The following is a 55,713-nucleotide window of genomic DNA, read 5'->3' as shown; positions in this document are numbered from 1 at the left end:
CAGTTTGGACTTTTTACATTTGGTTGATATCATTATCGAGGCTCCTTAAGGAACCGAGTCTGTCTCGATACAGAATCAAAAAATACATTCTCAACCCCCCGGGGAGAGATCTGGTACCACTATCGATCTTGTTCTATGATTTGGAAGAAAAAACGGGTTAGAGACGACGATACTTTTTCAACACAACTATTATTTCTATTTTGTCCTCCAGACAACTGTATTCATGTATTCACAAGTCAACTCTCCAACTCTTGGGGTTACATTTGAACTCATCATGAAGACATCCTTTCACTGACCCGACCTTGAACACATCTTAATCTCACTAAATGTAACATGTTCAGTTAGCTAACCGGCCGTTATCCCGTCTATTTCAACACAGATTTCAACGTTGGATTACGATTTTTAACCAACAGAACTTGTTGCAAAGTTTCAGATGCTGTGTGAGAGTTTCTTCAAGTCAAAGAATTATCAAAAAGGTGCAGGCAATTCTGTTTTATTCAAAAACTCTATTAGACTCAGGTGTATGTTTGAGCACCAGTGATTTGATTTAAAAGACGTGACTTAACTCGGGATGTAGCGTCATGTTTCAGGACCGATGAGTCTCAATTGCTCAAATACTCAATAGCCTCAAACGTTATTGGTTTTCTGGTTCTGAAAAATGCAGAACCATTAAAGACCTTAAGGAACCTTGTTTGGATCCCCTTCTCTAATCCTGATATCTTAGTCAAAATACGACATTAGCACAATTTTATGATTGATTATCAGTAAAACAATCATTTGAATAAGTTGCATTTACTTCATATTCACACATCTGTTTGATTAAAAAAAAAAATTCTCTGCCAATCTCATTTGAACTATTTCATTATAGTAATCAGACAAAGATATGCACGGCCTCTGGCAACAGAGCGGCTTGAAATTGAATAAAGATGTCTCCATTCCTTTTGTTAACCAACTTTCTGCCAATCCTGCTGACCTCACCGCGCAGGATACGACGTCACGACTACCTCGACTGAAAAACAAATCATTCTTAGCATTCAAAAGTTACACCGTTTAATTATTTACTTGACGATCTACCTTATAAAAGATCAATCATAAGCATCCATAAAGAGATACAATAAATGCAGAATACTTATGCATCAATGTTTCCCACTAACTCAAGCTGTGCTACATTTACATCATCGTCATCAACTCTTGATTTTTTGACCCAATAGTACTCTAACACATATCAATGCACAGAATAACTGATGCTTTGCTCACAGGGTCACTTGAAGGGGTCATAGTTCCTTAAAACCAATTGCCATTTGGCTTGGCTCGTGCAGCTCGAGGGGTATTTTATGTTTAAGAGCAACCTCAGCATTAGCAGTAAATCTAGCATGACCAGCGGGGGCAAAAGGGGACAGCAGGATGGAGGTCTTTTCCACCATCAAATATGAACAATGCAGGGAGAATGTGTGTGTCTGCAACATGATCTTATCGCCATGGTTTAACAGACTCTAAGATGGCATCTTATGTGGTGTCTCTTAGAGAAGATGCTGCAGCAGACGGAGCTTAGATTTTAAGAAAAATGACAAGCAACCACTAAAAAGTAAAAGAGTGTGTGCAAGACGTATAGTCAGGCAGACGATAAACAATACAGCTGTTTTTGAAGCTCTTTTCCAGAACTTAGATTTGCTAAATGGGCTTCTGTTTAGTCTACATTTGATGCAAGACACATAATGGGGTTTATATGGCAGCAAATTTCTCCATCATCAAGAAGATGAGAAGAGGAAGAGAGAGGAGCGAGGAGCGAGGGGGCGGCCACTCCAGTGAGATCATGCTCTGTCTGATCAGATGTTTGCACCACTGTTTTCCCTGGATACAGCTTTTTGAACAATGGGGGTGGGTAGGAAAGATATAAGGTGAAATTCAAAGCTTTACATTTGAGTGCTGATTTGTAATTTATCTTCTTGTGTCCACAATGAGACATAATGAAGAGAGCTCTGATCAACTTTGAGTGCAGCAAAGCATGAGACAGAACTGTGCAGCACCATGGACAGCGTCACACATATTTCACTGTTTGCAAACTTCACTAGAGAGTGAACTGTAATCAAAACTGTTAACAGAATGAGTCATGTACATCGAGTCTGTTTCAGGTGTTTTGCAGACTGTCCCTGAAATGCAGAAAATGCCGCAAACGCTGGAAGCTGTAGTCACACCAAACATCTTTGCCAAAAAAAAAAAAAAAAAAACCTGTTCTAAAAATAACACTAGAGCTGCAAAGCATTCCCCACAAGCATTCAACAAACCTAATGCATTTTCTAAAGCTGGTGTTTTTTTTTGTTTTTTTTAGAAGAGTCATTTTTTTATCTTGTTCTTTACAATCAAACTTGTTTCATTGCAACTGTCTTTTTTTTTATTGTTGCAGAGACTCTGAAAACGACTCACTTGTCTGATGTGTGGGGCTACAGGTATTAAAAAAGAAAAAACAAGCAACACCTCCACCTTATCTGTGCGCTTTTTGAGGCTTCTCCGGAGGGGGAACATATATAATAATTACGGCAGGGCCAATGAGTTCCTCGGTAAAAAGCGGAAACATGAGACAATGATTTAAAGTGCAAATAGGCCAAACTTACCTTGAATGACATTAAAAAAAGGTGTGTCCAGGGTTTACAGCACGAAACAGCCGATGTGTCGCGTTCTCTGAGACACCTGGCCGGTGAGCACCATGGAGAATCCCTATCCACTGGCCATTTAAAGAAACGGTGTACGCGGAGGCATTTCGGCGACGGAAAGAGAGAGCGTCGTGGCGATGCTGCTGCGGTGCACACAGCCCGCTTTCCCCCGGTGGAAAATTGGGTTTTGCGTTGCAGCCTTTGCGACTCCGTGTGGTGCGCACTGATCTCCGCTGGACTCACATCTCCAGAAAAGACAAGAAGACAAATCAAACGAAGCTCCTCAAAGTGTTTGTTCTTTCTTGACCCGGCAGGTTTTTAATTGGAGGTTCCTAAACGACCATTTCGATCCAGGAAATGTCAAAAACGGAATCAATGTTTGGAGTTCAACTTGAGGCTGTATGCACTGAGGAATTCGGGGAAAACACTTTTTTCAACCGCGGTCACGTTGACTGAGCACACTGCAAAAAATCCCACGAAGCAGGAGGAAAATATTTGTCCGCTGTTGCATGTTTTAAAAACGTACCAATCTCCTTTTCTCCATTCCCCGAAAAAAAAAAAAAAAAAAACACTTAAACATTTCACATCTCAGATTCCGACACAGATTGCAGAGCACAAGTTGTCATTATCCGACCTTGTATCAACAAAAAAAAAAGTGGCTTCTTCTTTAAACCATATTGCAACAGTTTATCACCTGCAGACTGATTTTACACAAGAGTGTAAGCTTCACTTCATCAGGCGCCGAGTCCTCCTCCCGGTGGATCAGGCGATGCAAGGCGCCTCTGTCAAACCAGCCTCCTCTTACGGACAAAATATCCCAACCAACGTGCATCCAAGAACCGCTTCAGACACGAAAAAAAAAAACCCCAAAGGTCTAGAAACGTCCTCCACTTCAAACGACGATCAAATGCGCAGAAAAGTTAATCATTTAAATTATTTTCCACGCTTATTAATTGATCTCCAGCGCGTCAAAAACTGATCCTGTGGATGAATTCTGTGCAAAGAGTTCTGAGTGTGTATGTGTGTAAGAGAGAGGGGGGGGCAGAGGGAAAGAAAGAGAGAGAGTGAGAGAGAGAGTCATATTTTGGGGATGTGGTCAACAATATGCTCCTGAATGAACAGTGATCCTGATCTGGGGGCATGTGTGCTCATGTTACAGCACTAATGAGATTAAAATTAAATGTAATTAATTGTTATGGACTGAGAGGTAAAACGGAGCTGTAGTTCGCATCAACCCTATGTGAGTTGTGGCGTGTAGGCAGGGACCGCAATCTGTGGGAAGAATTGCGTGTGCTGGATTAAATATTTGATGAGGCATGCCCATTCCCTCATAACCAGCTCACCACCAGCACCATTGTGATATGAGACCCCACACACACACACACACACACACACACACACACACACACACACACACACACACACACACACACACACACACACACACACACACACACACACACACACACACACACACACACACACACACACACACACACAGAGCGGTGGATGATCTGGTTGAGCGTTTTGTGTCTTCATGAGATCGGACAAGCGGACGCGCCATCGCAGCGTGAACGTGAAGGACTCACGCATGAACAACTTCGATTTGAACACGGAGGGGGGGGGGGGGGTGCTCTGGACGACGGACAGTGCGCATCATGTCAGCGTGGCAGGTGGTTGCTAATACCTTGGCACATGAGAAGATGACATATTGTATATTGGCTGAATCCTGCACGAGAGGGGCGAGTCAACTCTCCGTAGGGTCCGAGAGAGAGAGAGAGAGAGAGAGAGGGAGAGAGAGTGAGAGAGAGAGAGAGAGGGAGCGAGGGAGAGAGAGTGAGAGAGGGAGAGAGAGTGAGAGAGCGAGAAAGAGAGAGCGAGAGAGAGGGAGAGAGCGAGAGAGAGTGAGTGAGAGCGAGAGAGAGTGAGAGAGCGAGAGAGAGCGAGAGAGTGAGAGCGAGAGAGAGTGGGAGAGAGAGCGAGAGAGAGTGAGAGAGAGCGAGAGAGAGCGAGAGAGAGAGAGAGAGCGAGAGAGAGAGGGAGAGAGAGAGCGAGAGAGAGAGTGAGTGAGAGAGAGAGAGAGAGTGAGTGAGAGGGAGAGAGAGGGAGAGAGAGGGAGAGAGGCGTGCAATGATGGAAAATTATTTGGGAGGGAAATTCTTATTTGAATTTCTGGTGAATAACTGCACACACTCATCACTTCAGGGCTGTTTTCTGTCTTCAGGTCGTTTCAGCACCATGGACAGCTAACAGGCGAGCACAGCCTCCAGCAGCAGCGCTGTCCAGCGTGCTGAAAACTTCTCATTAACGTAAACGACTTTAATATTCCCTCCATTTATCTGCTTTAACCTCCTCCTCTGAGGGTCACGAACTCTTGGGGAACACTTCCTGCATTGGATTTTAGCTGTAGTACCATATTTAACCACTAGGCCTAATTATATTGTAAAAAACATACTCAATTATTTCCTCCGAACACTCTCCCCCCTCCCCCAAAAAAGCCTCTACAAATGATTTGGCATTGGAAGACCAGGAGCTCCTCCTCAATAAAAACCTAACTGATTTTATGTCTCTGATCATAAACTGCATTAATGAACAGGCTATGTGCAATTATAAAAAGGCCAGCAGCAGCTAATGTAGTAAGAAGGTCAAACAGATCATTGGCTCCCAACCCGAGGTTCATGCTTAAAAGATCTCATGGTGGGTGTGGGATGTTTTGTATACTCTGAGGTTGTCAAATTATGTTTGTACATGTTAACTAAAATCATAAAAAACACACTTTCTTGGTAGTTTTTAAAAAAGGTAGTTTTGTCATTTACAAATGTTTGCAAGTCTTCCCTGTTGGGTTTTGTGTTGCAGCCTTTGCAACAGCGTCCGGTGCGCACTGATCTCCGCTGGACTCACATCTCCAGAAAACCATCAAGAAAAATCAAACAAAGATCCTCAAAGTGTTTGAATTTCTGAGCCGGCAGGTTTTTAATTGGAGACTCCTAAACGACCATTTCGAGCCAGGAAATGTCAGTAAAAGGCCAGTAAAAGCAAAACATTAACAATCACACAGAGGATTAAATATATAAAAGATGTGGAATGAAAAGATCCAAAAGAAATATAGAAAAAAAAAAAAGGCCTGTACTGCTTCTCCTGTTGGGGGTCGAGGGTGCTGGAGGCGATCCCAGCTGTACTGATCACCAGTCAATCACAGCACTGACAACCAGTCACACTCACATTCACACCTACGGTCACCAATTAATCTAACGAGTGTGTCTTCAGCAGACAGTGGAAGGAAGCCCAGAGTACCTGAAGAGAGAACCCACGCATGGGGGAGAACATGCAGACTCCACACAGAGAGAGGCTCCGGTCCGGCGGAAATTCGAACCAGGAACCTCCTCGCTGTGAGGAAACAGCGATAACCACGGCACCACCATGCAGCCTGCAGCCAATCACAGCTTAACACTACACCAGTTTGATATCAAGAAGTGTGTGTTAGAAGTGGAAACAATGACAATGTGTGTTCATTTTAGACAGTAAAGTTTCACTTTTTTTCAGAGTGGGTCCTTGCGGGGCTTTTCTTAGATTCATGTGATTCATTGATAACTGGAGATCAAACTGCTGTGGAAAGAGTTTGTTCCATTTCTCGCTGTTTTGTTGGTCATTAGAAATAACGCTGATCCACACACAATACAAAGAGTGAGTTCGCAGAGATTTCAGATCAATTAAACATGACTACATTCCTCCACATGCAGGTCGGTCACACAGAGCCGCGAGCTTTGGGCCGCTCTGATTCCAAAGCACACACTTTGTATTGACAGCACAAATACTTATGGCACTTTCCAATCCTGCACAGGAGAGAGAGGCTGGAGGCATGAAAATTGTATGTTTTGCCATTGTGAGGTTATGACTAATTCAAGGCACCATGCGCAAAAATACCCCCACTTGCCAGCTTGAGGTAAAGTGCGTTATTCATAAGTTGTGAATAATTGAGGTTTAGGGAGCACGGTTGGAGCTGGGGGGGGGGGATATTTGCTGACTGTGGGCTTTGTCTGGGTTGGCACTTCTGAGGAAATACAAAGCTCGGGTCAGGCAATTAGCAGAAGGAACAAAGAAACAAAACGTGGAACTCTGTGTTTTACTGACCATGAAAAGCCAAATAGTCCTTTTTCTATGTTGTTTGGATATTTTTACCAAGCGGGATGTCCCTGACTTTGTGTTCCCGCTGCTTAAAGTTTGGTGCATGATTGTGTAAGGGCGGGCATTAAGATGCATTAGAGACCAAACGGGGGGGGATGTCAGAAAACAATGCGTGATTCATGTTACATTGCAGTACAACATGTGTCAGATCACATCCCATCACATCAAAGCAGAGCAACAACAGAGTAACACAGGACCGGCTAGTATCACAGCAGTACAACATCATGAGTCATACGGCGCATCTCTTTTTTTATTTCAGGACAAAAACAAACAAAGTCTATGATTTTAACTACAACCTGCCAAAATGAAAAGCAGACGCTTTCTGTAATTACAGCAGCAACGAGGAACATTGTTTTCCCTACTATCTGCATATTCATCACACAAATATGGCACCTGGTTCTGCAGAGGTGTGATGTAAAAAAATGAAAACATTTACTCAGGACAAAATACTCCCATTACCGACAACTCACAGCGATCATTTAGAGCTTCCCTGGCTTCGCTTTGTTGGCATCTTAACGCGTCTGACTAAAGTGTTTGGTGTTTCAATCGTAACTGAGAAAACAGCTCTTTAACAGTCAGAGTGCAAGTTTAATATTTACATTTGATCCCCCTGATTAAAGCCTAAATTGTTGCATTTTAGCCCGAACCAAGAGCTAATATGGTGCAGGTGTAAAAGCTCTGTTTGTCACTGTTTTTTAAAGTCTGGTAAGACAAACTTCACAAGCCTGAGAGCTCATGTGGAACTCTGATAAAGTCAGGTATGTCTGTATGGATTAACATGTTGATGGAGTCTATTTTCCTCAGAGACGACGGAGACTGCTGAGGTAAGATGTTCAATATCTCTGGATGTGTGTGTGTGTGTGTGTGTGTGTGTGTGTGGATGTTAGTGCTTTTTCTCACCCTCTCACAGCACAGATAACGGGGTTAGGCCTGAAGGTATCTGGAGTATGAAGGGAAAAAAGATTAGCGCCACAGGCTCAAACTGCACACTCTATCTTCACTCTGCTAAAACAACTGTCACCATGCAGGTAGCTACACTGGCAAAGTAATGTCTGCACACTTAAATAAATACATGCAAGACTACTGAGTGTGTGTGTGTGTGTGTCAGAGTGGTGCATGTGGATGGATCAGTTTGATGACTTCAGACATGCTAAGTGTTTAACTTTCATCTTTTTTTTTTTTTTTTTTTTTTAAATTTGCCATTAAAAAAGTGTGCCATGACATTTCCTGACCAGTTTTTGCCACTCTGCGCGCGCACACACGGGCACGCACGCACGCACGCACGCACAGGACGCAACTGCAACCTGAGCCGTGGCCCCCCTGTGTGCTTATGAAACATTCAGAGACCCAGTTGAGTGGACTCGTGTCCTGGTGTCGCTCCTAAATCTGGGAGTGTGTCCTGTTGTGTTTTACATCAGTCATGTCAAGTCCACGCTGAGGCGTCATGTTATCTGTCTGTCTGCGTTATCTGTCAACGCCACTGGGGAAAGTGACAGGCAGGGAGGAAGAGGGATCGAGAAAGTTGGCTTGATGTTGACAGGAGAATTTAAAACAAAAAAAAGGAGATAAACTTGGTTCAAAGGTTGGATGAGTAATGATTAAAAAAAGAGGGGAGGTTTGCTGAAAAAAGGTTCAGAAACAATAAACTCAGAGCAAAAGTCATTCCATTATTTAAAAAAAAAGAAAAAAGTCCTCATTCAGCAGGCCAGTGTTGTCAGCTCTAAACACTGCAAGAACAAAAAACAATTCACTCAACAACTCGGCTTCCATTAAAGCCCAGCTGGGCCGTTTTTTGCCCGCTGGACTGATGGATTGTTTGTTTAGCTGTGAGCTGTTAGCTTTGTGCTTTGGCAGCACGCGTTTTGTTTCAAACAAAAATCATACAGACTAAACAAAACCCTTTAATTGCATGAATTTTAATTGTTTCCTGTCATGTTTCGGCTCGACGCGACTCTTTTGATAATCTCTCTGAGTGCTGGTGAAGCATGGAAGAGGCGATAGGGGGAGAATATGTTCGTATTTAGTTAAAAGATTGAACCACTTGGATGGTTTTTTGGTTTTTGTTTGAACTGATACCATTATCGAGACTCCTTAACGATCCAGACACGGATCTCAACATTGGATTACAATTTTAAACTAACAGGACTTGAAACAAATGTTTGATGCTCTAACCACTGCTGCTTTGAGTGGAAGAGGAGGATGAATGTCCTGCAGCAGCATGAGCGAATATTAAGTGTCTGCATGCTACTCACAGCAGCAGCAGCCTGACGCGATGGAGTTTTTTTTAACCTGAAGACAGTGGAAGGGGCTGCATTTTGGTTTAATTTGATTTACAATGGTGATAGTAAATGGTAAATGGACTTGAGCTCGTATATCTCTTTTCTAGTCTTCAGACTACTCAAAGCTCTTTTACACTGGAGGTCACACCTACACATTCACACACTGATGGTAGAAGTTGCTATCTAGTGAGAACATCAGAAGTAATTCATCCCATTCATACACATTCATACGCCTCCAACAAAGCAGAAGGAGCAGTTCGGGTTAAGTGTCTTGCCCAAGGACACATCGTACATGTTGCTGCAGGAGCTGGCAGGTTGAGAAACGACGACTCTACCAACTGAGCCAACTGTTGTAGTTGGCTGGCATAAAAAAAATAAAAAAAACGTAATTAGAAAATCCAGGTATGTTTCTGCACCATTGATAAGATTCAAATTACATGACACGACATATAACTGATGTTTAAGGATCCACATGACTCGATAGTAGTTTCTATATGCTCAAATGCGATGGATATTTGAGGTCTGGATAAATGCAGAACCTGGTTCTCAATGGAACTGATCCCCATCACTTCTGTTGCATTAACATGTCTAGCAGTGAGTGATACTGAACTGAAAGAGTTTAGTCAGATTTGAACACATTTGAACAGAGAACTCTCTTTCCTGCTGTCCTCAGTCCCACTCGTCACTTCGGGGAAAAGTCCTCCGTGTGACACCGAGAAAGCAACAGAAGAATTTAAACCAAATTGACTTGATTTCAAGTCTATTTACAGCAACTCTGTTTCCCTCCAACACAAACACACAAACACCCACACAACCCGTACACATCAGAATCGTGCGCATATGTCTGCAACTACAGTCTCATTTCACAGTCTGCTCTTTACCCACCCTGAACCCCCCCTGGAGGGATTTAGTAAATAGAAAGCTAGTTTGTACTTTCCATTAGAGCCTAATTCTATTACGCAGCCAGCTCTTATCGATCCAAACATTCAGGGAGACATGCAAGAAAAGTAGCAAGTGGAGCACAGCGGAGGCCAATGTGCTGTGAGGACGGAGGCGGGAAAAGGTGGGAGTGTGTGGGGGTGCGATTGGTGGAGGGATGAACAAAAGAGATAAAGGGATGAAGACGGGGGAGACGGGAATGAGAAAAGAAGGAGAGAGCTCGGCTGTGTCTGCAGCACCCACCTGTTCGTTATGATCCAGTGTCACCCTCTGATTGATTGTCACGCCATCTGTATCAAAACAGAGCGAAAGACAAACATGTCATTTGTGTGTTCATGAATGCAGCTTTAACAGCAACATTCAAACGCTCTGATGTACTCAGAGAAAATATCTACCAGGCCAAATTTGCAAGGCACCAACAAACAGCATGCAGCATGTTCAGAAACGGTGCAGTTTAAAAAAGCACCTGCTAAAGTCCAAAGTCTGAAACATGCTGCAAATGTGCTGCACAACTGCATTAGCATCAAACGCCCTGCAAATACATAAATGATGCAAAGACATACATATTCACAAAACATCTACAAATCTACTCTTAAAGGGAAGTGCTCCAGATCAGTAGGGGCGCTCAGAGGAAATGTTTATTATTGATGGGAGATAGTGAGGTAGACACGGAGGTCAATTTATTGTTTGGATCTGAAAGTGCACGGCATAGGTCACGTTAAAAATACTGTAACTAGGGGATCAGGTCTACTATAGTCTGGATTTTGACAGCCGGGTGGGAGTAGTGGACTTTTTTCTTGATGCAAGTCGTTTTGGCTGTTGCTGAGACTTTGCACTTATCGGCCATCGAAACAAACTATTACATGCTCAAACGTTCTGACAATCTTACACATTATTCTTTCCAAATCCAGTATTGCTGTGCAGTGCACGTAAAAAAAAAAAATGTGTGCAAAGGTGTAAAAAAAGAAAATCCCTAAAGGTGTGAATGCACAGTGAACTGTGATAGGAAGCTGACCACAGCACGGCTAGTGATGCAGCAATAGAAGATATAAACCCCGTATCTGAATGTGGAACCTGGGGAATGTGTGCTCTTACAGTGTGGAGATTTCAGTTTGCTGCAGCTCTTGGAAGCAGAGACGTGGTCACACCTGACTCACCCTGTCCGCAGGGGTGCGCGTGAGAGTAAACCTGAGGAAAAAAACCAGATAGATTATGAGGGACATTTCTGCAGAGATGGAAGGTGTGTGTGAGAGAGTGAGAGAAAGAGAGAAGAGAGAGAGAGAGAGAGAGAGAGAGAGAGAGAGAGAGAGAGAGAGAGAGAGAGAGAGAGAGAGAGAGAGAGGTGGTGACGAGGAGCGACTGAGCGGATATGGGAGAGATAAGTTCAGAGAGCGGTTTGAAAGAGCTGAGGCGATGTACGGCAACGAGATCGGAGGTGAGCTGGAAAGAATTGGGAACGCACAGAAATACAACACGGTCGTCACGGTTACCTGGTCTGAAAATAAAAAGATTCAGTTTTCTGTGCGTGTCCGTTCTGTCAGAAGTAAAACACAAAGACAGTTCCCGACCACATAAAGGCTGTAGAAAGACGAGGAAATAAAAAAAAACATCTTCCCAGAGAGCGTTGGACATGATGCACATCAGACTACAAAGAATTATTAATATTTTGATTTGGAGGAGAAACACGATGATGTATTCTCGCAGCATGTTTCACAGGTACTCATGAAGCTGTCTGAGCAGCTCCCTTGCTGAGCTTGCATGCTCCTGAACACACACACACACACACGCGTTAGTGAATGTAGCCGATCGTAATACAAGAGGACGGAAGAGACGGATAAATCAAAACAAACTGGCAGACAATAAGGCAGAAATGTGTATGCAAGCTGCTAGACAATGCCAGCCAACATTGGACTGAGGAGACAGATGGGGAAGAGGATTGTCAACGAACATTAAGTCTAAAGTTTTTCTCGCAGTCTGCGCTGAGCAAAACTAACGAGGGTGCACTCCGGATTAACAGCACGCTGAAACTGGTGGCTCCTTATGCTTATGTTTGTCACTAATGCACACCCACAGTCACAGTCCTGTCAGCTCCATCAGCGGAGTCATTTTGAACAATGTGTCATTTGACAGCTCTGCTTTGACAAAGTGTGAAGACAAAAAGATTATAAAGCGTTCTTCTTTTTATCGCTGAACTGGTAGAATGAGGAGAACCTGGTTTCTATTGATGGGGAACATGCAGAACATTTAAAATATGAATCATAAAACTCCTACAATTTCAGCCCACAACTTACTTGATTTAAAAAAGGTACAGAAAAATGTACAGAATATTCAGCAACATCAACAGACCCTCCTGAGGATGACACAGCCTCCGGTGGAAGGAAACCACCAATTTTTCAGAGCTTCCAGTGTAACCAGCGTTTAATCAAAGGAGAACAATTCAATTTTAAACTTTAATACAATACTTGTATAAAAACAAACAGTATTGATGATACCTGTTTCGATACCAGGGCAACAAAGATATCAGTCTTAGGCACCAAATGCAGGAAAACGTCTCGTTTTCAATTCCCAAAAGTTGCCGTAAAAACTCCTGCACACCGACTCACCTGCACAACTAATGTACTAAAACGTCTCCACGCCCTTCATATTTCCAACAGTTATCAAACGGGATGTGTCTTGTCGCGGCGGCTGCCACGGTGGCACAAGTAATTTTATCGTTGTCATGGAAACACTGGATGTAACGTCAAAGTCTGCTGCTCATGAAAGCTGCCGTACTGTTGCTGTATGTGCTGCTGTGATAAAAAAAAAAAGTCATGTAAATTATACTTGGGATCATTAGCTCAGAGGTAAACATATTCTCCTCCTCAGGTCGGTTTCACCCGTTCGCCTTAACATGCTTTACATGCTTGCTAGAGGTAAATTTGTGTTCCCATAAGATAGCACATGAAGTAGTTCAATGTATTGTAATGGGGACTTGACTTGCAAATCTGTTACTTGTTTTTTATGATCTCAAATTAAATATGAAAAATAGGAATTTAGCAAACATATTTATGAAAGTGGTTTTGCAAAACTAGTGAATGTTCCTGACGCTTCAACTCAAGTAGAAAGCTCTATGAAAACTGACGCATTAACTGAAGGAGAGCTAAACGTGTAAAGTGGTTAAAAGCAAACAGACTGAGCAAAGCATACACTTCTGTGACTGTATTTACAGTATGAGGCAGACTGCTGCGATTCAGCTGAGTCGCCAGGTCATTGCTTCCTGCCTCCCACCCTGAAGGTTTGATGCATTGTGGGAACACAGCAGAGTGGTGCCTACCATGTGAGAGCAACATTTCAAAGGAGCACTTTCACCCCTCAATGTCGAGAGAGTTTGAAGCTTTAGAATTCGACTGAAAGTCTCACAAATCCACTTTACAGATATAAAATTAGAGGTCAGTCTTAGTTCAGCCGTAAGCACTAAACCAGTCGCCCTGCTGCCTGTTTCTCTTTGGACTTTTAAGTCTCTTAAATCACACCCCAGGTTGTCACTTCATGTCTGTTGCATCAGCATGGTAATGAGCTTCATTCCAGCCCGGGAGACAACTCAAGCAAACAAGGTGAGTGACTTTGACACTATGTGTGAGGTGCATTACAAATCTTGTTGGAGGTCAGAGGTGCTCAAATTTTGCGCCAAATGGAGCACAGTGACTCTGTTTGTGACACGCAATCAAACAAGCACCTACACAAACACCCAGGTTACAGTGCAGATATGCTCTTTACGCATGCAGACACCGATTGCACTTTACAACTTCAATCCCCGAAAAAAGAGACTCACATTTCACACGCGCAGTGGTTCACTCTGCAGCAGCGATGATCCAAACAGGTGCAGTGCAGCTTAGGACTGACACTTGGTGTTGGGAAATGCTTACTATGTGTAAAAGGTCACCTGTGCTGCTGTGCATACACATGTCACACTCACACACAGACACACACACACACACAGACACACACCATCACTGGAGGGCAGGTCAATGACAGTGTACTCTGCAAGCTGTCAGGCTATTCTGCTGTTTGACCTGCAGGACAAAACGGAAACCTCCCCTGGGTATCCACCTGAGCAGATTGACTGGTATATTGTACTGTAGTCCATACAAATGTGTAGGTAAATACAAATGTATTACGTTTAACTGTAATTGCATCATCTATCCTCCACTGTATTGGAGTAAAGCCCTTCAATGTCACCAGATAGAGAAAGGAGAGTACAGTCTCTCAGTGTGATGGATATTTATACAGAGACATTTTATATGATCCTTGTCAGAGAGTCAAGTTGTGCTCAGGGTCACAGCTTAGCTCAGGTTTTATCATACACAATGTGCAATGAATGCGCAAAAAACATCAGTCACACCACTGCCAGAGTCCGATTACAGGTGAAAGACTGCAAAACATCTCCTCCAAGTGACACTCTGCAGGTTAATGAATGAACCTAATGATTAACAAACCCCACAACAACTACGAAACTCACAATTTTAAATCAAAGTCACCAGAAATAACACATTTTAAGTTACAAAATAGTCCAGCTGTGCAATGGCTCTGCTGTGGTTTAAAAACGTAATGTTTTACGGATTTACAAAACTCCTGGTGGCTAAAAACCGTCTGTGGGTGTTACGGTTTAAAAGGTGACCGTGTTAACGTGTGACTTCCTGCCAGTTGTCGTGGTAACAACAGATGTTGAAGACAGAAAGTGTCCAAATGGATGTCTCTTAATTTAGTTTTTTTATTATAACGTCAACAATACTCAAAACGTCTTTCATTTGGCTGAAGTCGCCAGGTAACATGGTAACTCTTTACAACGTAACACCTGCAGCTTTAGCTAACATTAGCCCATGAAACACAGCACATAGAAGTAGCTTACTTTTAGCTCACAAGCTAACTCACATTGTTTATGCGGCTCGACCAGACAGTCTTCTTCATCCTCTTTATCCTCCATGTTTTGCGACACTTATTACCACATCTTTGCATTTTGTAGCTGAAATGAAAATCTCTCCTTGATGTCTTCATCTCAAACTTTTGATTCTTATTGATACAAATTTAAGCGGATACGCTTTTATTTAAACTGTGAACGCAGGAATATTGTATTTCTCCCCCCCAAAAAAAGAACATAATCTTACCCAAACCAACAAAGTGTAAAAGTATTTTAAAGAAATGTTTTTGTATGCTAATGTATTTTAAATACACCTGCGTATTTCTAACTTAATTGTGAGGTAACCTATCGTGAGCTCATTGCTGCCCCCTGGTGGTGTGGCAGACTAAATCCCCAAATGGTTTTTGATCGTGGCGCATCGTGGCAAGATAAAATGAGAGATAGTTTATTTGATACTGTCGATAAATCGGTTATATTTCTTGTCGTTATCATTGAATGTATTGGCATATCCGACATGAACTCAATGGCCTCATGAACACTTTGCGTTTGAGTGATGATGCTTATTGGACTCATGCCAGCTACAAGGAGCCACACATACTGTACAAACCCGACCAAGCAAGAAAGGTGTGTCAACAGGCGTCCTTACATAATTTCACATTTATTTGTTTTGTATTTATATGTATAGCTGGTTTCCTGCTTGCCTGGAAGATTTGTTTTTCAGTGCTCTTCAGAGAAAACTGTCACAGTTCCTCCAGGATGTCTGGCTTCTCCTGTGCAGCTATTTCATTTTGTGCCTATGTATTTTTTTCTTGACATGATGGTTCTGCACAAATAAATAAAACTGAATCTTGTTTGAAACTACCCAAGGTAACACTTTCATAATGATGCAGCGCAGCAGGTCCTCTTGAGTTTATGTATTATCCTGTTCGTCAGAAAAAGCAAAAAAATAAAAAAAACATGAGCCTGGAGGTGAAGCAGGGATGCAGAACATGAATCCAGGACCGCAGTCAGCTCAGGGCGGGCCCACGCACATCTCAATGTGTGGCTGATAGCTTCGGTGCAAAAATCTGGAGTCATGCTGGCGCTAAATATAGACAAAGGTTTTATGTAAGCTGCGGTGAATCATTCCAATCCACACATTTCAGCACATTTACTCACACTGAACCAGTGACAAGGCACAGGTGACGCAAACACGGCGACCTGTTAAACAGCCACAAAGCTCATCACATGAAATAGATTAACAGAACTGACAACGCAGCATATGCTCGCTCTTTGTCTGCTGGAATTACACATATTTACATACGTGTGTGTTTGTGTTGTGTGTTGTGTGTGTATTCCTCCAGGGCAAGGTAATTTGAATGTGTTAATCACAGAACAAACGTGATTGATTGGACCTGTGTGGAAGGGTGCAGAGATGTCCTTCACGCAAGCACCACAGCATTAGTCTGAAGAACACGTACACCTACTTCATCTCACGGTAAACTAAAAGTATTTGCACACGTGTTGTTTGAAAAACCTCTAATGACATATACTGATCAAACATGTTCACACACAACTTTCGGGTTGACTGTAGGCGAGGGAGAAGGTATAAATTATAAGATTTAATTTCAGCATTGCCTTTCAAGAAACCAGAGCAATGCTTTAAATGACCTGTGTGAGTTTCTCTCAGGGAAAAAGGAGAGAGTAGATATTGTTTGTAATCAATAGATAATGAGATATAATAGGTTATAATATAATCTTTGTTGATGAGCCTGGAGCCTCGTCCTCCTTTAAACACAAACACATCTCGTACTCTATAACAACACAGCCCTGGATATTGATCATGTCTGCCAGAAAGTAATGAAGCTTGGAAGTGTAAAAAATGAATTATTTCCAATTAGGAGTGCGAGAAGAAGGATGGGTTACAGCTGAGGAATGAGTAAGTGAGAGACGGAGGGAGAATAAGAGGGACGACTCTGCACAGAAAGTAAGGGGGGGGAGAGGGAGAGGAGAGAGAGGGAGGGTGAGTGTTCATCATGGCAACCAAATCTGCTCCTTCCCCTCCTCCAGAGAGATAACCTTTGACCCTGCCAGGTAGCTACAGACCAATGATTACCACTCACGCACACGCATGCACGCACACACGCACACACACACACACACACATGCACACACAGCAGCCTGGGTGACTTGGAGAAAGCACACTGATGCACAAAGCATGCAGAAGAGCCACAGGCACACACACACACACACGTTTATGTAGCTTTTTGTCTTGGAGGAGGATGAGAGCATGGGAACCTGTTTCACACATTAACTCAGCTCTTCACTTTCTCCTCTCTATTCAGCTGCCTTAAAGTCAGCCTTGCACACATTGCCCTCTGTTACATCAGATTAGATTGTAATAACACTCATGAGTCTCTCAAACACACACACACACACACACACACACACACACACACACACACACACACACACACACACACACACACACACACACACACACACACACTGTGGTTAGAACCACTGCACACATTAAGGTCTTACTTTTTACTTTTATTTTCACCTCTGTGCCATTTCGTGTGGGAAGAACAAATTATCCTTGTCATCAGGAGATCAATAGAGCTGACAAATTAATCTTTTTTTTCCTTCTAAAAAAATAAGTCTCTATTTTATCTTCCTAATTTTTAAGATGGAGCAGCTGTTGCACAATTCAAGTTTGTCTAATTACAATTTTTGTTTCTCTAATCGCATATTTTGTCTAATTTACAAAATATGCAAAAATAATGATGAAACAAATTAGTTAAACCCCCATTGTTACCCCCCCCCCCCCCCCCCCCCCCCCCCACCATGAATAAAAAACTATCAGAACGATAACAGACAAACACAGTTTCACACAGACCAAAATTCCCTCACATAGATCTACAAGCAACTTAAATATTGCATGTGTGACCTGGAACATTTCCCCTAATAGCCTTAGGTTTATTACATTAAAATAACAATGGCGACATCTACTGGTTAACATGGCTAATGGCCTCGTTTCATAATTTCTTTCCTGGACTTGAGTGAGTGGCAAAAGACGACAAAAGTTTGCACAGATTTAAGTGACGCCAAAATCATCGACAATTTCCGTCCATTTGTGGTGAAAACTGGACTTGATTTATTTTAAAGATGGATGTCAGGAACCTGCAGGTCAAAATAAATCATCACAAGAAAATATGGAACCAGCCCTCGAGTAAATATAGCTCACTTCTGCTTTCACAAGCGTCTGCATGGTATTAACGTTTGGAGTGCTGTGTATGCAAAGAGCTGGGGGGGGGGGGGTTGGTTTTATTATGCATATGGATGAAATAAAATGTCACATGCAGTTTATTTCCAGGTAAATTACGGTACATTTACCACCTCAAATGAACAATGCACAGAGGGCAAGGGATGTTTTTTCTCACTGGGTGTGGAAGGAGCGTCCTCATAGATAATGTACATGTGTAAAAGGTTTAAAGAATCACAGAAGTCCACGTTTATGGTAACATTAAATGCTTTAATGCATGAGGTGAAGGAAAGCATTAAACTCAATTATAAATCTGGAATGTCTGGGAGGGAAAAAAACAGGAGAGCGTGTCGCATTTCAAGACACAGACAGAACAGATGATCACATTTTATTTGGCACTTTTTCGACTAAACAATGCAAACTGCAAATCCAATAAGAGTCAGATGACATGGCCTTGGGGATGACTTTGTGTTTGCAGCTACTATACTGTGTGTGTTTCTGTTTGTGCAGCTGTGTAGCTTAAACTATCCATCTTTTTTTTTGTTGCAATGCTTGCCTTTTGTCTGCACATGTCAGAAGATTAAAATCTTGCATATTTGAGTTGTAAGCATTTAAGGCACTGTACTAAATCCACATGTACAGAATGCATGGCAGATACAAGCTGAGGCTATAAGTGACCTGATGCTGTAGATTCATTGAAATAGAGCTGAATAGAGAATCTAAAACACTACTTGATCTCGAAGCTGGTGATGCGAGCTTCTCCGTCGAAGCTGAAGAAGGAGTACTTCTCAGCGGCCATGCGGTTGGGGAAGCAGATTGTGGAGCCGTCTGAAAGAGTGACCACGAACTCTGCAGGGGTGAACTTGATGACGATCTGTAAGGTACAAAATGTGCAAACTTAACATCTTCCAACTCTATGCTATTCTATGTTATTGTTGAGGTACAATTTCTCACTTTTGCCAACAGAGGTCACTAGGAGAACAAAATAGGTTTGAACACATGCCTGCAGACACACATGCAGGGTTAAAACACCCACTCAGAAAAACTCTCACCTTGAACTCCTCTCCATGCACGAAGGGAAACCCCCCCTCGCGGTGCTCCTCGCACCAGTTGCCTCCCTGGTAAGAGTTGCAGACCACCACGTTCTCGTCTCCGTGCGCGTTAAAGCGAGGGTTGAGGTGCATCGTGAACTGGTTCTCATCGGGGCCGATGTTCACTGCAAAACTGAGGCACAGAGTCAATATTTATTTCATTTAGTCATGGCCTCTCGTTGAGGAAGTAGGTGAGAGGATGCCCTTTGCACAAAAACCCCTAAGACAGCCTCGTCTGCTTTGCATTGTTTCACTTGTCATCTGCTAACTATTAGCCTCGTCACACCCACATTACTGAGGGGAAGATAACACCTACATCTCTGTGCTGTGGCAGTGTAAATAAATAATGGTGCTTGTGATGAGGCCAGCGACTGAACTCCACAGGGAAAATCAAGATAAGAGCAGACATTTAATGAAAGAAGAAGAATTAGACAGAAACACAGAAGAATGTGTTTGATAAGTTGCAAACTTTCAGCCATAGCCAAATCAGAAGTGAAACTCGACTTAAGTCCAAATCATTTTGAGGGAAATATGCTTCACCCTTACGGCTTGGCGTCTAAACATTTCCCATCAACCAGTCTGCCAAACCCTGCAGACATCTACAGAAAGTACTCATTGTCTGGAGACACGGGAGGCAGTTGTAAGTGATCCAAATATTTCTGAACCAGAGGGTCTTTTTTTTTTTTCCACTTTGATTGTGATGCATTTGTCTCATAATATAAAGATCATGTACTCACTTTGTAGCATCAGGCTTTGGGACTCCAACAATGGTCAGGGTCTGCCCGACCTTGAAGGACATGTTCTTTATGATCATACCCTGTGCAGAAAAAAAAAAAAAAACAGAGGAGGAGGGTTGTGATATAAAACATTATTGTGTGTAAATAAATACTTTCAGGATTTGACTAGAGCCGATCATTATTGCAGCTCCAGGCAAGGAACAAGCACCATGAGCGGCCTCAGCCAACTCACTTCATCCTCAGAAATTACTCAACATGTGTTTTCAATTATCCTCCCATTGACCAACCGGTTACAACACTCTCTGCTCTGTCCTATACTACTGCTGCTCAGGCTGCCTTCTTTTTCCTTTCTGCAGATTTTGGCAGAGGCTAAATGTTGAGAACTGATGAGGTAAAACTGTTGGACTGAGTCAATTTTTCCTATAAGAGCTGAACTGGATGGAGGTGCACAATGGAAATAAAGGCTGAGCACAGCAGAAACCGTCAGCTCTGCAGCTGCTACTGTACATGTGGCAAGGGAATACTGAGCTGTGCCCAAATAGGAAATTATACTTGAGCAATCAATTCTGTGGTTGTGAAACACAGATCGCTGCTACTTAACATTTACTGACTTTGCCTCATGATGTATCAGGGGGTGGAACTGTCAGTGGTTAAGGACCACAATTTCAAAAACAGCCGCCCCGCTGAGGATTTATGATTTTCACAATAAAGTCAAACATTTATTTAAAGAGTGGGACTCTGAGCTTTCCAAATAACGCCCGTAGCTGTTGTTTATTGTAAAACCAGACAAATACTGACCAATGAGACAGATTTTATTTACAGTTTTTCAGTCATTTGTGTGTTTTGTTATCTGTGACTGCTTTGTACGGAAGCAGACATGCATTTATAAATTTCTTTTAACTCTGTTTTCCCCGTGATGACGAGTGAAATTGAGTTAGATTTCTCAAGATCTCAACTTATTTATCACTGTATCTAGGGAAAAACAACATTAATTTTCATGTGAAAAGGAGTCATTTCAGCCGCTTTCTCGACATCTAGAGAATTTCACTCATTATCACGGGACAGCCAACGTTGTTTTTAGAAGATGACAAGAGAAAGAAGTTGAAATCTTGTGAAAACTACCAAAATGTATTCGTTATCACAGGAAAATGTAGGAAATAAAATGAATGAATGTGTGTCCCCTTTGGGCTTCCGTAGCTTTGAGAAAATATTAAAACTTTTAACTTTGCAAAAGTGATTTGGTCTTGATGGCAAATTGCATTTTAAATGTTGTCTTTCAAGAAACCAGAGCAAGAATGTAAATGACCTGTTTGAGTTGTGAGCACCCTTACTGCTAGATGTTGAATTTGGCAGAACATGAGGTGAGAAACACAGAGTCGAGGAAACCAAACCATGACGTAAAAATGAAGGTTAAATATATAGAATGACGTGAGTTCGACATTCCTTCCATGATAGAGTTTGACTGTAAAGTGCATGAACAAGACATAGCACTGAAGCTCGAGCTGAGAGGGGAGCGGCTGAGGACTGGCAGACGCTGCGACCTAAAGGAATCTGCAGACTATGTTGTCTAAGTGACACACCTCACAGATGGGGGGGATAATACCTGGCAGCCAACGAACTAACAGTTTCAAACTCCAAATATTAAACCCAGAAGGTACAGATCATCCTGCAGGAATTCACTATATTAAGACTAAGCAGAACTTTAATAGTGCAGGAGACATCCACTGAATGAACTCTCCAAAAAGCTGCACTGAAGACTCCTTCACTACAAAAGTTTAAGTTCTCTCCTCATGATGGTGACTTTCTTTCTCTGGTCCTTTAACGTGATGGTGAACCCGATGCTCCTGCAGCTGTCTCCTTTCCAAACACATGCTTAACCCTGTAGCCAACAAAAAGGCAGAATGATACAGGGCCTTTGTTGTAATCTACTGTGTTTATGAGTGCAGGGAGAGAGAGAGGGAGCAGAGAAGCATTGCAGCCTGTGCTTGGCTCCAGACATGAAGACTGAGGTGATCATTGGAATGAAATGGACAAATGTAAACAGGCATTTTAGAGTAATTCAATTAGTGCAGGATCAATGTTACAACCTAGACAGCTCACTTCAATGTCGTGCATTTTGCAGCAGTAGAGAAAACGTGTATGTGAATGAGTTACAAGAGGGACAATGTGGATACTTGAGCTCTCTGGTGAATATTTTGACCATAAAAGGAAATCATACAAACTCAGACATCTTAAAACTACACATTAAAAATACAAGTGCAGTATAGACATTTAGATAAAGCAGAGTTTAGCCGGTGCAGTTTTATTATCAGCATTGGCATACAGCAATGTGAGCTAGCACATGTCAAACAGCTGTTACTTCCACTTTTTTTAGAACATGATCTCAAACTGCTTGAATCATAACAGTGAACAATCAGTGCAGGAGCAAAAAAAAAACATCCAGTTGAAAAGACACTTACTTGATTCATCTTTGCAGATTCGGTTGGTCAGCTGAGGAGGAGTGAGAGTGCAGCAGGGCCTGGCCTCACCCTGAAAAGAAGATATATACAGTGTGGGCGTTTCCTGCAGACTGAGTGACATTTCAAGCAGCCAATACAATCAGGCCATCCTACCAATAGTGTACAAGAATAGTAATGCACCGAAAATAATTAAGTTGACAATAAATCCAAAGCTTGCCAAATGCTTTCAGAGCATGATGAAATTAAGCGGTCAGTGGTATGTCATTTTTTGACAACAGGCTGTCACATTGTAACCTGATGCTGTTGAGTCTGATTGCGAGAGAGGAAACACGAGCCAGAGTGCAGACCGAAATAGAAATGTATTTGTTGCCAGGGAGACGACTAAATATTTTGCACAGGAAACAACCTTAATGCCCACTTAACGTATGTAGGATCGTACGGCAGCATGAGAGAGAAAGTACGCCTCAGTGGGGGAAACGAAAATAGGACAAAGTGAAATGTAGAAATGTTGAGTCAATCCTGAAAATGATCACTTTCTGACTCACAGGCAGCAGCAACAGGCCAGATTTGTATCTTCTGATAGAACGGACACAGCTGCAGTGACTCTGAGGGCATAACTATAATGAAGAGGAATAAAAGTACATCACCATTAGAGTGGTTGGATGATGATAAACAGTGTCCATGTCTCTCTATGGACATCTGATAATATCTACCTTGCAATCATTTTCAGCCAGTAATAGCTTCTTTTTTTTTCTTTTTTTTTTTTAATTCCTCATCCCAGGTTGTCTAAAATGCTTTGTCACTGCCTCTCATGCAGACCCCTGAGATAGTGTGTGTTATTTGTAATACAGAAGTCACATGTCAGTGTCTGTTTTCTTCCTGTCTTACACACGGTCAACGTTAAGTGGTCTGTTGGGTTTAAAGCACATCACCATTTGAGTGGATGGATGATAATAAACAGTCCCAATTTCCTCTGTTAATGAGTGAAATGATTTTCTTTCATTTTCTCCTCCATCATATTGTCCTTCTCGGGCCACCGATTTTGGAGAACTTTTCCACGGTCTCTTTAAACGAATTGAAAAAAAATAATAGGTGAAAACATCTTCCAGTTCCCTCGACATCATACCCACTCCTCTGCTTAAAAAAAAAAAGTCTAGACTCGACTGGCCCATATCTATGCTCTATAATCAATAACTCATTCATATCTGGTTTGGTTCTATCCTCTTCGCTGCAAACAAATCTTGACTTCTGTCCCTGAGAACTACAGGCCTATATCCACATTGCTTTAATTTCTAAGGTCTGAGTAAAAGTGGTTGCTAACCAGCTTACTTACATCTGTCTTGGATGAACAGGACATTTTAGATACATTTCAGTCAGGTTTCCGCCAGAGCCATTCTTCTTTAGGGTCACTAATGATCTGCTGATGCTGGAGAATGCTCAGACCTGGTCCTCCTCCTAGACCTCAGAGACCGCTTTGGACACTGTGGAGCACAGTGTGTTGATTGAGAGACTCAAGCAGTTGGTGGGTGTCTCTGGAACAGGCTTAGACTGGTTCTCTTCATATTTATCTGACAGATCATTCTCAGTCACTGTTGTTAAACATGCTGTAGAAACCCAATCTACACTTTGAGGTTGTGGCACCTACATTTTGAAACTGTCTTCTCCCAAAACTGAGAGCCTTGACCTCTGTGAACACTTAAAAAAACAGCAGTATTATGTGACTGTCTGTTGGTATTATCTTCGTTTAATTCTTTATTTTGAAGCACTTTGTGATGTCTGTTCTTGAAAGGCACTATATAAATAAACTACTACTTACTTGCTACTTACTTACTTGGTGAAGGTTTGGGCAATAAATGATATCTACCAGCTCTACCTGTCAATAAATGGACCAATCAGATTTGAGAATGAAAATCAATTTGTTTTGTGTCCTTAAAGTCTTTATATGTGATTTTTCACACTTAAATGTAATATAAATCAAGTATATCCTCTGAAAATAACTCTGTGAGTCATGACTGTCTACAATGTGTGTAACACCCGAGTCCCACTGTCTGTGATGTTTTCAGAGTTTTTAGAGTCTTATCTTCAGTTTGTTTACATCGCCAGGACAGCGGCTGACTCCTCCCCTCACGTATAAAAGTTGTTTAATTGAGGGACTAGAGAAAAGAAGAATAACATACTGTACTCACTGCTTAACTGTGTTTCTAGATCACGCTCATTTCAGGTAAATTTACATGCAGTGTGAAGATACGAGCACAATAAAGATCGCTAGCATTAGCATGCTAACACAACAATGTACCCCGAGTTGTTTTGGTTGCATGTTGGTGCCCAAGGGCGACATCTGCTGGAACCAAAAATCACATATAAAGCCTTTATGTTTTCGGTGTGACCTCAACATTGAAAGATCTGTGAAAGAGTGTGAAAGGACTTTAAGTGTTTGTGATGATTTCTGCTGTAGACCTGTGACCTGTCCGTCTGCCGTCTGATTTCTAGCTTACTATTGCACATATGTGTGTGTATGTATGGAACTTCAATCAGCTTTTAGTTCTTAATATTCCCTGACAAACAGTGCAGGGTTTGTTCTTATGTTGAACAGCTGCCATCTATCAGTGCCCAAAAAGAATTGGCAGCGTGCAAGCCTCCAGCTTTGACATAACTGGCCTCTGACATAACAGAGAGCTGTATCCCTTATTACTTGATCAACTGGATAATAACTTTATTTTTTTTAAAATGAGTTCTTGAGGGACACTGTGTAACTGGGAAGATAAACTTACAGCTCTTATCGGGGTTGACGCCTGCAGCTTTTGGTTCTGACATCAAAAGATCGGATGTTTCCTCTAACCCCCAAGACCCAGTCTCAAGACAGTCAGCAGATGTAACGACACAGAGACCTTTCACATAATCAGAGGAACACACACAGAGACGCCCACACACACACACACACACACACACACACACACACACACACACACACACACACACACACACACACACACACACACACACACACACACACACACACACACACACACACACAGACCTTTGTGTGCCAATTGAAATTTATTGTGTGTCACATATTTGAAATGTTTACTTCTAAAACTACTTTAAGTTTTTTTCCCCCAACTTTTGACTTAAAATAAAGCTTTGTCCTTCTTTTTCTCAGAGCTGCTTAGAGCATAAAGTTACAGTATGGCATGCTGCAAACGCTGTAAGGAAATATAGGGAAACTTAAACTGCTGATAAGAGACATTATTTGATGGTTGGATTGTGACATTTTTTTTAAATAAATAGGTCTGGACAGAAATAGTAGAGCAGCCTGTGTTTTTGAGTAGATGTCTTTTAACAAAATCAATCTTTAATATGAAAGTCATGTCCTGCAGTAAAAACTAGCTGCTGTTATTTTTATTTAAGTTTTGACCCAAACGATCAGTGAGGTACAGTAGCTGCTGTGATACTGGGTGGACACTAGGTGGAGCTGATTGCTCAGCTGCAGTCAGAGACATTAGAACTTAGTGCCCTCTAGTGGCCATGGAATGAAACTGCAACACTACATTATTTACAATTAAAGGCGCTATTTGTTTGCCTGTTGGCTCGCATTGTACAGTGCTTAACCCTAGAAACTCTCAGTCCTTGACCTCTGAAGGTTTTCTGATCGAGTGTTCTCTCTCTTTGAGTGGGAGGGGGATTTATAAACTTTATTGCAATCTTCTTGGGCTTTCAGGCAGCTGTTGCTACACAGAGGCCTTTGTCAGCTTCATTATTTTATTTTTTATTAAGAATTTTATATTATAATATTTCATATTTCTTGTGAAACTCAGATAATCATTTTGTCAGAACAAACTTCTTGACAGTGATCATTTCTAAGATTCAATTTGTTTCAGAAACATTAAGAAAAGGGATTATGATTGTTTTAAATGCTTCTTTACTTTTGCAAATTTACCAAAAAAGCCTATTTTTTAAAATGATCATATATGTAACACAGGAGTATTACAAGGTGATTGCACCATTATAAACAAGACAAGCAGGCCTGCAGCCCTGCGAGGGACTGTCCCATCCTGTAATCATATGAACGACCCCCTCTCTGTTATTGGTCCACTGCTAATGCATTGATTAAAAACTACAACACCATTGGTGAACAGGAAGTAAAAAGGCGGGTGAAAACACACCTTCCTCATGAATATTGATAAAAACGATGGTAGGGTTTTATTATTAAATGGCTTGAATGCAAAACAACTGCAGACACAAACACGCAGTCTGTTGTTGTGATGTTTTACAATTAGTACCTCTGTGCAGGAGAGGTTGCGGTGCTCAGTGTGTGTGTGTTTACTGTGAGGTGTGTGTGTGTGTTTACTGTGAGGTGTGTGTGGGTACTCACCGTCGGTACGACAGCTTCTTGTTTATCTCTGCAAGGCTGGCATAGAAATGGCATCGATAGCAGCGGCGCATGAGCCAGGTTTAACCCCGGGCTCCATGCTGGCCGACGCGCTAGTCCCAGCCAGCATCTTCGCTCCGGACCGGGGAGGCTGCAGCGGCGGGGACGACACCGGGGACGAGTTCTTCGATGACGGGGACATGATCAACGGCGAGCCCGAGGAGCGCGGGGTCGACTTCACCAACAAGGTAGAGCTATGCCCTGCTAGGGTAACGTTAGCTCCTTCTGGGAATGAATGAATAAAACGATAGTGTTTTATTTATAACAATGTAATTACCAAACATTGAACGCTATTACACACTGTAGCTCATGGTTATTTGTTTTATCACATATTCTGCTCAACTGTCTTCTTTACGAGCGATACTCCTGATGCTAACGTTAGCTCAAACAGCTAACAGTGGATAACGCTAGCCCAACCACACGGTCACATCAACATGGAAGCATTCATTTCTCAGAGTTAGCACACTGCACCATATGCTGCCTTTTAATGTCTGCCTGCTTTTAATGTCAACGTGGGGTGATTGTATTGCTCTCTAAAGTTAGGTACAGTAAAATGTGAGTCTCTGTTGACACTGGTTGTTCACGGTGTGTTAACATCAAAACATAAACACAGGCTGATGAAATGCAGGGCAACGACTTTCTGTTGTTGTCAGGTAACTTCCTCTCCAAATACCTTTTCAAACTTCCTGGTCAACTACCTGTCCAAACAATTACAATGAAAAGCATTAAACCGGTTTTGACTCACTTAAAGTAGTTTTAAATTATAGAGTAGGAACAGCTGTTTTCTTTAAAATGGAAACGTGAACAGCCACTGAAGAGAGATGCTGTTATGTAAATCAGATGATGAGGTGGGTTGAGTTCCTGAAGGGTCAAATTTCACTGAACAATGATGTTACATTACCTTACATGCAGGTTTCACTTGGTTGCATCAGGGAGGCAGTCCTTCTTCACCTCCGACTCCTGTCATTTCATCGGTTTGTGTCAGCCTCTTGTATGCTGTGTGATGAACTTTACATCAAGTTATTACAGCAATTAAATCAAGTTGTCAGCTATCTGAACTTTACTTGAGTATTTACTTTTCTGTCAACCTAATATCTCTTCGTTCATCTTCTTACATTTTCTTTAAAATGCTCTATTCTTCAGCTTGATGCATTTCAGGGCAATTGTTGATTATTTTCATAATGGATCATCACACATCCTTTCCTAACATCAAGGTGAATTTAAACATGAACATAGGTAAAACATTTTTACCTATAGGGTAGGGCTGGGAAATATATCGAGTTTTTAATATATATCGATATATATTTTCAAACAAGATAACGGGTAAGACAATATCGTTAATATCGATATAGTTTATGTTGCATTAAAATAATGTCATAGAGGTGCCAGGTCGCCTTTTTCTCATCTCACTGATGAAGACTGACTGTCTGTCCCTCTTCACCCTGCTCCTCCTCTCTCTCTCTTTTATTGTATTTAAATGAACATTTTTATTTTATAATATTACTTTTTAAATTTTTAAACAAACAGGTAGTTAATTTTCCATGTGTTTATACTGTTTATAAAATACATATCGTTATATATTGAGTATCGCTATTCCGCTAATCAATATCAAGATATGAGTTTTGGTCCATATCGCCCAGCCCTACTATAGGGAACTTTCTCTGGGGAAACACTGAATATGTTCTTCTTTTACATGGCATCGATAGCAGCGGTGCCATGCTTTTATTTGATCTAAGGTTGACTACTGTAATGGTCTTCTAACTGGACTTCCTAAAAAAAAAAACGGCTGAACTGCTGCAGGTCTTTCAAAACGCTGCAGCTAGAATCCTGACCAGGGACCAAAAAACATGGAACACATTACTCCGGTTTTAAAGTCGCTGCCCTGGATCCCAGTTAATTTCAGAATAGATTTTACACTGGACTGTATAGGCTCACTTAGAACACATTTCTGACATGTTTTAAAATGTATTTTACCTCAGATCTTTTGACTCTGGTCACCTTGTTCAGTCCTGACTAAACCCGGTGACGCAGCATTTGGTCACTACGCTGCCTGTAACTGGAACAAGCTGCCATCAGAGATTAGATGTGCTCCAAACGTAAACATTTCAAAACTAAACATTTCTGTTTTCATGTGCCTTTGAATGAGCCTTCATCACTAATTTGTTCTTACTACATTTCACTAATAATTATGACGTAATCTAATTTTAAAAATCGTTTTTATGATTTTAAAATTAATTCCCTTAGCTATGATTTGATATACTCCTTTTTATCTGTATTCAGCCTTGTATTTGTGTAACTGAGTCTCCCCTGTGTAAAGCACTATGAGCATAAAATGTGCTGTACAAATAAAGCTGCCTTGCTTTTCCCCTTTGACTTAACTCTAGTAGACAAATGTTTCCTTCTACTCTAAAGACTTTTAGCCCATCTTTATGCATATTTTCTTCACGTGCAAAGCTCTATCGGTTTAGTAATCCTTGGTGTATTTAAAGAAACATGATTAGCACATACTTGGACTGTGGTAGATCTTTTTTTTTTTAACGTTTATTTAAAAATTAATTAAGTTGGGATATTGTGTTTTGGATGACTAAAGCAGCCGTTCTGCGGTACTAGTTGGCGTCATGAAGCTTTTTTTTTTTTTTAGGTCAGCTGTATCAGCGGGGTTGTTGCTTTCACATGCATCCTTGAAGTTTTTCATGTGAAGAGAGACAGCTGTGTTTGTGTGCTGGGATCAGCTTTGAACTCTCTTTTCCCCGCAGGTTAATTTTGTACTGTGGCTTGCATTTTGACGTTGCTTTTAAAGACCACCTAATGTCCTGCACTGGCCACCAAACTTTAAACAGTGACATGTTATCTCTGAGTGCAACTCGCTAGATACAAAGCTTGCTCTGATAAGATTTACAACGGCCACCCAGCCAGGCTGATAACTCCAAACTCCAACTCTATTTCACCTCTGTTTCTGTCTTCTCTTCCACATGCATGGACTAAATAGCTGGCTCTTGTTAGCCCAAATGGAGAGCAGTACGACTCGTTACTCCGCCAGCTCCGAGACAGGATGGAGGAGGGATGTGGGGAGACCATCTATGTGGTCGGGATGGGCTCAGGTGAGGAAAAAATGCAAACTTCTCACAAAACGGGGGCTTCAAAGTTGAATCCACACGTCCAGTGTTTCACCCCTCATCCGAAAGGCTTCTTCAGTTCTGCTGAGCTCTTAGCTATGGAAGTGTTTGGATTAAGATCCTCTGTCCCTCAGTTATAAATCCATCTGTGCAAGATTATCTTATAATCCCAGGACAATTTATTAGCTATGCTTGTTTAATATCCTACTTATTTCTTTATCTTCTCTGTTGTAGATGGTGGTGACTGGGGTCTGGATGAGAAGGACATGGAGGCCTCCATAGCCACAGTGCACTCCATGTGTGAGCAAATCGACGCTGACCTTATTCCGCTCCGGGAGCGCAATGAGGCAGCCGGTTTGGTACAAGACTACCTGATCCGCAGACGCGTGGGAGAGCTGGACTTCCTGGAGGTCAGGTGGGTGCTCCGAGATGTGAACAACAAGGTGTTAGGGGTTTATGATGACACAGTTGTTGCTTCCTTGTTCTGTTGGTGATATTTTGGTGCTTCTCTTCCCCCTCAGGGTTGCCGTGGTGGGTAATGTGGATGCTGGTAAGAGTACTCTCCTGGGAGTGTTGACGCATGGGGAGCTGGATAACGGCAGAGGCTTTGCTCGCCAGAAACTCTTCAGACACAAGCACGAGATGGAGAGCGGGAGGACCAGCAGCGTGGGAAATGACATCCTGGGGTTCGACCAGGAGGGACAGGTGAGGGAGGGGGAGAGTAGAGAAGTCTTGTTTTGTTTTAGCAACCTGCTGAAAGAAAAGTTGAAGCCAAAGAACGACTGTTTATAGGTGTAACCCCGCCCCCTCTTTCTGGCTCAGGTGGTGAACAAACCAGACAGTCATGGAGGAAGCCTGGACTGGACTAAAATCTGTGAGAAGTCCTCCAAGGTCATCACCTTCATAGACCTGGCTGGCCATGAGAAATACCTCAAGACCACCGTGTTTGGGATGACCGGACACCTGCCTGACTTCTGCATGCTCATGGTCAGAAATCATCCAAAACAAATGCCCCTGCCCCCCCCCGCCTCCCCCCCTCTATGTTTCTTTGATTAAAATACAAACAAATGTCCTCTGCTCCCCCCTCACCAGGTGGGCAGTAATGCAGGAATTGTAGGGATGACCAAAGAGCACCTGGGTCTGGCCTTAGCCCTGAATGTGCCTGTGTTTGTGGTGGTGACCAAAATAGACATGTGTCCAGCCAACATCCTGCAAGGTCAGTCCCTTTTTATAAGTCCACTTTTCTGTCTGTTGTCATCAGACCATTTGACATTTTAAAAAAAATTAATTTGCATAAAAATGAACATAAAAAACTAACAAAACAAAAATGTTATCAAGTTTTGTGGTACAACTCTTGTTTCTTGCTTTGCTCATAACAGAGACACTAAAGCTGCTCCAGAGGTTACTCAAATCCCCCGGCTGTAGGAAAATTCCCGTCCTGGTGCAGAACAAGGACGACGTCATAGTAACGGCCTCAAACTTCAGCTTGGAGAGGTAAAGCGTTTTTTTCAAGCCAGATTTAGAATTAGAGTTGGGTATCCATTTTTTGTGTAATCTCTGTTTTTGTGTCCTTCCAGGATGTGTCCCATCTTTCAGATCTCCAATGTGACCGGGGAGAACATGGACCTGCTCAAGATGTTCCTGAACCTGCTGTCCTCCAGGACCTCGTACCGGGACGACCAGCCCGCTGAGTTTCAGATAGACGACACATACTCTGTGCCGGTACTCTCACCACTAACAAACTCTTTTTCTACATTTACATTTAAAGATTAAAAGTTTACAGGTAAAGACTTTATGCGTAACTTATGTGTCACCCACCGAATACCATGTCGACCAATCGTTGTGTTTGTGTCTCAGGGAGTAGGAACAGTGGTATCAGGAACTACTTTACGTGGACTCATACGTCTCAATGATACGATGCTACTCGGGCCGGACCCTCTGGGCAGCTTCATCTCTATAGCCGTCAAATCAATCCATCGTAAGAGAATGCCTGTGAAGGAGGTCAGAGGGGGTCAGACGGCATCGTTTGCTCTCAAAAAGGTATTTTAAACATGAAATAATTGCAATCATCTCAAGAAACGATCCGTAGAAATCAAAGTGTAATTGTGCTGACAACAATCTCCTTTTGTGTCCATGTTCTCTGTCGTCTTTCCCTCCTCCGGCTGGTCTCTATGAAGATCAAGCGTTCGTCGATCAGGAAAGGCATGGTCATGGTGTCGCCCAGGCTGTGCCCACAGGCAACTTGGGAGTTTGAGGCTGAGATCCTGGTGCTGCATCATCCAACTACGATATCCCCCAGATACCAGGCCATGGGTGGGTGATCTCATGATGATTTAAAAATAATGAAAAACACAGTGTTTCAGTGTTACTCATAAAATAGATCACTTGTAAAAACCTGTTTTGTTCCCCAAGAGTTTTACAAAATCATGGTTTTTGTCCCACCGATGACAAACTCTTAACTTCATCCAATCCCCTTTCAGTCCACTGCGGCAGCATAAGACAGACAGCCACCATCTTGACCATGAACAGAGAATGCTTAAGGACGGGGGACAAGGCTTCAGTCCACTTCCGCTTCATCAAAACACCCGAGTACCTGCACTGCGACCAGAGGCTGGTGTTCAGAGAGGGACGCACCAAAGCTGTGGGCACCATCACAAAGGTACAGACATGGCACTTGATAAAAGATCTGACCCCAGGGTGAGGCGAGGGGGTCACAGTACGGACCAAAAAGGGAAGTTTAAAGATGTGTTATTTAGCCTTTCTGTATCAAAAGAAATGCATGAAATCAAATCACAGAGGCGGCTCTGTCCTTTAGTAAGAGTCAGTGGATCAGTCAGCTAATATCAGTCCACATGTTGTTTAATAGATCCCAGTATGAAAACATTTTAAAACACCTCAGACTTCATCTCTCTCAGGCTAAAGGCTAACTCATGTAGGATACCGTCAATAAGCTATGCTAGTTGTTTAAAGTCTTTATATGTGATTTTTCCCCCTTAAATATAATCTAAATCAAGTATATCCTCTGAAAATAACTCTGTGAGTCATGACTGTCTACAATGAGTGTAACACCCGAGTCCCACTGTCTGTGATGTTTTCAGAGTTTTCCCGAGTCCTATCTTCAGTTTGTTTACATCGCCGGGACGGCCGGCTGACTCCTCCCCTCACATATAAAAGTTGTTTAATTGAGGGACTAGAGAAAAGAAGAATAACATACTGTACTCACTGCTTAACTGTGTTTCTAGATCACGCTCATTTCAGGTAAATTTACATGCAGTGTGAAGATACGAGCATAATAAAGATCGCTAGCATTAGCATGCTAACACAACAATGCAGCGTGAGTTGCTTTGGTTTCATGCTGGTGCTCAAGGGCGACATCTGCTGGATCAAAAAATCACAAAGCCTTTAATATTGATGTACTTTCTCTGCAGCTCTTGCAATCCACCAACAACATGCCGTCAAACTCCAAACCTCCACAAATCAAAATGCAGTCGACAAAAAAGGCACTGCTCCGAAAAGAGGACGGCACGGCGGCAGGTGATGACGCAGCGACGATACCACCGCCAGCGGGACAAACCGTGATACAGCAGGTGAGGAAAAAACAGTCACAAACAAAACTCTTGACTTGTTTGCATTTCCTTCTTGTTGCTATTTGCTGCTCTTTTCTGACCTCTTGTCTTCTTTTTTCTCTTCCCTCTTTTATTCCATCGTCATGTCTAACACCCGTTAAATCCTGCACTGCCTTTCCATTCTTCTTCCTGAACTTTGTCGCTCTACGTCACTTCACACCTCCTCTCTCTCTCTCCTGTGCTTGCGCGGCTGCTTACGAAGGGGGAGGGAGATGAAGACCCTCAGATAAAGGAGGGCAACAAAGAGAACAAGGTAAAAAGGGTGAAATAAATGTGACATTGAAAGGAAGGGGGGGGGGTTGTCTTTAACCAGGTGGATAAGATAATAACTTTTGAATGTTTTCAAGTTGACTGAAAGTGTCCATGTAGTGCGTTCTCTTAGAGTGTTATTTTAATGAATCCCCGAGAGGAGAGAGTAAACGAGGCGGTCTGAAGCTGTCAGCAGACGTCCTGTGGGGGTCGTCAGATAACCAATCATTTGGAGTACGTCTCTGATCTCCAAGAAAATGGAGGAGAATCTAATTCTAGCCCCGTCTTCCGACCCTGATCTCTATCATATATCAGACAATTATTTGTGGCAGCAGATACAGATCCAAAGACTCCTCCATCTTCCAACACTACTTGATGATATTTACTGTATTGTTGTCATGACAGCGGCCATCTTAGAAGTGTGAGAAGGCGTCCTCCTGTTCTTGCTCTCGGAGAAAGAAAGATTTTAAAAATAATCACGGTTGTATTAGTTTTAAGGCAGGATGTAAAAATGTAAGGGGTGTAATAACTGCTTGGAGGACTACACATGGGGCGCGCTCACTAACCACTAATCTACCAGCGCCTCAGCCCAAAACCTTTTTACTCTCAAAGAACGTCGTCCTCTTCTTCTCAGCGCTCCTAAGTGTCCTTTTCCACCAGTTTGTGGAAGTCCTAACTGGTGTTTTGTTCCTTCTCCGTCCGTTGCAGCCAAAGTCTGGAGGAGGTGGGAGGAGGAGAGGCGGTCAGAGGCACAAAGGAAAAGGCCAGAACAGCAACGCCAACTCCACAGCAGCCCCCTCCTCATCATCAGGACCCGCAGGCTGCTAAACCGCCCCTCCTGTTCCGGTTAAAGCTCCCTCTCTGCTGTCCACTCCACCAAGTGTCTTCATTCCACCCACCATGAGACGTCTGCAGCCAGACGCTCCCCTCACTCCTATTACTCCTTGCCTTTTACAGCAGTTGCTAGTTTTATTTTGTTTTCAAAAAGGGAACACAAAGGGGTGTGTCTCAAACTGCGATTTTTTTAAGTCCTCTGCCTTTTATGGTTTTTGGAGGTTTTAATGATTGAGAGGCTGGTTTGGGAATGTAGCCTCACTCAGGATGGTTTAAAGTTTCCAGATCTTCCTCTTATCTCCACGTCTGTGTCAGGGAGGGAGGCTAAACCCCCGAAACAAAGGGTCCAGTACCAAAATGAGCAGCTATAAAAAAAAAAAAAAAAAAAAAAAAAAAAAAGGAACTCCCCCCCACCATGCATTCCCTGTGTTACTTGCAATGAAAAACATTTAATGTACTACTATTTATACTGCTTCTGTAAATTAGCTGTTAGTTGTGCTTGGATTGGGAAGATGCCATTGTAAAAGAAAAAATGTATGCAAATCATCAGTGAATGTAGCAAGAGGGCACCTAGTGATTTTAAATTCTAGATATATGGAAGATATAAGCTGTAAACATTTTATAATCGTCAGTTATTTATTTGGCAAACGTGCACTCTCGGATGGTTTCACAGTTTTCTGCCTGCTCTCACTCTCGCTCTCTTAAAAGTCCGTCATGCTTCCTCCGTCCTGGTCCAAACCTCGTACCCATAGTCTTAGTACCAGAATACATCTCCTCCATCATTATATGACATGCACCACTCACAGTGCTGCTTGTAACTCCATGCATTAAAGCCTGTTGCTGTTAACATGTTGTGACAGTTATTTCACACACTCTGCCGCTAAAAAACTGACCAGTAATAAACAAGATTTACTGAACTTTTCAACGCTGCTCCTCATTCTGTTTGAACGTTTCCTTGTTATAAATGCAAAGAGCTAACATGGAGTCATTTCTAATGGGTTTTAGTTTGTCTCCTTTTCTTCATTTATCAGTGTCTCATGGACACCATTGGATGGTTAGAATCTTAGTCTCTAAGTTTCACGTCAGGTGATAGTGATAATAGTGGTGTTCTCACTCCTGCTCCAAACGCCTGAAAACATTCTGAAATCTTCGGGGTGAGCTGTAGGTGTGAACGCAAACAGCAGAATATTTCACTCTGACTTTCCTTTGAACTTTTCCCGCCTGCCCCCTGGTAAATTTTCCAAGTGAAGTCAGGGTGAGCTGATGTGAGAACGCAGGAGAGGGTGGTGTAAAGAAACCGCTTCATTCTTAAGATTGTGGATGTCAAAAGACACACTAAGCAAACATTTTCATTGTAGGTCTGACATGGACACTCGCCTGCTGTTGGAAGTGTGTGAACAACCAGACCAGGAAGATTCAGAGATTTCAGAGTCCGTCTGCTCAAATTTTTCCTGAAATTTTCTGGAGTGCATATTTGAAAATGGCTCTTTTGGCGGGAATTTTCTTGTGTATTTCTTATTATTTTTACAGTCAGTATAATGTGACTGAAGCAGGCTACAATATACTGTAAATAATAAGACACAAATGTTTGGGGTTTCCTGCAAACTGGGACGTTCACATTTCAAAAATCAATTTTAAATGCATGGAAATGTAAAGCATAAAACCCATTTTAACAAGCGAGCGTGGCAGAAATAAAACAGGTGAATGAGGAAAAAAACTTTTACATCACAAGATACTGAAATGAATCCACCATTTTCAACAAAACCACTTTCCCCCTCACCCCCCCCAAAGGACGAGTGAACAGAATCAATAAAAGTCAAGTCGTTCCTGATGCATGTGCAACTTTTAGTTTGAACTAAAGGTCACTTTAAAAATCAGTACATCATCTATATAGTGATATATATATTTTTTTTACATACGAGGGCACATGTAGTTACAAGCATCATATGTTTACTTTATATACAAAAACAAACATTCCAAATCTTATGCAACATATATAAGCTGTGGACTGGAACAGAAAAAACTAACAGATTTATCGGCCTCGTGCACATAATCCCGTTCACTACCACTGTCACCCGCTGGCCTATCGGACCACTTGAGAAAGGCTTTCCTCGGCATGTGCAACATTAGAGTTTAATGAGATATATAATTTGTGGGATTCATGATGTTGAAGTAAAATGCATCCATGTCAAAAATGATTTACCTTTGCGCTTCAGTCTTGAGGTCTAAGGTCGATTTCAGAAGACCCTCGCCGTGTCATGTGATGACCTCTCACCTCTCACAGATATAACTAATGCAAGAAAATGATTTGTACATGTCAGTCCTGCACTGAATAAAGCAGAAAGGCCAGAGGAATACTTCTATTAGGATGCTAATAACAGGTATCACGTCCTCGGGGAAAGGTTTTCTTTACAACACGGGCGCCATGAATATGTAGCTTCTTTTACTATGTGTTGCTTTCTCCTGCACTGACTTTAAATAAACACAAACAAACTGCTGCTCCAAAGTTATAATAAGGGTGTCGACACGGTCCAGTGCTCAGAGGTGATGTGACAAATCAAAGGTCTGTAAAGTCGTCCCGTACTTTAGCAGACAACAGAGTCCGATTCAGGACTCAGAGTCTTTAGGTAACAGGTGAAAGAGACGAGAGTTTTAAAACACAGACACGGGGGACGGGGACGGACTCGGCTGTTTCTGTTTTGGCAGTGAGTTCAGCCGTCGATGTCCCAGCTGAAGAGATGATGCTTCACCAACATGTCCTGCACTCCCTCCTTCAGGGGGCGCTGCTCCTTCTCCTGGAAACGGAGGAAAAAGAGAGACATAAATCAATTTTCACCACGGAGCGAGAGAGAATGTGGGAGAGAGAGGAGAGAGCGGGAGGGAGAGAGAGAGCAGGAGAGAGAGAAAGAGGGAGAGAGAGGGAGAGAGGGAGAGAGAGCAGGAGAGAGAGAAAGAGGGAGAGAGCGGGAGAGAGAGCAGGAGAGAGAGAAAGAGGGAGAGAGAGGGAGAGAGGGAGAGAGAGAAAGAGGGAGAGAGCGGGAGAGAGGGAGAGAGAGCAGGAGAGAGAAAGAGGGAGAGAGCGGGAGAGAGAGCAGGAGAGAGAGAAAGAGGGAGAGAGCGGGAGAGAGAGCAGGAGAGAGAGAAAGAGGGAGAGAGCGGGAGAGAGGGAGAGAGAGAGGCTCCTTTGTATGATCCTTTGTTTGCTTTTGAACGAACACAAACCAACAATTCTTAAAATGCATCTCGTGCAGAAAGAGCGTCACATTCATTGTGTGTGTAAATGTTCTTGGCAATAAAAATAAATCCTGATTCTGGTTCTGCTGCTCTGTAGGAGGTCACAGTGGTAGAATGATTGGCTCACCTCTTTCTTGTCGGGTAGCTCACAATCTTGGGAGAGACTGAAGGCAAACCTTGATAAGACCCTGGGGAGAAATAGAGCAGGAGACTGGAAATCATGTCCAATTTGTGTTCTTAAAGCCTTCTTTAGACCGTCGTTCATATTTTCACAACCCTGGATTCATGTAAATCTGGAATAAATACACCAGCATGCAGCTCTAGGTAGGACTTTTCTTAATAAACAACAGACTGATTGCTTAATTAAAGTGTTCCTACCTGAGCTCACACTTGATCTGGACCCATCCAGGACTACGCAGGAACGACCACGGATGATACCATTTCTCCACAGCTGCCATGCTGGAGCACAGCACCTCCAACCACAGGTGCAGCACCTGCTCACTGACATGGGGCAGAAACACGTTAATGCACCGTTAACACTGAGTGTGTGTCACGGTTTAAAACTCTGCATGCGTGTGTGTGTGTGTTGAGTCGATCTGTCCTGAAACTCACTTGAGTCCAACGCAGACGAGAGACCTGAACTTGACGTCCATCTGAGCGTGTGCGGTGTCGTGGCTCATGTTGACTGACTGCACTGCCTGAGGACAACAGACAGAGGGCGCTCAAGCACTTCACTGCTACAACAGTTTACTGCTACAGGTTGATTTTACACACTCGACCACGCCTCAGTAAATAAACATGACCTTTACAGAAACACTCACCGTGGAGCCTGGGACGAAATCATTCAGATAATCATCATGCCTCATATTCAGCTAAATAAACAAACTATCATACATCTGGCCTTTTTCACACTCATACTTACTCTGTACAGCAGCTCTTCTGGTGTTAGTACTTTCCCATCTTCATCTAACCTGGTTTAAAACACAAAAAATACATCAATGTTTGATGTGTTTATGCATTTGGAGTGGATTTCTCATTTCTCTGCAAACATACAATTAATTCTAAACATTTAAACTGTTAACAACAACATTGTACATACTTATTTTTGTTAAATAGAAATGTTATCATGTTAGGCTATTTTCATGTTCTTTATTGTATTTAGGAATATGTTGCAAATAAAATGCAGCTACATGAAAACGACATGTAGACGAGAAGGGGTTGTATTTCCCTGATATTTTCTTTAAAGGCAGGGTTGTTCCATTTTCAAAAACGAGCATGATTTTGAAAGTAGCATTCCCTCAGTGCTCCGTCTACACCCACCCCCGCCTCCCCTCTGTACTCCCTCTAAAGCCACGCCCCCTCACTTACATGCACGAGCGCCGTCGCTCCAGAAGTGGACCTCAGATCATCGATTTCATTGTGTGGAAACTACGTCGTCTCATGTCTCATTCAGCGGTAAGTAAACTCACAGTATAAACTCCTAAAGTCATCGGTGACGCTCTTTGAGTGTGGGCTAGAGCACGTAAGAGGTAGAGAACGAGCAGGGAGACAGGGAGGCGTCTGATTGGTTCATCTGATTGGTACTTCGTGGCAGACATTGGTCAAAGTTTTTACAGGCTTACAGCTGCTACAGATGATGGATTTTTCTTCATTCCAAAATCTTAAAAAGTGTATCTGGAGAAAATGACCAACCCTGCCTTTAACGTTTTCAATTGTAGAAATTGAGTAAAAAAAAAAAAAAAAAGGAACCAGGACGAGGATTGTACCTGTATGTTTTACACAACACCAGTCTGGAGTACACCGAGTTGAAGTCCCTCTCCACCTCTCTACTCGCCGCCTAGAGGAAAAGCAGCATTTGATGAAACAACTGTGTGCATTACAGTGTCATTAGAAGTTTCTGTGAACGCTCTCCTACCTCTTCTAGGAATAACCAGGGGTGACAGGGCCCCCCCAGTATAGACGGCTTCTTCAGGCCGTGCTCAAATATAGCCTTCAGGGCCGGACACAGTGTGCCCCGGGCCAGGTCTGTCACTGCCTCCGTCACAGAGTCGTCTCCTGCTAATGAATACTGGAGATGCAGAAAAAAACAAATAATGTTGAAGACATAATTAATCATCTGAATCAGGGAAGGGGGAACGATAGGAAACACAAGGATTGAGGCTCAAAGGGAGATCTGCTGAGTGAGTGAATCAAAGTCAGCAGTGTGAATTATTCAAAAGATAATTAACAGCTTCTGACCTCTTTGCTCCTCTCATCGAGGATCTCCACAAACTTAGCCGGAAACCAGCCTGTTACAAAAGAGCCGCAGATCATTAGAGTCAAAAGAGATGAAAGACGGGTTCAACAGAACTGAAGATTTCCAGATATCACCTGAACAGCAAACACACCTCTGAGCCCATTGAGCTCTCCGACCCAACAGTGCTCATCCTTCTGTGAGATGATCTGAAAGAGAGAGAGAGTGTTTACATGTTAGGAGCACTGAGAGGTGACTTTTTGTGCATCACCATGTGTGTAAGTCCTGACTCACAGTGATGATGTCATTCTTCCTGAAGCCCAGTTCGTCGTCATCGTGTCGTTCAAAGTCCAACAGAGCCTTCGCCCGTCTCCGTCGGGTGCGGGACACCACAAGGAAGTTCTCGTGATCTCTCTGGTGGCTCTCCATGGAGTAGTCCGGCGTCAGGTCCTGCGCGGACAGGAAGTACTTTTACTGAATGCTACGCTTTCTTTTAATCGATATTTTCAGAGTAAAACGAAAACGAACGAAGACAAAAGAAAAGAAGGGAAGAAAAAAAAAGGTAACATGGGCCATACATTAGTCAAAATATACAAATCAGGGTTTTTCAATTAAAATGAGTTACATTCCATTTCTTCCTGACTTTTATATATTGATCAAACTTTAGCCTTAATGAGAACGTCAGTCTCCATTGATCTCCAGGACCAATCATCCTTTGATGGGGGGTTTTGAATGCTACAATTTGATAACATTACAATCTTAACCATTTGGTTTGTTAGATCAGACAATAAAGGATTTTGTCCCTTGATGCCTCCTTATGTTTGACATATTCTAACTCCTCTACAGGTCATGAGGCTCTGTGTGTTTCTGTGCTGCAGGGTGTGAGCTCACAGTGCTGGAGTGATGCGGGTCCAGACAGTGGAAGTGCTCTGCGGTGCGGGTTATGGCCTCTCTCAGGGCGGCCACCAGCTCGGTCTGCTTTATGTTCTTGGACTTCAGGGCCTCCGCCTCATCTTCTCCAAACAGCAGGGAGCTCAGGGTGGACTTCCTGCGCAGGGACTGCCTCCTCACCACCTGAGCGCAAACAAAGGTTGGATACTTTATCTCCTGTCAAACGTTTTCAAGCGAGATTCTTAAAGGCTTTATATGCAACTTTTTGATCCAGCAGATGTCGTCCTTGAGCACCAGCATGAAACCAAAACAACTCGCCCTGCATTGTTGTGTTAGCATGCTAATGCTAGCGATCTTTATTATGCTCGTATCTTCACACTGCATGTAAATTTACCTGAAATGAGCGTGATCTAGAAACACAGTTAAGCAGTGAGTACAGTATGTTATTCTTCTTTTCTCTAGTCCCTCAATTAAACAACTTTTATACGCGAGGGGAGGAGTCAGCCAGCCGTCCGAGCGATGTAAACAAACTGAAGATAGGACTCTGAAAACTCTGAAAACGTCACAGACAGTGGGACTCGGGTGTTACACCCATTGTAGACAGTCATGACTCAGAGTTATTTTCAGAGGATATACTTGATTTCTATTACATTTAATTCTGAAAAATCGCATATTAAGCCTTTAATTATATATCTAACTTTTCTGCTGACCTTGTTGAGATTGGTGTTGAGGGTTGTGTTGTTCCCGTTGTTGAGCTGCGTCTGTTCATTAAGGATGTAGGCGAGGTGTTTGTGTCGGTGGGCCTCCAGCGTCTCCTGGGTCAAAGAACCCGCTAGCCTCATGGCTTCCCCGAGCACCGCAGGCCCGTCTCTCAGCTGGCTCGGTAAGTCTGACAGAGTGTTAAAAATGGATGCAGAGTTCTCTGATGATACGAGCTCCTCCTCCTGAGGTCGGAGACAAAAAACATGTCAAGAGAATTAATATTTAACGTACACAGATTTGTAGAGAGACTAAAACTAGAATACATGTGAAAAGCTTCTGAGCACAAAGTCAACAGTATCAGGGAGAAAAGAGTCATTAAACAGGTGTTCCAGATTAAATACCTTGATCTTGAGCATGCCCAGTGTGACCTGGAAGAGCACCAGTGAGCCCTGGTAGAAGAGCAGATCCCAGATTCTGAGGACCAGACGGATGTCCACCACGCTGGCAAATGAAGTCAGGAACCAATGCAGCGTGATCAGCGACAACTCTGGGTTTGTTAAAGAAGGAAGAAACACATACTATAACCTTGGATTCTTTTCTTTTTTCGTTAATTAAACTAAAAGTCTGAAGGTGGTAATGGCGCTCTGTATTTACCTATGTCGTGCTCCTGCAGGAGGCGGTCGAGGGCCGGCAGGTACTGAACGATGAGCTGACGGAGAACCCTCTGGTCTGTTTGGACACCCAGCAGGGTGGAGGAGAAGTAGGAGGGAGGAAGGAGATCTTCGATGAGCGCACACATCATCCACAGCACGTCCTCCTCCTCCAGGAAGAGCAGCAGACAGGAAACCACCTGAGGGGAGAGGAGGCGACGGAAAGAGGAGCAGAGACGATGAAAAAGAGTAAGTCATAAGAGAAGTGCAAACCCGGAGGATGGCTCTGCGACAAGTTCTCAGGTAGTGGAATGAGGCCGTAAAAAGGTTCTTACCATCCCAGTACCCTGACAGTACCCGATGTCTGGGTAAAGCCAGGCCAGGCCTCTCAGTACCCGTCTCAGCCTTGGCACGCCAACACTGGTCATATTGCAGAAGCAGGCGTTGGTGGGCATCGTCCGTAACAGGTCCTTCTCTATCTGAGGGACGGAGGTTAAAAAAAGCAACAATGGTATCATGATTATGAAGAAATAAACCCCTTAGAACGACCTCTGCTTTATGTGATCTGATGAGTAATTATGAGGATGTTTATATTCCTGTAAGTGGTGACGGAGTTATCTTTGACTTTAGAGCATCTCACGGCACCCATGCAAAAGCATATTGTCCCTGAGAACTGCGACTGCATTGTGTCTGTTTGCATGATTAAACGCTGGAAGTTCACCTGTTTAGCCGTGGAGTTGTCATCATTGGAACTGTTTTTAATGATTTCTTTGTAGGAGATCTCAGAGGTCCTCTTCTTCTGCAGCGCTCCAGACAGACGCATCCAGAGCTAACAGTAAAAACAAAAACAAACATCCTTACAGTTCTGAGTGCTCACTTCTTTTATTTCTCAGACGGGCAATATTTTTATCTTCACCACATGAAATCAGCAAAAAGCAAGACGGTCCGCTCACCTGCGGCCTCATGCTGTGAGGAATACCGCCCAGGACCAGGGAGCGCAGACGCTCCGAGCGAGGGAGGACGGGATCTATGAGCTCCCAGGTCAGGTCGCCCACGGTGTGGTTGTGGGTGAACTCCAGGTGGGCTTGCCAGCGCAGTCGCTGCTGGGGGTCTTCACGCTGGGGTGAACCTTCAGTGCCCAGCCAGGACCGGACCTTCCCATCATCTGAGTCAGGACACAATAAAAAATACACAAGGATCTAATAGTGTTTGTTTTCTTTTTGTTATAATAAAATCAACATCAGTTAGCCAAGCCGATAAAGCTTAAACAATGATGAAGGTCTTGTGCTGAAGTGCGTCCGTTGTTGATCTGTACCTTGCTCTACCCATGTCAAACATACTAGGACATTTAGTGAGCTGACTTTTCCATCTCTTGCACCTGAAACACTTTATGACTGTTAAGTTTGCTCCTTTTTTTGTTGCTGTTTTGTACCTTAGGTTGAGTCTTTACCAGCAGACGTGGAGTAAGTCTGCTTCCTGTTGGACAGACAGGTTAGCAAACACCGGCGGTTAGCTTGTGCTAGCGTGTGTTTAGCGTGCTTACAGTGTAGGTGCAGGCAGTAAATGTACACACTACATCCTGCAGTGAGTGTGAGCTTCTGGGAGCGATGAGCCCAGGAGGAGGAGGAGGCCCAGTTTGAATGTTGTGTTTACAAAATGCAATGAAAAATGTTACTGACTCCACCTTTAACAAAATGTAAGAATTTATTTGAACAAACACACTTTAAAGTGATGTGGAAAGCAAAAGGACAGAAGAAATAACACACAGAAAGAAGATCACGTGTGAGTGAGGTGGAAAGTCTCGATGAAAGACAAGTGGATAAATAACAAATCTAAAAATAGAACTGCTTCATCAGCAGACACACACTGTGCACAAGCGCTACCTGCTGACTTTGTTTTGAGTGCATTCAAACCACTGAAGCAGAAATCATAGCCCACATTTAATCTGTTTATAAAACAACAAATGCAGAAAATATCCTGTCAGAACATTCTTCTGTACCACAACACTGGGAAAAAAACTCACGTTTAAATTGTCATAAAACTTTGTGAATTTAAAAGTCTTTGTCTGCTATCATAACTCTCACATCAACTCGTTTATGTTTCTGTAATGGAAGAATGTGCAGAATGAGTCCCGCTGGCTGTGTTGTTGTCAGTGTCGTGTTTACATGAACGGGATGGCCGGCTCCTCCCCTTGTGTATAAAAGCTGTTTTAGTCAAGGACAAGCGAGAAGAAGAAGAACATACTCATTGATTATTTAAATGTCATACAAGTGTGTTTAGTTCAAAGCATGCTAACATTAGCATGCTAACACAACAGTGCAGGACACAGGTGATTGCAGCTCAAGCAAAGAACAATTTTGTCTGCTGCTTGCACCTAATGGTGCTTAACATTAGAACCGCCAAGACCGTCAAAAAGACGGTTTGGGTTTTTATAATACAAATAACTATTTTTTAATAAAAACTACGAGCCTCTCATCCTATGACTTTTCTTAAATATGTGTCTTCTATGTTTTCTGTGTTACTAAAAGAAAACACACAAGCTTTCTGAGCATTTATACCTCTAACCGCCGCCGCCGTCATATTGACGGCAGTTGAATATGATACATTTCCCTGGATTGCTTTCGTGTGTCTTTTTAATTTTTAGTTATTGTTTCTATTTATAGACTTCATATTTATGCACGGGAATATAACGAAGAGCAACAGATAGATATGAGATATACAGACAGATAGATAAGAGACCAGAGACATATAGATATACAGACTGATAGATAGAGACCAGAGACATATAGATATACAGACAGATAGATAGAGACCAGAGACATATAGATATACAGACAGATAGATAGAGACCAGAGACATATAGATATACAGACAGATAGATAGAGACCATAGACATATAGATATACAGACAGATAGATAGAGACCAGAGACATATAGATATACAGACAGATAGATAGAGACCAGAGACATATAGATATACAGACAGATAGATAGAGACCATAGACATATAGATATACAGACTGATAGATAACATACAGCACGATCGATACAGAGAGACTGAACAACGATGAAGAGAGGATCAGGAATGAGGTATTCTTTCAAAGAGGCTTTGGCAAAGATTCAGGAGATGAACGAAGGGGAGTCTGATGGCGGAGAAATGCCCGATGTGGACTGGAGTGAAGAGGAGGGGATTTCCGACTCGGACCCTGAACCCCCACGGCCCAAAAAAAACAAGACTTTTGTGCCAACTGCCCCATCGGTTGGCGTTTCCACTCCAGATAAGCATGGTTATTAATTTTCTTCATTCAATTCTATTAATTTATTAGTTTTTATAAATGATTTTGTATGGGATAAAGCATAGAAAAGTTATAGCGTAGCGCAGCCGCTTGACAAACTATAAATATGGTCCACAAACTACTGTATCTTGATGATGTTAAAAGTTTGAGTTATAAACAGTAAACAATATCTAAAATTATCCTCACTAACAACGAACAAGAAACTATAATGTAGCTGAATATAATATCTCAACAGTGCGACCTGATGCCCTGCCAACAGCTGCTGTCCGGTCCGGTGCAGAGTATAGGCCTACACTGGTCTCTGAGAGACCTCACACCTCATCTACAGGTAGAACAATTATTTTATTGTAAAACGTGGGTGTAAATGATGTAGCCTAAGCTCTTTTGTTAATTATAAAAAAAACGAATTCAATAAATCTCAATAGTGACAGCACCAGCAGACAGGAGTGCGCCGACACCACCTCCAGTAGCACCACCTCCAGATACAGGTATAAATATTGCAAAACTCTGCCAAAGTACAACAAAACCTACATTTTTGTTTCCAAATATTTATTAGAAAACTAAAATATTTCTATAAATAAGAAAATATTTACATAAAGCCTGAATATCGAAATCTTGAAAATCGTGTAGCCTATCTGTATGTGTGCAATTATTTATGTTTTGCAGTCCCGAGCACATGTGAGCAGGGAAAAGATGGGACAATCTGGGAAACCATCCAGCCTGGAGGACACTCGGGGAGGCAACAGTCCCAAAATGTCCTCACCGAATCTGCGGGCCCCACAGCTCATGCGAGGCGCAAAATTGAGGACGCTCTGAGTGCCTTCTTGTGCTTGCTGGACATGCAAATGCTGCAGCACAGGGACTGCACTGTGGCTGAGGCGCACCGTATTGAGGCAGACAGCTCATGGGATCTCTCCTCTGAAGGCCTTCATTGCCCTGCTGTACGTGAGAGGAGCTTACAACAAGAACATCGAGTTGGAGAGCTTTTGGTCCGAGGAATGGGGACTGGCTTTCTTCAGGGCCACGATGCCGAGGAATCGCTTTAGGCAGATAATGCGCTACCTGCGCTTTGACAATAAGGATGACAGGCATACCTGTCTGTGCAGTGACAAATTTGCCCTGATGTCTGAGGTGTGGGGTGGATTTGTCAGCAACAGCATTGCCTGCTACAAACCTGGGGCGTGCATTACTGTCGATGAGCAGCTGTTCCCCACTAAAGCACGGTGCCGTTTTACGCAGTACATGGCCAATAAGCCAGACAAATTCAGGATAAATTTCTGGTTAGCTGCAGATGCTGAAACCAGATACTTTTTGAATGGCTTCCCATACCTCAGCAAAGATGAAACGAGACCGGCTCATCAACGTCTGGGGGAAGAGTGTGGTGATGAAGCTGGTGGAGCCAATTTTTTCACGTCCCTCACCCTGGCCAAAAAACTGCTGCAGAAAAACACCAGCTTGGTCGGCGCGGTCAACAAGGCCAGACGGGAGTTGCCGCCTTCAGTACCGGAGCAGAGAGGGGAGCTGTTTGCGATGAAGGTGCTCAGGCATGAACGAGCAACCCTAACGGTTTACCAGGGGAAACCAAAAAAAAATGTTGCACTTCTTAGCACCATGCACCCTACTGTCTCCATTGGGAGGGATAGAAAGAAAAAGCCAGAGACTGTCACTTTCTATAACGTCACAAAGGTAAGCTATTTTATCATTTTTAATTTATCATTTCATCAGGCTACCTTATTATTATAATAATTATTATTATCATTACAAACATACTCAATTTCTGATCATTACCATCAGGTCAGGGTTGATGTGCTGGACCAGATAGCTCAGCAGTACACCGTAAAATGGGGAACTCGGAGGTGGCCCGTTGCTGTGTTCTATAACATTCTGGACATGGCTGCGATAAACGCCCATGTCCTATTCAAGTCATGCACCTCGACCACCATCCCCAGAAGAGCCTTCATTCTTGAGCTGGCAAAGCAACTGAGAGAGGAACACCTATGTGTCAAGAACAGTTTGACGTCGGTGCCCATGGAGCCACAGCATCCACAAGAGCTGAAAAGGAGGCAGTGTCAGACCAACACGCACTGCAATAAGAGTAAGACTGTTGTGTCCTGCAAGGGGTGCAAGCGCCCTGTGTGTGGGAAGTGCACCGTAAAGGTTGAGCACTTTTGCCGCAGGTATGTGCCTTAGTTGTCGCGGCGCTGTCCAAGGTGCTGATCGTTAATTTGTTGATCTGTTTGTTTGTTCGCCACAGCATCTGTTATTGAGTTCTGTTGTATAGTTTGTTATGCCCATAGATAGGCTTGTTTTTGTTGTCGCTGTTTTTGTTCATTCATTAATGTTCATTCAATAATTCGCGCACATGTGCGTGCGTGCGCGTGTGTGTGTGGGGGGCATGCATGTGAATGACGGGGAAACAAACCCATTTCCAGAGGAGGAGGAGATTCAATAAAAAAAAAAGTTTCCTCTCATTATTTTGGTGTTTATCTCTTTCTTTTAAGTGTTTTTATTAAAATGCGTAAACGGCGCACTTTAAAAGCCGACAGATATTGTAAATTGACATGCAACATTTAAAAGGTTACCAATCCTGCCTTATGCTGTGATATTTGGTTTGTACATAAAAGTAAGTTGTATTCATCATTATTTCTCATAAATTCATCAAAAAAATGCATTATTTGTGTGCTTCTGTGGGCACAAACAATTAAATTACATATGCCGTCAAAAAGACGGCTGCGGCGCTTGGAGGGGGTTCTAGAATGTTGGCGGTCCTAGTGTTAATTAGGGTGTGTTCCATTTAATAAATCCTTCATGCGAACGCGAGTGGAGAGGGGGGGTTGGAGGTGTGTCTCTGGAGGAGAGTGGAGGCTTCAGTATGGAGGAGGTGTGGCCAAACAGCAGTCTGTTTTGGTTTCATGCTAGTGCTCAACGGCGACATCCACTGGATCAAAAAAGTGGCACATTCTTCCTTCAATGGGTTCCCTTTTAACCAGTGTGTAAAAGTGGACAAAAAACTGAAGAAACGTGTGTGTCCATGTGAACAAATTACCTTCAGGGTCCACTCTGAAGCCGAACTCATCGTACTGGACTTCAGGCTGTTCTGAGGGGTCTTTCTGCAGAGACAAAGGTGCATTGGAGAGGTGCATGAATGACTCTCTTAAAGAGCCAGATGGGCATATAGGACACAGCAGCTTTACAGACAATAAAACAGATCAGATGTCGCAGATGCACATCTTCAAATGTAGTCGAGCTCTGCAGAAACTGCCCTGCTTGTGTTTCACTTCTTGCTGTTCTGTCATCAAGAGTTCACATCTTTCAAATGAATACTTTTTCCTCATTCCAAACTAGTTACTCTTTTATTGTTTTCAGAGCAAAGTTATGGTTGAATTTTGCACATAAGCAACAAATGAAGTCACATCCTCACCTGATGGTACTTGGCCAAGATGTCCTGGGGCCACATGCTCGGGGTGAGAGCAGAGAAAGGCCCGCCAGGAGCCGGCGTGTAGGTCCCTAGAACAGAGACACATTCAGGTGTTAGCAAAGAGGGTATAAAGAGGATTCTGGGAACAAGGAAGCAGTTTAAGTGATTATTACATTAAAATAGATGCATTCATTCACGTGGTTACATTTTAAACAATGGTCCAAATATTAACAAATAATCTGTTATTTCAGCGATCAAAGGTCAGCGGGGATCTGTTTTTTTTTTCAGAACAGAAAAACTGATTTTTTATGACAAAGATCTTTAAACTGAGAGCCTTTGCAGTTGTTACCTGACATGTTGTTGATACGAGAGTGAAAAGCTTCGATATGCAAACAGTGGAGTCACTCTGGAGAAAGGAGGTCAGCAGATGGTACTTTCTCTGTGAAAGGACAAACAGAGAGAGAAAGAGAGAGAGCGAGAGAGAGAGAGAGATAAAGATAGAGAGAAGTGAGTGGTGCAATTTTGTGGGTTTGTCAGCGACTCTGGGAAAATACACAATATACAGTAAACTAAGTGTTGAAGTAGTTGTGGTGTGTGTGGTGGCAATCCAACCGAAGAAGAGTCAAACATGAAACACAATGTCTGGAATAACTCTGACTCCATCATCATTTCTCTCACTATCTACCGCTCTGTGATTTTAAGTCTTTAAAGCCGTTTTCACATCTGAAACTATCGAGATAATTTTAGGAGGACTGCTCTGGTGTTTCTCTGACCTGGCTGTTCACATATGAACCTCACAGCGGGAGATAATCCCTGTAAGACAGGAGGGAAAGTAGCTGATGCTACACGGTGGAATAATGAGAATATTAGCCTTTAATTCAATGCTACGTTCAGTTCAACAGAATCACACTATCAACAAAAGAGTGGAGAGAATCATACTGATGAACAGACTAACATAATGCAGCCGTTTAATAACTGTCTCGTGCAGACTGTGCACGCATTGTGCAGCAGTCACAGGAAATAATCGTCACACCCCCCCCCCCCCCCCCCCACTCGCTCGAGGTGAATTCTCTTGATTATATCCTGCTGTGTTCTCACATCAGCTCGCTCTGACTTCCTGCAGAAAAAAATACGATGAGGCTGGAGGAGAAACTCCGGATACAGTCTGAGTGGAAAAATGTGTCTGTTTGTGTTCACATGCAGCTTGCATCCGGCAAATATCAGGAGTTTTTCAGGAGTTTTCTGCAAGTGTGAGAGCCCTATGCAAAGTGTCTCTAAATCTATTAACACTGAAAAACAACGACGCAGATACCTTTTATAATGAATCCACTACTAAGGCCAAAAACCCTTCAACAAATCAAGGCTCCTTCTTCAAACATGACTGATTCCTCACAATGACAGTAAAGTGAGAGAGGAAGAGACACAGAGAGGGCGTCTCCTCTCTGTGTGTGTGTGTGCGCCAGAGGCTAATTACTTGAATTCTCTTTGTGTTCCACTCTCACACCGTACAGATCCTGGGGCTAAATTAACAGACTTTACTTTTGTGAGACTATTCAATAAAAGAGTTTGTAACCCGAATGGTATCAGGAAGTCTACTCAATTTTTGTGCAACAACATTTCTTTGGGGGAGTCTTGTGCATAAAAAACTGTGGGCATTGTTAGATGGCTACTGTGTGTGGACAATCAAGTGGCCCAAACATGACAGAGATGCATGTGGGTTTTATTTGTTAGTTAGTTAGTAAGTTAAAAAATTAGAACAAAAGGTATGTTTTTGTTTTTAAATCTTTGCACTGTGTTTGCCTTTGTTGCCTAGTTTGATAGTTGGACAAATCAAAAGAAAAAAAGAGGAATTTTTCATTTGATTATCATCAGCCGAGCCTGTTGGCCCATGGGCTATAACGCACTCGGATGAACATTTAATTTTTCCACATCAGGGCATGACCATCACATGCTTCTGATAACAAGATGCTAAAGTTGGGAGTAGAAAATGCAGAATCAAAAAAAGGCACAACAAACGTTCTGCTGTCAGAATAAATTCTGCACACACAGATGTCCTGGATTAGATATCCACTTAAACTTCTCTGGATCAAAGTTTCTACATTCTTTAAGGAGGGAAATCTTTGGAGTTACAGGATACTAGTGAGCATCCTGGGGGGCGACGCTATTTGAAATGTGACCACACACAAACATCCAGCGGCAGACACACAACAGTGCAACAACTGCAACCTGAAAGAGCGGCTCAGCAGCAGCATGCAAACGCCAAAACGATTCATTCCAGCAGCCAGCACGCCACTCTGAGGAGAGATTTAGGACTCAGAGAGAGACGAGGAATCAATTTGAGGTTTGGAGGGCGGCCAGCTACTGTGTGTGTAGCTCTGTGTGTGTGTAGCTCTGTGTGTGTGTAGCTCTGTGTGTGTAGCTCTGTGTGTGTGTAGCTCTGTGTGTGTAGCACTGTGTGTGTGTAGCTCTGTGTGTGTGTAGCTCTGTGTGTGTAGCTCTGTGTATAGCTCTGTGTGTGTAGCACTGTGTGTGTAGCTCTGTGTGTGTGTAGCTCTGTGTGTGTAGCTCTGTGTGTGTAGCACTGTGTGTGTAGCTCTGTGTGTGTGTAGCTCTGTATGTGGCTCTGTGTGTGTAGCGCTGTATGTGTGTAGCTCTGTATGTGTAGCTCTGTGTGTGTAGCTCTGTGTGTGTAGCTCTGTGTATAGCTCTGTGTGTGTAGCTCTGTGTATAGCTCTGTGTGTGAAGCTTTGTGTGTAGCTCTGTGTGTGTGTAGCTCTGTGTGTGTAGCACTGTGTGTGTAGCTCTGTGTGTGTAGCACTGTGTATAGCTCTGTGTGTGAAGCTTTGTGTGTAGCTCTGTGTGTGTGTAGCTCTGTGTGTGTAGCACTGTGTGTGTAGCTCTGTGTGTGTAGCTCTGTGTGTGTAGCACTGTGTGTGTAGCTCTGTGTGTGTAGCACTGTGTGTGTAGCTCTGTGTGTGAAGCTTTGTGTGTAGCTCTGTGTGTGTGTAGCTCTGTGTGTGAAGCTTTGTGTGTAGCTCTGTGTGTGTGTAGCTCTGTGTGTGTAGCTCTGTGTGTGTGTAGCTCTGTGTGTGTAGCTCTGTGTGTGTGTAACTCTGTGTGTAGCTATGTGTGTGTAGCTGTGTGTGTGTGTAGCTGTGTGTGTGTAGCTGTCTGTGTGTAGCTGTGTGTGTAGCTGTGTGTGTGTGTAGCTCTGTGTGTGTAGCTCTGTGTGTGTGTGTGTGTGTGTGTGTGTAGCTGTGTGTGTGTAGCTCTGTGTGTGTGTAGCTCTGTGTGTGTAGCTCTGTGTGTGTGTAGCTCTGTGTGTGTAGCTCTGTGTGTGTAGCTCTGTGTGTGTGTAGCTCTGTGTGTGTGTAGCTCTGTGTGTGTAGCTCTGTGTGTGTGTAGCTCTGTGTGTAGCTCTGTGTGTGTAGCTCTGTGTGTGTGTAGCTCTGTGTGTGTGTAGCTCAGGAGACAACTGGGAGTTTGGACTCGCTCTCTTCCAACAAATTGACAGTTTAATTACCCGTCAAGAAAACCAACACCAATAAATCCTGACTGCAAACTGTTGCACAAAAACAAACGTTAACCCTAACCCTAAATAAATATAATATATAGGCATAACTTTACTTTACATTTTGAAACCTGCCTGTTTGGAAAATCTCCAACCTAAATGTTTGTGCTGTCACTTTGCAGGACAGCTCATTCTCTAGTTTAATCATTAGGTAGCAGATCATTTACTCCCTATATATGAAAAAGCCAAATCACTAATCAGAGAACTTTCGATCTTAATTTGAAGATTTTTCCACCAGAACAAACGAGAATCTCCTCCACCATCGAGGTGTGGCCACGCTCACCTGTGTTTGCACACGCTGGTCAACACCCAGCTTGAAGAAAAACAAAGACTAACATCCTGTTGTACAGACTGGGTGGGCAGGAGTGTGAGTGGCCCTAAAGGGCGGCCTTACCGACTCCCCCCCCGACCCCTCCCCTATGCAAACACCTCCTCCAGTTGTTCCTCACAGTAACCACAACAATGGTGACTCATGTTGTGAATACGCCCACCTACACAGACGTGCATGTCAGACAAACTCTGCCTCATAATGACAGACTGCCCTCTGTTTACTTCAGCAGACGGTGTCTTTCCACCTTTTTAAAAAATGTCTCACACACACACACACACACACACACACACACACACACACACACACACACACACACACACACACACACACACACACACACACACACACACACACACACACACACACACACACACACACACACACACACACACACACACACACACACACACACACACACACACACACACACACACACACACACACACACATCTATCAGTTAACAGGAAAGTCCATTCCTCAAGAACAGAAGGAAGTAGAGAAAGGCATTCATGCAGATCTGCTCCATCTTTTCAAACACAAAACAGGAATCTCTTCTAACTCTAAAAGTCAGAAGGCAGCCGCTCAGGCAACACATGAGCCTTACTCTTATGTCTCTCCATTGTTTCCCCTGTTAAAATCTAGAATTGACTTGAAGATTTTACTCGTCACTTTTAAAGCACATCAGTGTTCAAATTAAGAAGCAGAAAAGTTTACAAAAAAATGTATCAACATAATATAGTGTAACTGAACGTGAGACTGAAATGTACTGCTTTCCAGACATTTCTAGAAACATAATTCTGCAGGGAAAAGGATTTTTATGACGCTGTGTTTGTTGATCATTCCCACCTGAAGCTTAAACCAGGGGCGGGTCCAAAGAGGGGTAGCTAGTGTGGCATGGACCACCTTTGAAATCTGATGGGCCGCCCCAGAATCCAAGACAATTATTAATTATAAAATCTAGTTATGAGCAAACTCCTGCACACAGTTTAACTCTCAGTGTCAACAGGTCACAATTTTAGAAGTTTGAATTGTTTCTTTGGCCAAACATTCCCTTTAAGAATTAACCTTTAAAGATGTATACTTTGCCACTCTGTTGTGTTTCTTTTTAAATGTATAGGGATGCCATGTTACTCATCCCGGGTGCAGCTAGAGCTGGAACAGACTGATTTCAAAATCAGAGTAATCCAGCTCACACCAGCATTGTTCAGATTGACTTTAAAGTTTGATGCATAGAAAACATTGGAGCGAACGACCCGTTTAGCAAATTGGCTTCCTCCACTTGAACCTTACAATCCTGGTGAGTGCTGGATTACTCATCTTTTAGACACTTTAATGTTAGTAATTAAAATATATATGACTAGTGGGGAAATAGAGAGAATGAAATGCTCTTTGTTCCTGTGTATGAAAGCATGTGTGCACACAAATTTACTCCCCCAGTCTGTGCCCACCTCAAAAAAGCCTGGACACGCCCCTGGCTTTAATCATAACAAGTTATAGGAAATTAGATTAAATGTGGCAACATGTGACCCACCTGGATTTGTTTTTTTAAGGTTAAATATAATCCAACACAGCCATATTTTTTTATATAGTTACAAAATTATAATTTTGATTATCCAGATTGCAGAATAAACCGGCTTTGGAGACATCAAAAATTCAAAGTAGGGCATGTTATTTTCATTAAAGTTATATTTTTTCTTGCATCTTACTGAGAGTGCATACATTATCCCACAGGTAATCTAATTTCCACAGACTGTGACGTCAAACCAGAGCTGACGTCAGTTGCAGTAAAAGACAACAGAATGAGTTTTACTTCCATTTTTCAGAAGCGACACATCTGGCTGACAATAAAACACAGTGACGTAATGCATGATGCACACAAAACGTACAGTGAGACATTAAATGATAACTTGTTATAGATAGAAACGACCTCAGAGAGCACTGTTATGTGTTCACTTTGAGTTGTCAGCTGTTAGCCTCACATGCTACGCTTCGCTTTGAGCTAACAGTTTTACATTTAACGGTGAGCATGACACTGTTAGCTTCTCTTACCGTCACATTATTCTCGTAAAATCACGGGGTTGTGGTTTGTGCGGACGTGTCCTCTGTCGGTGAATTAAACGGGAGACACCATATGCTAAGCCATCGTTCGCCTCGTAATTGTGATTTCCGTGCGCTGTGCACCTGCTGACGACGTGTAGCTCCGACGTATCCTTACACCCTTAACGGGGTTTTCCTTTCCATCCTGAAAAGTAGGTCCTCATCCCGGAACTACACCGCTCACGGAGAATATCCATCCGCTAAGGAAAATATGACGTAGGCACTCGACACTTATGCTGCATTCACGCACACCGGAATAATAGGAAAAACGACTATCCAGAAAATGGGGGGGGGGGGGTAACAACAATTTGGTTTCCGACTAGTTTAAAAAAAAAGTTGACAGAATATAAACTATATTATACAGACACATGACGTCAAAGTAATTGCTTGAAACCTTTTTATTACTAGGCTATATTCAAGTGAAATAACAATTATGCTCGCATTTAATATCGTATAAGTTAGTAGCATTTGCTTGCTCTTCAGATATAGTGTTTTATTAAGTTTTAACCAATAAAAATAAACATTTTTCCACATTATAATTTACGATTTAGCCT

The 55,713-nt window shown here is 42.7% G+C and overlaps 3 protein-coding genes across 4 annotated transcripts; 1 reads left to right on the top strand and 2 right to left on the bottom strand.

Annotated features, from left to right (window-relative positions):
• Window positions 1–18,444: 18,444 nt before the first annotated feature.
• On the bottom strand, window positions 18,445–23,833 carry lgals2a (lectin, galactoside-binding, soluble, 2a). Its single transcript, XM_020653670.2, has 5 exons — window positions 23,816–23,833; window positions 22,483–22,552; window positions 20,024–20,103; window positions 19,248–19,419; window positions 18,445–19,069 (listed from the first exon to the last, which is right to left on the bottom strand). The coding sequence occupies exons 2-5, from the start codon at window positions 22,489–22,491 to the stop codon at window positions 18,923–18,925; spliced, it is 408 nt and encodes a 135-aa protein (XP_020509326.1). The 5' UTR covers window positions 22,492–22,552; window positions 23,816–23,833; the 3' UTR covers window positions 18,445–18,922.
• Window positions 23,834–26,684: 2,851 nt separating this feature from the next.
• Window positions 26,685–35,653, top strand: gtpbp1 (GTP binding protein 1). 2 transcript variants are annotated; one of them, XM_020653672.3, is made up of 14 exons: window positions 26,685–27,099; window positions 29,901–30,012; window positions 30,262–30,442; window positions 30,549–30,732; window positions 30,850–31,014; window positions 31,120–31,243; window positions 31,407–31,521; window positions 31,605–31,749; window positions 31,885–32,067; window positions 32,205–32,340; window positions 32,508–32,686; window positions 33,456–33,614; window positions 33,856–33,906; window positions 34,611–35,653. In XM_020653672.3, exons 1-14 carry the CDS (start codon window positions 26,902–26,904, stop codon window positions 34,728–34,730), a joined length of 2,052 nt encoding a protein of 683 aa, XP_020509328.1. In that variant the 5' UTR covers window positions 26,685–26,901; the 3' UTR covers window positions 34,731–35,653. The 2 variants fall into 2 exon arrangements, with proteins under 2 accessions (XP_020509328.1, XP_020509329.1); XM_020653673.3 differs by lacking the exon at window positions 33,856–33,906 and having other exon boundaries at window positions 26,686–27,099.
• Window positions 35,654–36,560: 907 nt separating this feature from the next.
• On the bottom strand, window positions 36,561–55,291 carry sgsm3 (small G protein signaling modulator 3). The gene is made up of 21 exons (XM_020653671.3): window positions 55,112–55,291; window positions 49,510–49,599; window positions 49,164–49,249; window positions 48,789–48,852; window positions 43,400–43,611; window positions 43,168–43,275; window positions 42,782–42,925; window positions 42,451–42,646; window positions 42,198–42,343; window positions 41,805–42,038; window positions 41,095–41,277; window positions 40,498–40,653; window positions 40,358–40,412; window positions 40,209–40,258; window positions 39,886–40,038; window positions 39,737–39,807; window positions 38,893–38,941; window positions 38,583–38,668; window positions 38,349–38,471; window positions 38,098–38,158; window positions 36,561–37,531 (listed from the first exon to the last, which is right to left on the bottom strand). The coding sequence occupies exons 2-21, from the start codon at window positions 49,514–49,516 to the stop codon at window positions 37,448–37,450; spliced, it is 2,268 nt and encodes a 755-aa protein (XP_020509327.2). The 5' UTR covers window positions 49,517–49,599; window positions 55,112–55,291; the 3' UTR covers window positions 36,561–37,447.
• Between the last annotated feature and the right edge of the window lie 422 nt (window positions 55,292–55,713).

The sequence above is a fragment of the Labrus bergylta genome, chromosome 16 (assembly GCF_963930695.1).
Source record: "Labrus bergylta chromosome 16, fLabBer1.1, whole genome shotgun sequence".
In the NCBI taxonomy this organism is placed as follows: domain Eukaryota; kingdom Metazoa; phylum Chordata; class Actinopteri; order Labriformes; family Labridae; genus Labrus; species Labrus bergylta.
Note: the sequence above shows the minus strand (reverse complement) of the source record. Positions and strands in the feature narration are given on the sequence as shown.

Bases quoted from the DNA above. Each gene is read 5' to 3' on its own strand.
- lgals2a (XM_020653670.2), bottom strand. The intron at 19,420-20,023 runs GTGAGTACATGA...TCTGTGCCTCAG, and splicing joins CCAAAGCCTGATGCTACAAA to TTTTGCAGTGAACATCGGCC. The intron at 19,070-19,247 runs GTGAGAGTTTTT...TGTACCTTACAG, and splicing joins TGCATGGAGAGGAGTTCAAG to ATCGTCATCAAGTTCACCCC.
- gtpbp1 (XM_020653672.3), top strand. From the start codon at position 26,902: ATGGCATCGATAGCAGCGGCGCATGAGCCAGGTTTAACCCCGGGCTCC. The intron at 31,015-31,119 runs GTCAGAAATCAT...CCCCCTCACCAG, and splicing joins CTGACTTCTGCATGCTCATG to GTGGGCAGTAATGCAGGAAT. The intron at 31,522-31,604 runs GTAAAGCGTTTT...GTGTCCTTCCAG, and splicing joins TCAAACTTCAGCTTGGAGAG to GATGTGTCCCATCTTTCAGA.
- sgsm3 (XM_020653671.3), bottom strand. The intron at 48,853-49,163 runs GTGAGGATGTGA...TTGTCTCTGCAG, and splicing joins TCTTGGCCAAGTACCATCAG to AAAGACCCCTCAGAACAGCC. The intron at 43,612-48,788 runs GTAATTTGTTCA...GTCCTGACTCAG, and splicing joins CTTCAGAGTGGACCCTGAAG to ATGATGGGAAGGTCCGGTCC.